This window comes from Lissotriton helveticus, chromosome 8 (genome assembly GCF_964261635.1).
Source record: "Lissotriton helveticus chromosome 8, aLisHel1.1, whole genome shotgun sequence".
In the NCBI taxonomy this organism is placed as follows: domain Eukaryota; kingdom Metazoa; phylum Chordata; class Amphibia; order Caudata; family Salamandridae; genus Lissotriton; species Lissotriton helveticus.
In genome coordinates this window covers 1,211,468,363-1,211,540,451 of record NC_136069.1, presented here as the reverse complement: position 1 = coordinate 1,211,540,451, position 72,089 = coordinate 1,211,468,363, and positions in this window count along the sequence as shown.

Genomic DNA, 72,089 nt, shown 5'->3' with positions numbered 1-72,089 from the left:
TGGCGCAGGATGACTGTCACATCCCTGGGGATGCGCCACTCATCATAAATCTATCCCTAAGCTTCTTATCTTGTTACAGATGAACTGCCATATGTATCATCAAAATATTTTACATATTATAAATAGCAAATTTTAAGGAATAAATAGCGATTCTTTACTATTCCTAATTTGCAATGAGCAAATTGCTAATTGCAAATTACCCATTCATTTCCATAGGCTAGGAGGCTCATAGGAATTAATGTTGCAAGTTGTGATTAGCAATTAGCTCATCACAAAATAGGATTTTTTTCAAGCGTGCAGGGGTATCTCAAGAACACCCTGCTGCACCCCTGAAAAAGAAATTTGGGAGCACATGGCACACCTACATGCCCTAATGGCATGTATGGGCGTCATATGGGACCTTTTTTTTTTAAAAAAAAAAATGCTTTTTGAAAAGAATTCGCAAATTACCACAAACTACCAGTTGGTGGTAGTTTCCAAATCCTTAATATCATTTTTTACATATTTTTTTTTTATACATTGCATTTAAGGAATCACAAATTTTGAATTATTGACATTTTAAGTAATTTCCACATGTGCACTGTTTTCTAAATATAATTTGAAAATCGTTTTTGGGGAAAAGTAATGGTTTGCAAATTTATGACAAGGACATAATGGTGTATGCTTCTCTATAAGGCATTTCAGTATCTCTAATGTCATTTTTCCCATATTACATTATAAGACCTTTCCCCATGAAGCACATTCCTTGTAAATATGCTCCCACCAGTGCATTGCAAATTTAGATTTTGACTGTTTCAGACACATAGCCATGTTGAAAGTGACCCAAAAAAATTGCAAACGTTTAAAAAAAAAAACATTCATGTGTCTTAATGACATTTTAAGTCATTTCCCCATGGACAATGTTTTCTAAGTGGCACAAAAGAGGTATACACCTATCATAAATCTGTCCCTAGAATTATAAATGATTAAATCAGGATGACAATAAGATGTGGCCTATCCAGAGGTTTGTTTAAGGTGAGGCCTACTCAGGATTGCAGATTAAAGTTATGCTTGATGAAGAATACAGAGGAGATAATTTATTGTAAAGGCCTACCAATGAAGTAAGTGATTTCTACTTCATTGCACCAGTCATCATAAATGTATCCATAAGCTTCTTATCTTGTTAGACATCAACCGCCATATGTATCATATAACTATTTTGCATTTCCAAAAAAGCGAATTTTAAGGAATAAATAGCGATTCTTTACCATTCCAAATTTGCGATGAGAAAATTGCTAATTGCAAATTACCCATTCATTTCCATGGGCTAGGAGGCTCATATAAATGAAGGTGCAATTTGCGATTAACAATTTGCTCATCACAAATTAGGAATTTATTCCAAAAGTGCAGGGGTGTCTCAAGAACACCCTGCTGCAACCCTGAGAAAGAAATTTGGGGGCATATGGCGAACATAAATTTTAACAACATTCCTTTACCTCAAAAACGATTTTCAAATCATAACTTCAAAACACTACACATGGGAAAATTACTTAAATTGTCCTTAAGACACATAAAAGCGTATTTTGATTGGCTTTCCTGCATGGTAGGGTCACTTTTAACATGGCTATGTAACATAAACATTCAAAATCAAAATTTTCAATGTACAGGTGGGAGCATATTTACAAGCAATTTGCGCCACAAAGAAAGGTCTGACATTAAAATGGGAAAAATAACATCAGGGACAGTCAATTGCCTTATAAAGAACCATACACCATTATGTCCTTCTCATGAATTTAAAAACAATTCCTTTTTCCCAAAAACGATTTTCAGATCATAATTTCAAAAAACTGCACATGAGAAAATGACTTAAAATGTCATTGAAACACATGAAATCGTTTTTTTATTGGCTTTCCTGCATGGTTGGTTCACTTTTATCATGGCTATGTAACACAAACATTGATAATTAAAATTTTCATGCACATGTAAGAGCATATTTACAAGCAATTTGCGCCACAGAGAAAGGTCTTACACTAAAATGAGAAAAATAACATCAAGGACAGTCAATTGCCTTATAAATAACCATACACCATTATATCCTTGTCATGAATTTAAAAACAATTCCTTTTCCACAAAAACGATTTTCAAATCATAATTTCTAAACACTGCACATCAGAAAATGACTTAAAATGTCATTAAAACACATGAAAGCATTTTTTGATTGGCTTTCCAGCATGGTTGCGTCACTTTTAACATGGCTATATAACAAAAACATTCAAAATCAAAAATTTCCATGCACATGTGAGAGCATATTTACTAGCAAATTGCGCCACATAAATCATAATTTTCTCCTTAAAGCACACTATTCTCTATCTAAAGTAAAGAAATATTTTCTCACCTTAGCAAATACTTTGAGTTTGAAAACAGTCTCAGAAACACACCAATTTGTCTTCAGCAGAGCAAAAGGTATGCACTCCAGAGTCTGCAGCTATCAAAAGCACAGAAATGGTGTAATTCTTCACACATATTTCTCATGTCACCCAATCAAAACTCTTCCCTCACTTTTTTTCAAATGAAAACCCTTCCCCCTCTGCCCTTTCTGCCTATTTTCCATAGCAACCACCTCTTGGAGAAACTCTGGTGTTTGCAAATTCACACAACAATGTTGCAATTGAACTCTGAACTCTCAGTGCACCTGCATATCCAGTGCTTTCTTTCACTTAATGATTTTTTATTGACCACTCAAAATACATCTTTCAAAGAACACATCTCTACACCCTAACTTTCTGTTTTCATCAATCAAAATCCACCAATCACTGTTACTACTTCATGAACACAGAAACTCCACAGTTTTTTTCATTTCAAACTCACATTTTTTCAACTGCCATTTCATTGCCACACTTCATCTGACTGCAGGAGAACCTTCTCTCACCATGTTTTCTGTCTGGATTGTTGGTCATAGTTATATTCACTGGGCTCAAAGGTACGTTGAAAGCAGGAATTTACCTAACCTCAATTTACAAGATGTGGAAATTAAGTGGTTTGGCCAGAGAGGATTAAAATGTCACCAATTGATACCATTGGTGAAAACCTTTATGCATTTGCCAAAACCTGACCTGTTAATTGTGCACTGTGGAGGTAATGACTTGGGCACTTTGACTGGTGTAGGTCTGGAAATGCTTTTAAAGGACACCTTTGAGCAATTAATGGCACTTTTTCCTCAGACTGCCTTGGTATATTCAAATATATGCCAAAGACAGAAATGGAGGTGGTCAAACCAATTTTGTCCACAAATTGAGAAGTCGAGGAAGCATGTAAACAAATCTGTTTCAGCTTACATGAGAGACCATGGAATGGGCTCCCTGTACAACAATAACTTGCGTTACTACATGCAAGATATCTACAGAGGAGATGGAGTTCACTTCTCAGATGAGGGCAACAGAGTTTTCACTCTGAATTTAAAAATGTGCATTGGTACCTACTTATAAGTACCTAAATGTACCATAAACCCAAAAGCTCTTCTCAGAGCTACCCTACATCTAATCACTCACAATTATTTTTTTACTCTAACTATTTTCACTAATTTTCAACAAAATACGCTCCCTGGTGCGCTACCCGGTACGCGTACCGGGAGCTAACCTCGCGAAATTTTTAAAAAAAATGTTTTTTTTTCCGCACATATGGGCCTCCTCAGCCACCCTCACAAAACCTAGGGGGTCAAGATAAGTCTACCGTGCCCCCTTCTACCCATTCTGAACATTATTTGCCCTCCATCTTGTATCATAATTCGACCGAAACACAAAATGGTGAACTCCCGTTACGCTTAAGGTTCGCGTACCAGGGCGCTCACCGGTTCGCGTACCGGGTCGCTTCCTGGGAAGCGCACCATCAAAAAAGGTGGGAAAGTAGTTCACAGAAAAGCCACTGGAGACAATTTCACCAAATATAGAATAGCTCATACTACATACCAATCCCTACCATTTTCACAAATTTGATTGGAATTCCATTTAGCCATTTAGCCTGTAGTCCTCTCTAAATACCGTGAGGTAAATTACTTCACAAAACACATCTGAAGTGTTGGAATTGACAACCAATTAAAATGTTACTTTCATTTTCTACTTTTTTTACATGATATTTGATTGGTTATGTACCCGAATATATATAAAGGAAGAGAAGGAAACACAGCCATTTTGACTACTACTTCCTGGTGTACATTTCATTTGGATTTTCATTAATAACTTCAACTTCTTTTTAAAGGTAAGTTGTTATTTTTAAAACTGAAGTATATTGTGCACTTTAAGTTAATATGGCAAACTTTTTCTGTTAGTTATATACTATCCCTCTGTAGTACTTATAAATTTAGATACACTTTTTTATATTCCTACTTCCACTCTGATACTATACACTGCCCAAAGATAAATTCTCTGATAAAAACTGCCTATCTAAAATTAATCCCAACAGTGCCCTACCTCTACTAATATATATTTTTTTTATGCAAATTTCAGGAAAAATGGAAAGTGAACAAAACATTTCATTTGAAATTGTCCTTCCAGAGTCCAACACAGAAATCATTGATCCAAATGAGATTGAATTTATGGATGAAACATGGGACCAAGAACTACTGCAATGTGTGCAAGCAGTAGATAACCTCCTTGCAAATGAGGACATTTTACAACCTCAGAGACTACAATCTATATTCCATGATTATGAAATTTCTGACAATGAAATGTTAGAAAGTTTAATAAATTATGAAACACAATAAAAAAAGTTTAAAAAAAAAAAATAATAATCAACAAAACCAACAATCAATTAACATACAGCATTTGAAAAGTCTATCATTCATTTTTTATTGTGATACGCTCCCCAGTACGCTTCCCGGTTCGCGTACCGGGCGCTAACCACGAAAAAAAACAAAAATTTTTTTTATTTTTTTTTGCTTAGCGGGGCCCCTTTAAAGCCTCCACATCAAACCTAGGGGGTCAGGGAGTATCTACTATGCCCCCTTAAGGTCATTTGCCCCTTCGCTTTTGACCTCCTCTTGTCTCTCGATCCTACCGAGAGACAAGATGGCGGCCGCTCCGGACTGTTTAGAATGTTGACAGACACCGGAGAGCCAATCAACTTCGCTACGCGAAGTTCCGTTACGCGTCAAGTACGCGTACCGGGGCGCTGCCTGGTCCGCGCTTACAGATATATATCTTTTTTTGAACGTTATTTTCTCAAAATCCACTGCAGCACATATATTGAGACCTACAAAAGGCACATCGGGCTACCAGTCCCTACAATTTTGCCAAGTTTCGTGCAAATCCATTCAGCCGTTCGGGCTAAAAGTGAGGCTAACCGCCCTATGGAAAACTCAATGTTAAAAACACGTTTTGGGACCCCCCTTTTTTCTCGGCCCCCCCTGGACCAACTCCCCCCAAATTTCCAGTGGCTGCTCAGAAACAAAATGTTCCATTTTCCAGAAAATTTCAGCCAATTCCGTCCACAAACGCCAAAGTTATTAGACATAGAATTTTCAAAAATCCCATAGGGAAAAAATCCTAACTATATATACCTACTGGCGACCGCCAGTAGGTAATATGTATATATATATATACTTGCAATTATTACAATTGCAATAATTCAGCCAGTACCCAAGTAGTCATGGTGCAAAGTGGGCCTTAGGGCATGGACTGCTTCAAACTCCTATACACTATGCATGTGCTCTTCTATGCACGGGCAAACTTGTCGAATATAGCTTTTATTACCCAGTCTATATTCTTACACTTCCAGCAAACTCTTGCTGATTCAGTATTGTAGTGAGCCATTCAGCCGAATGCCCTTATGTATGCACTGTGCTAAAAATGAAGTTATTTTAAATTCAGACAGACACTCTCCTTGCAGAACTGTAATTATCCAGTCAGTACTCAAGTAATCATGGTGCAAAGTAGGCCCTAGGCCATGTACTGCTTTAAACCTGTATAGACTATGCATGCAGTCTTCTATGTAGCTGCACATTTGTTTTTTATACATTCAATTCCCCAGCCTGTATCATTAGTCTTTCAACAATCACTCTCACTCTACTATTTCAATATTATAGTGAGCCATTCAGCAGTATTTCCTTATAAGCCTCTTTCTGGTACAGGGCTTTAGAATGTGATGCACCTTCCATATGCATCACATTGTAAATATAAGACACCATGGCACATCTTTTGCACCACAGCTGCATCACAAAAGTGACGGAAAAGATGTGTAAAAGAGGCACAAGGGGGTTGTAAATCTGCTCCTAACACATGCAAATTCACCCAGGCAGTTTCACTAGCAGTGCAAATTGAAGGATAGACTTGTAACATATTTATATGGATATGTTACATTGAAGTGCTTCGGAGGTACTACAGTATACTATAGGTAAATACCTTATACATTTATGCTGTAGCACTCCCTAATAGTTTTGCACTTTCGCATTCACCATACACTACTAATTCATTCATTCATTTATGCACTACACATTCATTCTGACAACCATTTAAACACTAATATAGAAATATAGTTATTTTTAAGCCAGTGGAGGTAGTTCTGAAAAGAACTGTTTTTTCTTTTTAGTTTTCTATTCTTTTTTGTATTTTTTCAACAAGTTTTTTGTTGTTTTTTTTAAACCAAAAAATGAAACTGGAAACAAAAAAACTGTGCAACAGGAAAAAAAATATATATTATTGTTTTGGGCAACGGTGCTCTTCTTTCCTCTTCACAATGAGGTCAATAAACTGCTCACCGTAACAAAGGAGTTCTCTGCAAAATTTACAATGAATTGTAAGATCCCCAATCTGAGGCACAATAATACGATGCTGACTTCTCGGAGGAGGTGGTGGTACAGTTGAGGTAGACGGAACTGCAGGTTGAGGGTTCTCCTGGAACCTTTTTGTTGCCATCCTTGCATAATTAGTTGGATGCAAATTTTTGACATGGCGAACCATTGAGGCTGTCCCGAAAGAGTACTTGTTAGTGGGATGACCCCTGGAAAGTATAACCTCACAGATCTTTCACGTTACTTTCGGTGCATTCACCTTTTTCTGTTCCTCCGGATATGTAAAAAACTTCCAAATTAAAGCTTCTTTTCCCTTTTTGTGAGGTGGCCCAGCAACAAAATCTTCCTCAGAGGAATGTACTGATGAAGTCTCAAAAAGAGCAGCCATTGTAGAGTTTGTTTCTAAAAGACTGCAGCTCCACAGAATAGATGTTTCTCCTGGGAAAGTCCAAGTAGGATGGAATAGGAAGTATTAGGAACCAATCAAAACTCTCCTTTTATGGTCACATGACTGCGTATGCTTTCTGTACTCTTACGGTGCTCTTAAGATGCGAGTACGTACGGCGTACCTCTGTGATTTGCGTAATTGCTTTTAAAAGTAATACTCGCTTATTAAAAGTAAAAAAACACTATTTTCATGATTGTCCCAGATAATGTCTTCCCTTAATATGTACATTAAAAACATAAATATATGTTTTTGAACAATTAGAAACTTTCGCGTCGTACGCTTACGGGGCGCCGTACATGATGTCACGCAGAAGCGTTGATGCGACGTGCAAGGTCAAAGCTACGCACAGAGGACGATTTACCATACAAAGTGTGGTGCGATCACCGTACGCATATGGTGCGATTACCAAAAAAAATGAAAAAGGAATTAGACAGAATGTAATTGTAATCTATTGAAAAAAATAATAATTTATAAAAAAATTGTTGATTTCGTTTTGTTATTATTTTACATTAAGAATATGAAATATAATTTAAAAAATAAAATAAATATTTATAATAAAAATGTGAGAAATATAATAATTAATACATTTAAAAATTATCATTTACAAAACCTTTAAAATTCACTGAAAAAACCATTGGTTTCAGCCACGTTATAGTTAGGAATTAGCATTCAAAAAACCTTAGAAATTCACTGAAAAAACCATAGGTTTCAGACATGTTCTAGTTAGCTGGTGACGTCACATACTACATCACTCATGACATGGTCAGTGACATCACTCATGACATCACTGATGACATCTCAAATGACATCACTGATGACATCATCCTTGTGAAAGAGTGGCAGACCTCCTCTTACCCTAATATAATCTTTGATATACACATTCAAAAATAGAAACTACAATTTTGAAAACAATGGAGATACCAATACTAGTTAGAACAACCTATTCAGTAATTCCAAAATCTACATACATATCCACTCATTCACTAACAGTTCTAAATAGTCACTCATACATGTACTCACTCATCATATGTACTCATACACCTATACATCCTGTTACACACCTACACTCATACATAGAGTTATTCACACACATACTCACACATGCAAATACACTTTCAAATATCTATTTGCTTACATATATAGCTATACACACACCACTACACTTATTTGTACAGTAATGTACACATACTTACTCTCTTAAAGAATTACTTATAGAAGCACATAGTTATACAGGAACTCTTAGAATCTCTCACTCTCATATAAACTCACTTATATACACCAATACTCACATATAGTAGTTTAAAACATATGGACTTAGTCATAAAGACAGTATTGAGACAGTCATTTACTCACTAACACACCTATACACACACCCATTCACGCATACATTCCTGCACACATGTTGTCTTCAAAACACATACAAACAGTGAGTCACTCATTCATGCATCTATGCGCTAAGTAATATCCCCTATCAAACCATATACACACTCAGACACTCATACTGATACTCAAAAAACAACTAATAACCTACATAGACACTCATGTAGCTACTCAGCAACTCATGCAGCCACTTATTCAAAAAATGTGTGAGACTAATACAGATATTTACATATTTAAACACTACTCGCTAACCCATGTATTCACTAGGATACAATTAATCAGTCAGTTATACAATCAATTTTACAAAAAAAAGCATCCATTAAGACACTTATTCTTGGGGGCGTGGCTTGGCGCCCGTAGGTGATGGCGGCGCTTGTGTGAGGCTCCGCGGTGGACCCGGGGAAATTACCGCTCACTCTACGCTGCTTCCTGATTGAAGGCTCTTTTCTATTGTCGGAACGCCTCTGCACCAACCCGCGACGCTTGAGGATGTTCGGCATTGCTTTCCGACGTGTTTCCTGACTTAAACAAGCTTTGAGGTGTCTACAGCTACCGCTGCCGCCATTTTCCATTTTCGGCTGACGCATTGCGCTCCCTCTGTTGAGGTGGGAGCGCTTTGCCTTTCATCATCAGTTTGGCGGCTGTCCTTTTTCCCGCTTCTCCTACGATTACTCCCTGGCATCTGGACGCCTCTCACTTTTCTTAAGGACACAACATCTCGCACAGTGAGTTTGAGGGGCTTCAATCTTCAGGCGCGGCCGCCATTTTGTACTAATTGGTGTGTCACCTTCTTTTCAATGGGACAAGATGGTACTGCATCCTTATTCCTGGTTACTGGCCTGGTTTTGTTGGCGCTGGATAACTTGCATTGCTTGCCTATTATGCCTTTGCGGCAGATTGCTTGTCGCCTGGGCGCTTTTTATTCTCATTAACCTGCGCACTTCTCTTGAATTTTTTTCTCTCAGCCCTTTCTGAAGAACTGGTCACTCATATATTGAAAGGATGCAGTACTAATAGGAATTTATGCTTTTGCAATGGCTTTATATTGCTTATGAGCGTTACTAGTGATACCCCATGTGGTCCATTCTATGCATTTTTGGTTTTCTCCAGCTCCTCTTTTTTACTAGCTCTGCTCTATTTAACCAATGTTAAATCCAATTGTATGGTTACGGGGTGAATAGGAACTTCGTCTCTGTATATGGTAATGACCATCCGCTTGGCTGTTTATCCTGGTTGCGACTCTGCTGCTCACACTGGTGTCTTCTGGAGTCACTTACCTTTTTCGACCCTCAAGGTTTACTGCACTTATATCTGCATATAGGTCCCAAACCTTCCTTATTCTGTGGCTTTTTGAATTCATTGCGTGTGTTCCCTTCTGGTCACGCACCTGCCGATGGACTCTTTCATTTAATGCAGTGGCTTTGTTAGAAGCCTGTTTGGAAGATTTCTCACACCTTATACCCTTCTACGTGGACAACAAGTGCTGCGCAGATTTCTCCTTTTCCATTTATTTTTTATGGGTCGTCTATGTTGCGCTCACTCTCCAAGTCAACCACTAAGGTGGCCTTCGTGAAGAATTCTAAGGTATTTTCTGCTCTCTCCACGTTAGAGGACTCTCTCACCTCCTCTGGTTCTGACACTACTATGGATCACCCTCCTCCACCATCGGGGAAATCCAACATCAAGAGACAAAAAAAAAATCCTCCTTCATCACTCAAACAATCTGCACCTGTTTCCATGGAACTTTTGCTGGAGGAGATTAGATCTTTCCGCCCCTTTTTGGAGGAGATTGGGACCTTGCGTCCTTTCATGGAGGAAACTAATGTTAACCTCCAAGCTCTCAATGACAGTTGGTCACAAATCGACACAAGAGTCTCCTTGGTTGAAAAGTCTGTTGCTTCTTTCCAAGAAACTAACAACAAGGTTTCTCATCTAACTTCACAGGAGACTACCCTCCAGAAGCAGGTGGAGGAATTGGAAAATAGAAATAGGCGCAATAACCTTCGCATTTATGGCCTGGTAGAGGGTCTTGAGGGAGCGGACTCTATCACCTTTTTCAAGTCTTTCCTCCCTAAATTGCTCCATTTACCAGAGGGCACAAATCTCAATATTCAACGCGCTCACCGTTTGGGTCGCCCACCTGCTTCCACTTCCGTATCACAACGTCCACGAGGTGTTATCCTTTACTTCTTGGAATATACTGACCTCTTGAAGGTTCTTACGGCTACCAAGGCTTCCCCCAAATTGACATGGTCGGGCTCATCTTTGTTTTTCGCCCAGGACTATGCAAAGGCAACTGCATACCGCCGGAAGGCATTCCTTGGCATGAGAGACGACTTTCGTTCTATGGGTGCTCGTTATGGTTTATACCACCCTTGCCTGTTTAAAGTCACCTATAACAACAAGACGACCACCTATGAAAATCCAGAGAGACTACAGAGTTTCATCAATGCGCATAAAACCACTGCCATGGATTCCTCTGGTCCTTCTTCGTCTCACCCTGGCTGAATTGTCTTTCTGTTTGCCCTTGCATTGCTCATATTTGCTCATGTTTTTGCTTTTTGTTCTAACAAGCTCCTTTCTTGACTGTTGTCATCTTCAATACATAGTTGTTTATTGTTTGCTCTTTTTGATGTTAATCTGCAATTCCTCTCTTTAATCTCCCTTCTTTGCCTTCACAGGATCCTCCCCTCGTTTGATGATGTGTCCCTGGCTCCCGCCCAGCCCTCCTTGGATGTGTTGCCTTACTTATATGGTTCCTCCCCCCCCTGATTCCTTCTCATCTCCTCCTCATGTAGGTTTGTCATCCTTTGTTTTTTCCTCTTCCCTTGTTTACCTATGTTTCCCTACCTTCTACATGTGCTTCAATTCCCTTGGTTATGCAGTAATTTTAATATTTTCCCTTCATGTTGTGCTTATCTTTCTTTCCTTTCTCTTCTCATTCTGATCTTTCTATATTTTTCTCTGACTTATATTTTACTTTCTCTTTATGCACGTCATTTTCTTCTCGCTTTTCTCTTCCTTCTCTCTTTCTTCTTATTTTTCATCATTTCTTTCTTCTCTTTTGATTTATTCTCATGCATGGGTTTTTATCTTGATTTCATTTGTTTCGAACTCATTACATTTTTGTACATGTTATGTCCTTGAATATCACTTCCTGGCATGTTAAGGGTATTAATTCCCCAATAAACGTCAACGCATCTTGTCTCACCTAGCCAAATTGAATGTAGATATGGCGTTTCTACAGGAAACTCACCTTTCTGACATCGAATCTGCTAAGCTTAAAAGAGGCTGGGTGGGTGAAGTTTTTTATTCACAAGGTGATGGTAAACGCAACGGTGTTGCAATTCTTTGTCGCAAATCTCTCCCTCTCACAGTCATTTCTCAAGAATCGGATACTAATGGCAGATGGACGCATGTCAGACTATCGCTTAGAGGTGTTCCAATCTCTCTTCTTAATGTTTATGGTCCCACTAACGGTGAACCCCTTTTTTGGGCCGAGTTTTCTCCACGCATCACCCAATTTATGGATGACAACTTCATCCTTGCGGGGGATTGTAACCAACCCCTGGATCCTTTTATAGACAGGAAATCTGATGCCATTTATCTCCCCACTAAATCGCACAAACTTTTTACCCAAGCTATATCCCAACATAAACTTGTTGACTCTTGGCGAATTTGTAACCCGACTATGCAGGAGTTTACCTTTTACTCACCGTCACACCGCTCCCAATCACGGATCGACTACATTTGTGTTTCACATGATCTGGCTCAATCACTCAATGCAGCAGAAATTGGTCTGATTCTGCTCTAAGATCATGCCCCTGTTGTAGTCAGCCTTGATGTACTCCCTAAAGCTGGTGGGCCCAGGAGATGGCGTTTTAATAATACCCTTCTCTTGGATCCCAAGTTCTCCACCTCCTTCACTGCCTTTTTTGACAATTTTTTTTTGTTTAATGATGTCCCGCCCATTTCCAAACACACTGTCTGGGACACTTTCAAGGCAGCTTCGCGCGACTTCATTATTAAATATGTTGCGAAGAAACGCAGGACTGCTCGCCAATTCACTAAAACCCTCCTTCTTGACATTAAGCGATTGGAACACGCCTACTTCACCTCACATTCCAAAGATAGTCTGGCAGCTCTGGTCGCTGCTAAGCTTAAATTCAATGAACAGTCTACTGAAGATGCTTCTTTGTATTTACTTAAGTCAAGTGCTAAGTTCTATGGTGGTAGGAATAAAGCTGGGAAAATCCTTGCCAATTACTTGAAGGTTAAGCATAACAAGATCACTATTGAATCTGTTTATGATACCAATGCACACCTACAACACAAAGATCCCGATTTTCTTACTACATTCTCCCGCTTCTATGAGACCTTATACACATCTGACACCCAGTCTTCTTCTCAATCTCTTACTCATTTTTTCTCAACTATTCAAAAACCTGCACATTTCAGGTTAGAGGTGTTCCAGAGGTGTTCCAATCTCTCTTCTTAATGTTTATGGTCCCACTAACGGTGAACCCCTTTTTTGGGCCGAGTTTTCTCCACGCATCACCCAATTTATGGATGACAACTTCATCCTTGCGGGGGATTGTAACCAACCCCTGGATCCTTTTATAGACAGGAAATCTGATGCCATTTATCTCCCCACTAAATCGCACAAACTTTTTACCCAAGCTATATCCCAACATAAACTTGTTGACTCTTGGCGAATTTGTAACCCGACTATGCAGGAGTTTACCTTTTACTCACCGTCACACCGCTCCCAATCACGGATCGACTACATTTGTGTTTCACATGATCTGGCTCAATCACTCAATGCAGCAGAAATTGGTCTGATTCTGCTCTAAGATCATGCCCCTGTTGTAGTCAGCCTTGATGTATTCCCTAAAGCTGGTGGGCCCAGGAGATGGCGTTTTAATAATACCCTTCTCTTGGATCCCAAGTTCTCCACCTCCTTCACTGCCTTTTTTGACAATTTTTTTTTGTTTAATGATGTCCCGCCCATTTCCAAACACACTGTCTGGGACACTTTCAAGGCAGCTTCGCGCGACTTCATTATTAAATATGTTGCGAAGAAACGCAGGACTGCTCGCCAATTCACTAAAACCCTCCTTCTTGACATTAAGCGATTGGAACACGCCTACTTCACCTCACATTCCAAAGATAGTCTGGCAGCTCTGGTCGCTGCTAAGCTTAAATTCAATGAACAGTCTACTGAAGATGCTTCTTTGTATTTACTTAAGTCAAGTGCTAAGTTCTATGGTGGTAGGAATAAAGCTGGGAAAATCCTTGCCAATTACTTGAAGGTTAAGCATAACAAGATCACTATTGAATCTGTTTATGATACCAATGCACACCTACAACACAAAGATCCCGATATTCTTACTACATTCTCCCGCTTCTATGAGACCTTATACACATCTGACACCCAGTCTTCTTCTCAATCTCTTACACATTTTTTCTCAACTATTCAAAAACCTGCACATTTCCCTCTTGATCTTTCCTCTTTGGAGACTGATATTTCACAGACAGAACTGCTTACCGCGCTCAAGCAGCTTAAACTTCATAAGGCTCCCGGTCTGGACGGTTTTACCGTTGAGTTTTATCTTCATTTTTCCAAATTATTGATTCCGAAGTTGCTTTCTCTTCTACATTCCTTTGCTGAGTTAGGTTCTTCCTCAGGGTCCTTTTCAGACGCACACATTTGCTTAATACCCAAACCCGGCAAAGATGTCCAATATTGTAAGAACTATAGACCCATCTCCCTTGTTCATATTGATTATAAGATCTTGGCCAAATCATTGGCGATTAGGTTGTATTATTTACTTCCTGACCTTTTAGGAGAAGAACAATCCGGCTTTTTTAAAGGTTGTTTCATTACTGACAACACCAGGCTTTTATTTAACATATTGTCAAAATCATCTCACCTCCAGTCTTCCCTCGCGGCGATTGCCTAGGATGCTGAGAAGGCGTTTGATAGGGTTGAATGGCCTTATCTCCTCCACACTCTCAGATGGTTCGGGTTTGGCCCTAAATGTATTTCCCTAATCTCATTGTTATATTCCCACCCGCGGGCTGCAGTTTATGCCAATGGTCAAATTTCCTCCTACTTTGACCTTGGTAGAGGAGTGCGTCAAGGTTGCCCCCTCTCACCTTTTCTTTTTAATCTTGCTTTAGGACCTTTTTTGTCCAGGCTGCGCCAGAACCCTGACATTCATGGCTTTCAAACCGTGGAATTCTCCATCAAACTTGCTGCTTATGCAGATGATATTTTACTCTTTATTTCGAATCCTACTGTCTCCATTCCAGCTTTCTTGGAGGATGTACGGAGTTATTCCTTAATCTCTGGTTATAGGCTTAATAATGATAAGTGTGAGATCCTTCCCCTGACTAAGTTCACTTTTAAATCTGACTTCACCGCCTCCAATTTCGCCTGGAGCCCTTCCCATATTAAATATTTAGGGTTGCACATCACCCCTTCCATTCCTGACACTGTTTCCCTTTGCCTAACTAAGTGTACTCCGAAAATTTCCGACCTCACTGCTAAGTGGCATCCTCTATATCTGTCTTGGTGGGGTCGTTTGGATTCCATTAAGATGATGATATCTGCCATTATTTTATACACAATCTCCAATATCCCCGTTTCTATCCCAGCCAAATATTTCAAGAAAATTAATTCGGTCTTGTCCTCCTTTTTATGGCATAATAAAAAACCCAGAATGTCCCTGGCTAGGCTTATTAGCCCTGTTTCTCAAGGAGGAGTCAACTTTCCGGATTTCCCGGCTTACCATAAAGCTTTTTTGTTACGCCAAGCTTCTTTTTGGTTACTGGACCCTGATTCCCCTTGCCCTCTATGGACCAAGGTTGAGCGCCTCTTCCTCTCCCCTTTCTCCTTTGCTGAGTATCTTTCTTTTTCGCGCAAACCCTCCTCGCTTCCTACTCTCATTCATAAATTCACTCTTAAACTCCTCATACCCTCTAACCCCACTCCCCCTGCGAATATTGCTGTTTTCCTTTCCTCTACTATTTGGCATAATAAATACCTCTTAATCAAAGGCAAATGCTTTTACTGGAAATCATGGAGATCCAAAGGATTGCTCTGGATATCGCAGCTCTTCTCCCACTCCACCTTTATGCCTTTCCATACCCTGTTTCATACTTTTAATTTACCCTCTTCCTTTGCCTCCAAATATCTTTCCTCAAAACAGCGCTCATGGAGGTTTATGCAAAACTCTTGCAGGCGACCCCTTCTCTTCTTTCACCTGACTTCACTTTCCAACTTCATTCTCTTCTACGAACTCTTCCTAAAGCTTCTGTTCTCTACAAGCACCTTCATGCACATACACTTCCCAGACCCAAGTCCAAGGTGGAAGTACAATGGGAAAGTGATTTTTCTACATCCTGGCCATTTGGACAAAAGTTCGAAAAACTTCTAGAGCGGCGTCCTTGACGCAATCTATATTTTTCATATACAACCGATTGCTCCTCACTCCTTCTACTCTCCATAAGCGCTTCCCTACCACCCCAGATATGTGTTGGTCTTGCTCCTTTCCTAATGCCACGTTGTTTCATATGTTGTTCATTTGCAAACATGTACATGCCTTTTGGTTGCAAGTTTGGGCACAAATAAATGTTATCTTTCACACTTGTATTCCCTTCTCTCCTATTCATATCTTTTTGGGAAGTCTTTCTCCTTGTTGGACCGAGACTGATGTCTATGTACGTATTGTTGATTTACTACTGGCTGTTGCGTTTCAACAAATTACTATTAATTGGAAGTCTTCTTCTACCATTACTTTCAAAGCATGGTAGTATAACGTATGCCACAACCATAGGCTTGATACTGCTTTCGTCTTTCCTGCCCAGATGGCATCTAAACGTGCAGATTTATGGCTTCCTGTTACAATGTATTTGGATAATTGTACAACCCGTTCATTCTGCCCGCAACCAGCTCAGCAGGAGGTTTCCAAACCCCCTTGATACCTTTTTTCATTACCTTTTCTGTGATAACATATTTACTTGCATTACCTCATTTGCATTCATTTTTATTGTATATTTATTGTACTCCTTTTTTCATTTTTTACTGCCCATGATAAGTTTATTGTTGTATTTTCAATATTACAATGTATTCGGACTTTTCTTCATATGCTTCCCCTTCCCCCCTCCCCCTCCCTTTTTTTCTCCCATATAATTCTTTTACTGTATTATGTATCCATACTTTTTATTATGTTTAATAAACTTTTGTTGAACTGAAAAAAGACACTTATTCTTCCATCCACCTTGAGATATACATATATAAAACATATTTAAATTTTACAAAAACACACATTCACTGGATGATGTAATCAGTGATGTCATTTGAGATGTCATTAGTGATGTCATGAGTGATGTCACTGACCATGTCATGAGCGATGTAGTATGTGACGTCATCAGCAGTGCATTGCAGGCGGGCGAGTTATAGTTGCTGAACTAACTATAACGGGGGAATTTCAATGGTTTTGTATGAGTGAAATGTCCAGCTAATTATAACATGTGTGAAACCTATGTTTTTTTCAGTGAATTTCGAAGTTTTTTTAAATGATAATTCCTAAGTATAACGTGTGTGAAACCTATGGTTTTTTCAGTGAATATATATATATACACATAGTTTGTTATGATTAGGACCTAGTTACCATAGGAAAATTACAACATTCTATAACCAATAGCTTTGGCGCCAATCGACGAATCTTCACGAAATTTTCAAAACTTATGGCCCGCTCTGGTCTGCTCCTATATTGTAAGTTTTAGGGCGATTCGGCAAGCGGGGGTTGAGAAAAAAGGGGGTCCCAAAACTTGTTTTCCCAATTCAATTTCCCATAGGAAACTTTAGCCGCGGCTACAGCCCGAACTGCTGAACAGAATTACACCAACTTTAGCAAAAAGGTAGCCCTTGGTTCAAAAAGAACTCTTTTTGTTAAATGGTGTAAATCCGTTCAGTAGTTTCTGAGAAATTCGAAAAAGAAAAAATATTGATATCTGGGCGGAACCTAACCACACATGTCATTGTGATATCTGATTGGCTGTCAGCACTTCATCCTTGAATTGCTGGCAGACATCTTGGGACCAATATACATGATAGTACCCCATTGAAATGCATTGCAATGAATCGAAGATTTTAAGGGTTACCAAAAGGAGTACTATAAAGGGTGATAACAGACTTTAGTTATATTAGAATTCCTTTGTTGATGGTACCATACTAATTTCAGGAATTGTGGTGTTTTCTAAGGTGATTTTACCTGTGAAAATCCTTCTGCTGGGATATCATGAATTGTGTTTGAGAGAAATCTTTTTTCACATGCTTGTCCCATAGAGTTTTGGAAGGTGCTCCAGAAGCTAAAATGAGAGCATATTTTCTGTAAATTCACATTATCTTTCTCAGTCAGGTGAGAATGAAGTCTGACATTCTCAGTAAAACATGTAATCCAACAAGGACAGAGACTGTCAGTTGATTTCTTTGTGTTTTACTGCAGCTTCCCAGAGTGTTCTAAAGAACAACTAGAGCGCTAACAGCCTTACTTATGACAAAAGTATGGCACACCTGAGGCCATCTTGTTTAGAATAAACTGGTAACACTTCAACATTTAATTTAAAAAGGAACAAAATGATAGGGTTTATTTTGTCATAGAAAGTATGATTAGTGCTGTAGAAAGAAAAATTAGGACACGTTTCAAGTGTGATCTCAAATATCTTCCTGTTATATTTCAACAGGAGCAGCCTGTCAGTTGATGCCTTTGTGTTCTACCGCAGCTTCCCAGAGTGTTTTAAAGAATAACTAGAGTGCTAACAGTTTTACTTGTGACAAAATTATGGCACACCTGAAGCCATCTTGATTGGAATAAACTGGTAACTCTTAAAACATTTAATTTAAAAAGGAACAAAATGAGGGGGTTCATTTTGCCATTGAAATTAGGGTTAGTGCATCAGAAAGAAAATGTAGGGCATGTTTTAAGTGAGATCCCAAATCACCTTCTATTTATTAGAAATTCTGACATGCAGACTGACACAATCACTTTCAATACCAGCTGTAGATTTCCAGTTAACTCCCTGGTGAGCAGTAGCTTTACTACAGCGATCTAATGAACAACTAGAGTGTTAACATTCTGAATTTATGGCAAATGTGTGACACATTTGAATGCCTTCTTGGTGGAATCAAAGAAAAAACTGAAAGCATTTCCTACTGCGGAAACTTCAATAAATGAGGAAATTAGGAAACTTCATAACAAATAAGTCTCCCAAGATGGACACCAGAGAAAAAAGAGCCCAAATGTAGCACAAATATCACCCAGATGTAGCCCACATATAGCCCAATGACAGAAGTGTGCAAAACACTTTTTATTTTTAGTTTTTGTGCAGTTTTATATAGTGCAGAATGGTCAGGTATTGGAGCGTTACATCTTATTTAGACCCCTTATAGCATATTTTGCATGAAGTACATGAGATTGATCTTGAGAAACATTGATCGTTACCATTCTGTTAACCTGAAGTTGCTCTGAACCAGGCTTTGTAACACACGTTTTAACCTACTGGTTTTAATTAATTCTCACTGTATTGTATTAGGAAAGAGGATTTACTGTTTTTATTTACACTTTTATGATCTATGTTTCTAAATCATATTTAATAAAGTTTATTGAATTCTATGGCAGTACGAAGGCGAGGATTATGCATATCTTTCCTCACATTATTTGCAGAGCAGTTCAAAGAAAATGTAACACAACAATCATTAAACAAAAGATTACAAAACCCATGAACCTTTACGGGGGACGTCTCCAAGGCAACTATAATCCAATCATATCACAGTCCATCGTATATAATATTGTGATGTCCCTTCCACTTCCTCTTTCTTCACTGCTCGTCAATTAAGTGCATTCCTTACATTCTTGGCTTAATCTTAAGTTGTTGCTGTTTGTATAGCAGGTCATGTGCACGTTATTAGCATTATTGCATTGGTATTGTTTCATATTCCCTGCACAGCAGGCTCTTACCCGAGCATGTTCTCCCCCTTGCAGTTTCTCACACTATGCGCTCTGCGCACAGTGAGATCCTGTCAGGCGCATCTGGTCCGAGCGAGGCAGCTCCTTCGAGCGCTCCTGCTGGTCTTTACGCGCGCTTGGGTATCTGGGCAATCCTTTAGTGTCCGCTTTATTCCTGACTAATTCTCACCAAATGTTGACACCGCTATGCAGTGATTTCCCCACACAGCCACGTTAGTGACCAGCGCCACTTGGTGGTGGTAATTAGTATTGCGCCTCAGTCTATTTTTTTGAAAGCCCAGCTGTTGAAGCACCGGCGAGGGGGCTGCCTTAGGAATTTTAAGGGCATTCATTCTGTGCTCACACCCTGTGCTATCATATCTTCTCTAGAACACCATTTTTACTCCTCCTACCAGGAAGTGGAGGAGGAATGCCCCCCCCCAACTTCTCCCTCCAGCAGTGGACCAAGCCCACTCTGGCTATTTCCAGGGCGCAGGCTCCTCTAAGTGATCAGGTTGATAAGCTGGCGAAAAGCATCGCTGGGGTGTTCAGTGACCCAGATCTGGTGATGGCAGGTTCCAGTAGCTCCCAGCTTGGGATTAAAAGGGCCTTTAAGCATAATGCGGGGCACTTGGAAGGATTTGATACATTACGGAGACCTTCCTCAAGAGTGCATGAACGCTAAAACATGCACCCTGCCGGGAGGAGGAGGAGCCCGGAGAAAATGTTGACGCTGTCACCACTATTGCAGACCCCGATGGTGGGTTTCCCTTGGAGGGAGAGGGTGTATCGGAGGACGATTTGTCCTCCAATGAGGATAAGGACTCGGGCGTCCCTGGCATCCAGAGTCCCACTCCTCTCAGTCCACGGTTGGCATGTTCAAACCTACCCAAATTTACCATCCTAGGTCAGCGAGTGGACCTCTGACGCCAAAGTGGCAGCGTATGTGGTGGGGAAAATCCATCAACTCCTTGAAAGGAAGGTCAGGAATAGGATGAGGGGAGAATACCCCAGGCCCTCACTGAAGGGAAAGGTGGTACACCCGCCTGAAATTGATGACAAACTATGTATCTTTTTCTCCAAGTATATGAGGGATCCCAAGAAAGGAATTGATAGGTCTTGGACGTGGTAAGGCCCTTGACCCAAATTATTCAATTGGCAGAGCATTCAAAAGAGTCAGGATACCCTTTGCCAATGGATATTGTGGCTGGTTGGGCGCACTACCCTAAACCCTAAAACAGAACCCCCTCCACTACACAAACACCACTGCACTACCCTAAACTCTAAAGCACTACCACCAGCACGACTCGCTACACTACGATTGCCAAACAGATAGCTCCTGAGGCGGAAAGCCGGGAGTATTGCTCGTTTTTAAAAAGATCTCATTTCTAAAAACTGTTATTTTACCTGTGTATTACTTGTGTGTCACTCAGCCCTGAGCACTCCCCCCTGATCTTGAGTCGCCGTTCACACCGCGCAGCCGACCTGAACGCTGCCGCAGGTGCAACCAATCTCTTGCCGCCAATTGCGAAGACAGTGAGGCCACGCCCACCGCCCTGAGGCCATGCCCCTTCCACTTGGTATCTAAGCTGCGTCTTCCACCAAACGCGCTATTGCCAAACAGATAGCTCCTGAGGCGGAAAGCCGGGAGTATTTCTTGTTTTTAAAAAGATCTCATTTCTAAAAACTGTTATTTTACCTGTGTATTACTTGTGTATCACTCGGCCCTGAGCACTCCCCCCTGATCTTGAGTCGGCGTTCACACCAAGCAGCAGACCTGAACGCTGCCGCAGGTGCAACCAATCTCTTGCCGCCAATTGCGAGGACAGTGAGGCCACGCCCACCGCCCTGAGGCCACGCCCCTTATACTTGGTATTTAAGCCGCGTCTTCCACCAAACGCGCTATTGCCAAACAGATAGCTCCTCAGGCGGAAAGCCGGGAGTATTGCTCGTTTTTAAAAAGATCTAATTTCTAAAAACTGTTATTTTACCTGTGTATTACTTGTGTGTCACTCGGCCCTGAGCACTCCCCCCTGATATTGAGTCGCCATTCACACCGCGCAGCCAACCTGAACGCTGCCGCAGGTGCAACCAATCTCTTGCCGCCAATTGCGAGTACAGTGAGGCAAGGCCCACCGCCCAGAGGCCACGCCCCTTTCCTTCCCTAATAAAACATGTGCCTAGGCAGGACGCGCAGCGCACGTGCGCAGCAGGCACGCCGCCAGCGCGCCGAAGGCGCGCCAAAGGTAAGCCCGTCTGCGCCCGTCCGCGACCGGCTGGGACTAGGGGCTATACCCCATGCGGGATTTACTCGAAACTCGTCCACGCCTATCCGCTATTCCCGCAGTGAATTGCTAGCCCTTCGTGAAGATAAAAAGGGTCATAAAACTAACCTATGTACCCAAATGGGGCCAGGATTATTTTATGGACCAATTTCCTGCCTCGCTTGTCGTTGGTCCAGTATGGGTCAATCTTTATTAGACCATCACACAACTCACGGTATAAATCACCTGACTCTGAACTGTCTATATCTTAACGCTAGATCCCTACCTAGACATGCCCTGGCTATTTGGGACTTACTCACATCGAAGACCCCTGACCTAGTTTTCATTACGGAAACTTGGTTATCCGATACCAATGCTCCGGATCTAGCTAACGCCCTCCCCCCTAATTATAAAATCATTACGCAAGATAGATCTGGTAAAAGAGGAGGGGGGGTCACTGTGATATTCAGGGATCAGACCCTACCTTTTAAAGTACTCTATAAGGGTCTTACCATCCTCGCTGGTGCAGTTATATACAACCCCCTTGGACAACAAGTTAGTCTTAGTGCCAAATTATTGAATCAACTTCTGCCACTTTGTCTGCCACTTTGTCTAAAACATAAAAACTATCTAATTGTTGGTGACTTCAACATCCACTATGAGAAAATGGATGCTCCAGGTACTTCCGAGCTGGAATGTGACATGGGGATTCTCAATCTTAAGCAGTGGGTAGTGGGCCCCACTCATATAGCTGGTCATACACTAGACCTACTATTTACTAACATCGAATCTACCAACATAAGAGAGGTCCATCCCCTATTCTGGTCTGACCATTCCCTTATATCCTTCTCATTTGACCTTCCCGGTAAACCCCTGAAATCTAAGGTAGTCCCTCAGATCTCCAAACGAGCTTGTAGGCTAATTAATGAATCCAACTTCGAGAAACATTTCCAAGAGGTTAATGTTAAACTACCGGAGGACTCCCCTGTCTACAATGACGTTGCCCTGCTAAACACTGGAATACTGCAAACACTAAATAAACTAGCCCCGATGCGGGAAACCAGGAAAAATTCTATAACAGAGAAATGGTACACTCTTCACCTAAATTTTTTTAAAAAGGAATGTCAAAAATCTGAACATCTCTGGAGACAGTCTAAAGACAGTAAAGCCAGACTAAACTATGTCCAGAAACGGAAACAGTATATTCTGGCCATCAAAAATGCAAAGAAGGACTATTTTGCTCAGCGCATGCAGGAAAACAGTAATTCAGCGAAGGAACTTTTATAATAGTGAAGGAGCTGAGCAAACCATCCAGCACTTCACAAACACTCACCCCTTCGGTTGAGGCTTGTGAACGCATTAATACCTTCTTTTCTGAAAAAATCAAGGGAATCTACTCTACCTTCACTCCCCAACATACTCATAGTAACTCTGTCAACTCATCCAAGACTGTGACGCTATCGGAAGTACTCACAGCTCTACCAGACTTAGGAAAAGTACCCCGTTTAACTGGTTTCGAACCACTCTCCGTAGATGAGGTCCTAGCAGCCCTGACCGCAGTTAAAGCTGGCTCCCCCTTGGATCCTTGTCCCCACTTCGTGTTCTCAAGAGTTGCGTCCACGCTTTGCCCCCTGATCACACAACTTTTTAACAAATCTTTAAGTACTGCCATTTTCCCGGATGCTTGGAAGCACGCCTCTGTGACCCCCCTTCTGAAGAAGGCGGGATCTGACATTCTCAACCCAGAGAATTACAGAACGATCTCCCAGCTTTCTTACCTCTCTAAAGTTTTAGAGAAACTGGTGAATGTACAGTTGACTAGGTACCTAGAAAGTAGCTCCCTTCTGGATTCTTCCCAGACTGGCTTTCGAGCCAATAACAGTACAGAGGCAACGCTGCTGGCAGTGTCGGACAGTATCAGATCCTCCACCGATCGAGGTGGAGCGGTCGCGCTGATACTGCTTGACCTGTCAGCAGCATTCAACATGGTATCCCACAACTGCCTGTTGAACATACTTCGAAGCAAAGGAGTTCAATCCACGGCATTGAACTGGCTACAGTCTTTCCTGTGCAACCGCACTCAGGCAGTACATATGGGTCAGTTCCACTCCAGGCCCAATTCCATCAGCTGCGGGGTCCCCCAAGGCGCCTCATTGAGCCCCACTCTTTTCAATGTCTATATGTCATCTCTTGCCGACATTGGAAGGAAGTGGGGCATTGGCATCTGCTCTTATGCCGATGATACGCAGCTGATGGTGACCATGGACGAAGGGCCTGATATAAGTTACATGACTGCCTCTCCGAAATGGCCCAGTGGATGCATGCCACTCTCTAAAGTTGAATGCAGATTCTGCTGTTTGGTGGTGCCAAATGTGTGTGAGATGCCACATGGTGGCCACCTTCACTGGGTTTGGCCCCCACTCCAAAACAACATGCCAGGAACCTAGGAATTATCATGGACGATGCCTTGTCCATGAAGGATCATGTTCGATCCCTTTGTGGCAAGGGCTTTGCCATTCTAAAACTCCTTGCCAGGATATTCCCATGGATACCCCTGGATTGCAGACACTCAGTCACACAGGCCCTATTGGTCAGTCACCTGGACTATGGCAATGCGCTATTTGTAGGGATGAATGAACATCTGTTCTCCCGCTTACAGGTTTTGCAAAATCTGGCGGCTAAACTTATCTGCAACAAGGGCAAACTAGACTCGGCATCGGAAAGCTTAAAGAGACTCCATTGGCTACCGATGCGTCAGAGGGCTGCCTTTAAATTGCTTAGCCATGCCCACAGGGCTCTACATAAGACTGGCCCTACAATTCTTCAAGGGAAGATCGAATTTTATGTCCCCACTAGGAACCTACGCTCATGTCAATCTGCTTTGGCCAAGACCAAACGCATCAACAAAGTTAGAACAGGTGGTCGCTCCTTTTCCTACTTGGCAGCAAAAAGGTGGAATGAGCTCCCCACCGACCTGAGACATACCACAAACTATCTCCAGTTTTGGAAAAAACTCAAAACCCACCTCTTCCCCAAACGTTAGCATCTTAGCATCCGCCATCAGTAGTTACTATTTGGTATAAGCGCCGTGATATCCCTCGGGATGAGTGTTGCGCTCTATAAAAACCGCAAATAAAAAATACCCAAACACCACTGCAGTACCCTAAACCCTAAATCTACCCCAGCACAACCACCTACATAACACAAACACCACTGCACTACCCTAAACTCTCAAACACTACCCCCTACACCACACAAACACCACTGGTCTACCCTAAACCCTAAAACAACACCCCCAGCACAGCCCCCTACACTACCAGTCAGAGTTTGTTAAAGTTCCACATGGGGTCCCACGGGGGTCTGCAATCAGCCCGATACTCTTCAACATATATATGCAACCCCTGATGGGCATCATCAAGGCTCACGGCATTAGCGTGATCAACTATGACGATGAAACGCAGCTGATGATTTCTCTTGATGGTGCCCATGCAGACTCACTTGAGACCTTCCACACCTGTATGTTGGAAATAACATCCTGGTTAAACCAGAACTCATTACAATTTAATAGTGACAAAACCGAAATAATGCATTGCAAAGTAGGTAAAATCACTAGAAGTCTACTTACAGACTTCTGGCCTCTGGAGCCAGGTGAGTCCTTAACCCCAGTGAATTCAGTGAGAAACCTTGGAGTCAGCTTCAATGACAGTCTGAGTCTAGAGACCAATGTCAATAAGCAGGTGAGTAGCTGTTTCGCCTTAATGAGAGGGCTTCGAAAGTTGCTGCCCCTTTTACCAGCACAGGTCAGAGTCACTATAGCTAGGAGTACCATTCTCAGCCGCCTGGATTACTGTAATGCTCTGCTACTGGAATCCCCCGCCTACCTGATTTCCAGACTTCAGAGCATCCAGGCGGCTGCAGCAAAATTGGCACTCTCCCGAGGGCGGAGATCCTCTACTACCATCGCTTTGGCTGATTTACACTGGCTACCTGTACACCAGAGGATCCTTTTTAAATCCCTATGCACTGTCTTTAAGGCAGTGCATGGGATGGGCCCTCGACCTCTTCAAAACAAATTTAAGTGGTACGAACCCACCCGGTCCCTTCAATCCTCCTCTTCTAATCTCATCAGCATATCCAGGATCAGGAAAGCCACCTGTGGTGGCAGAGCCTTCAGCATAGCGGCAGCTCATCTGTGGAATAGACTACCTATTGACATCAGGAAAACAGATGAACTGATGGCCTTCCGAAAAAAGGTGAAAACATGGCTCTTCCCTAAAATCTCACTCCCTAAAATCTAACTATCCAGAATCAAAGATGTCCTTTCTGCCCCTGATGCACAGCGTTGTTCAGCTATATGTACAATAGCGCCAGGATGCCCGTAGGGTTGCAGAGCGCTTTACAAATGCTATAAATAAATAAAATAAATAAAGTACCTAAACACAACTGCACTACTCTAATCCCTAAAACACTAACCCCAGAACGACCTCCTTCCCTACCCAAACTCAACTTTACTACCTTAACACCTTCAATGCTATGGCTTTTCCCGTCCTGTGCTGAGATTTCTCAAATCTCTTTGTTCCATGACGAGTTCACCTTGTCATCCGCACAGGGTAGGTAAAGCTGATGACGAGCTCAGCTCGTCATCAGCATGGAAGGGGTTAAACCTAAAAATACTACCCCAGCATGACCCTGTACAATACCCAAACACCACTGCACTACCCTAAACCCTAAACCACTAACCCCAGCATGACCCCCACTGTACCACCGGAAACCCAAAACACTACCCCAGCACTACCCCTATACTACCCAAACACCACTGCACTACCCTAAACCCTAAAACACTACCCCAAGCATGACCCCCTACACTATACAAACACCAATGCACTACTCTAAACCCTAAAACACTACCTTAAATTACTACCCCCTACACCCCCTACACTACCCAAACACCACTGCACTACCCTAAAGCCTAAACCACTAACCCCAGCATGACCCCCTACTGTACACAAACACCACTGCACTACCCTAAACCCTAAAACACTACCCCCAGCAGAACCACCTACACTACACAAACACCACTGTACCAGCGGAAACCCAAAACACTACCCCAGCACTACCCCTATACTACCCAAACACTACTGCACTACCCTAAACCCTAAAAATCTACCCCCAGCATGGGCCCCTACACTACCCAAACACCACTGCACTACCCTATACCCTAAAAGACAACCCCATTCACTACACAAACAAGACTGCACCGCCCTAAACCCTACAACATTACCCACATTACCACATGACCCCCTACACTACACAAACACCACTGCACTACCCTACACCCTAAAATACTACCCTTACACTACACAAACACCACTGCACTACCCTAAACACTAAAACACTACCCCAGCATGACCCCCTACACTACACAAGCACCACTGCACTACCCTAAACCCCATAAACTATACGAACACCACTGCACTACTCTAAACCCTAAAACACTACCCCAGCACGACCCCCTCACAATACAAGCACCACTGCTCTACCCTAAACCCTAAATCAACCCCAGCACGACCCCTGCACTTCCCAAACACCACTGCACTACCCTAAACCGTAAAACACTACCGCAGCACTACCCCTACACTATACAAACACCACTGCACTACCCTAAACCCTAAAACACTGCCCCCAGCACAACGCCCTACACTAAACAACTACCACTTCACTACCCTAAACCCTGAAGCACTGCCCCCAGCATGACTCCCTACACTACCCAAACACCACTGCACTACCCTAAACCCTAAATCTATCCCATCACAATCCCTACACTACCCAAAACACCACTGCACTACCCTAAACTATAAAACACTACCCCCAGCACGACCTCTACACTACTGCACTACCCTAAGCGCTAAAACACTACCCCCAGCATGACCCCCTACACTACCCAAACACCACTGCAATACCCTAAACCCTAGAAAAGAAACCCCCACCCCATGCCCAATCCCCCTTACCTCTCACTCCTCGTGGTTTCTCTCTGCTCATGGTTCCTGCTTCATATTGTTTCTGAGGGGCGGTGCACGTTGTTGTGAGGAAATGGAACAGCCTCTGTTTCCTTACAATGACGTGGATCACCTACATGTTTTTTAGAATGCATGGTCATTTAACATACATACCTTTACAACAAAATTTGTTGTAAAGACATGCGTGGTAAATAACCATGTGTTCTAAAAAACATGCGTAATAATGACTTTGCGATGTATAACGCATTTGTGGTAATGATGTCGCGAAGTAAAAAGTCATTGTAACTGCTGTTTTCCAATCAAAGCTGTACCCTGTTCTTCAGTGAGACATTTATTTGATTAATTGGGAGGACGGATGTGTTTTATTTACTGAAAAGTGCATCCCGGCTGTTGTATTGGGAAAGTGTGCACGTGGCCTGGTTTCACTTCCGGTGAGAGAGTGGAAGAGTCTGTTTGGATCTAAAGAAGTTCTGTTGTTGGACGGGGCCAGCACAACACGACATCAGAAAACATAGCTAATGGAAAGCGTCCTTCCTGAAAATTGGAGCAGTGCCATTGAGAGATCAACGAGTGTGCGTCCCACCACAGTATGACCGTACCGAGTGACCCATGTGCCGCCTCCAGGGTACGGGAGGCAGAAGTGGCATCGTAGGTCCTCTTAAAGACAGTTGTATCTCTAATTCTACATTTTGATACTAGGGCATTTTAACTTTGTTATTCCTGCTAGATACAAAGAGAAGATCCTGTGTTATTCAGTGCTCTTGTTGCGTTTTTTGTGGGTTGTGGTGCTTGTCACTTCACTGCCCCGCCAGTGCACACGACTGGGCACCCCACCTTGTGTGCCATCTGCAGGGCCTCTGCCGTTGGATCACTGGTTCCGGTTTCTGGAGTGGCAACATAAACAGTTGCTCCCCAAGGACTAGCCTGAACACTTAGTTTAATATCCCCTGCACCAGCATTCCACAGAAATTCTTTCCTTGCTCTCCCATGTCGACGAGAATATCATAATAGCACGGCTCCGCTCGCGACACCGTCTGACGTCATTGGAGCCATGAGACAACCTCGTTGGCATGCTGACATCAGTTCCACCCATTTTTCCATGCCACTGAGGCAAACAGGCAAGCCGAGACATTGTCACATATATACATAGTATAATAAATATATATATTCACTGAAAAAACCATAGGTTTCAGGCATGTTATAGTTAGAAATTAGCAATGCACTGCTGATGATGTCACATATTACATCACTCATGACATGGTCAGTGACATCACTCATGACATCAGTAATGACATCTCAAATGACATCACTGATGACATTAATGATGACGTCATCCAGTGAATGTTTGTTTTTCAGAAAATTAAATATGTTTTATATATGTATATCTCAAGGTCGATGGAAGAATAAATGGGTATATAAGTGTCTAAATGGATAATTATTTTGGTAAAATTGATTGTATATCTGACTGATTAAGTGTATCTTAGTGAATACATGGGTTAATGAGTAATGTTTAAATATGTATATATCTGTATCAGTCTCTCACTTTGGCTGCATGGGTTGGTGAGTAGCTACATGAGTGTCTATATGGGTTATTAGTAGGTATGAGCGCAAAATCCGTTCCCTTCGCGGATTTTGCGAATTTTCGGTAAATTCGCGATCCGCGAACTCCCGCGAATTTACTGAGAATTCGCAAATCCGCGAGCGGCGGATCCGGGGGCAAAAGTTGAAGCCTGGCCTGTTGTAACTATTTGTAAAATAAAGCAGGTGCTCGATTTTATCTATTAGAGCTTCCTGTTGAAGCTAATTTAGTAACTATTTTAGGATGGCGCTGGCAGCTTGCCGGCGCCATCGTAAAATAGTTACAACAGGCCGGGCTGGTGTGCTAACTTTTCCCAAATCTACTGTCGAAAATCAGCTGTGATGCTGGATAGAGGCCTTTGCATCCTTGACTTTCACGAGCGCAATCCCTTTGCCGTTCCTGTGACCAGGAGGGTCTGTCTCTTCATCTACTGCTCCGGTCGGTCTCAGACCTTTTACACACACAAGAGGCATGTGCACTCACATGGAAGCCCCGCCCACACACTCGCGGTGTACACCGTCTTCCCGCCATTGACCCACTTTGATGGACAGCTCACCCAAGGGACCCCTGCGCCCTTCGGGGCGATTGCATAGTAACACACACATGGTCCCTGGAACTAGTTGAAGCTCAAATGCAGTGACTCATTCATCAGGCCAAAAACAATCGTGCTCGTCATCGAGGCTGGGCAGGTGTGCCTTCTTCCCAAATCTACCGTCGAAAATCAGCTGTGATGCTGGATAGAGGCCTTTGCATCCTTGACTTTCACGAGCGCAATCCCTTTGCTGTTCCTGTGACCAGGAGCTTCTGTCTCTTCATCTACTGCTCTGTTCATTCTCAGATCTTTTAAACACACAAGAGGCATGTGCACTCTCATGGAAGCCCCGCCCCAAATCCGCGGATACGCAAATCCGCAAAATCCGCCGATTTTGCGGATCCACGAACCGCAAATCCGCAAATTTGCGGATCGTGGATCCGCAAAATCCGCCCATGCTTAGTTATTAGTTGGTTTTTTGAGTATCAGTATGAGTGTCTGAGTAACTGTATTGTTCGGTGGGGGTATTACTTAGTGCATAGATGCATGAATGAGTGACTCACTGTTTGTATGTATGTGTGCAGAACTGTATAGGTGTATAACTGTGTGTATGGGTGTGTTAGTGAGTGAAAGACTGTCTTAATATTGTCTTTATGAGTAACTACTTATGTGTTAAACTAGTATATGTAAGCACTGGTGTATATAAGTGAGTATATGTGAGAGTGAGAGATTGGAAGAGTTCCTGTACAAATGAGTAGGTGTTTCTATAAGTGATTGTTTAAGAGAGTAAGTATGTGTAAGTTTCTGTAGAAGTAAGTGTGGTAGTGTGTATAACTGTATATGCAAGTAAGTAAAGGGATGTTTGATACTTTGCATGTGTGACTATGTGTGTGAGTAACTGTATGGATGAGTGACAGTGTGTAACAGGATGTATAGGTGTATGAGTACATATGATGAGTGAGTACATGTATGAGTTACTGTCTAGGGACTGTTGGTGAATGAGTGGATGTGTGTGTAGATCTTAGAATTACTGAAGAGGTGTGCTGTAACTAGTATTGGGATGTTCATTGTTTTGAAAATCTCACTCTGTATTTTTGAGTGTGGATATCAAAGGTTATATTAGGGTGAGAGGAGGTCTCTCATTTGTGATGTCATGAGTGATGTCATGTGTGATGTCACTGACCATGGCATGAGTGACATAATATGTGATTTCATCAGCAGTGCATTGCGGGCGCACGAGTTATAGTTAGCCGAACTAACGATAACGGGGGGAATTTCTATGGTTTTGAACGAGTGAAATGTCCAACTAACTATAAAGCCCCTGAAACCTATGGTTTTTTTAAGTGACATTTTTAGTTTTTTTTAAATGCAAATTTCTAACTATGACAAGCCTGAAACCTATGGTTTTTTCAGTGAATATATATATATATATATATATATATATATATATTACCTACTGGCGGTCGCCAGTAGGTATATATAGTTAGGATTTTTTCCCTATGGGATTTTTGAAAATTCTATGTCTAATAACTTTGGCGTTTGTGGACGGAATTGGCTGAAATTTTCTGGAAAATGGAACATTTTGTTTCTGAGCAGCCACTGGAAATTTGGGGGGAGTTGGTCCAGGGGGGGCCGAGAAAAAAGGGGGGTCCCAAAACGTGTTTTTAACATTGAGTTTTCCATAGGGCGGTTAGCCTCACTTTTAGCCCGAACGGCTGAATGGATTTGCACGAAACTTGGCAAAATTGTAGGGACTGGTAGCCCGATGTGCCTTTTGTAGGTCTCAATATATGTGCTGCAGTGGATTTTGAGAAAATAACGTTCAAAAAAAGATATATATCTGTAAGCGCGGACCAGGCAGCGCCCCGGTACGCGTACTTGACGCGTAACGGAACTTCGCGTAGCGAAGTTGATTGGCTCTCCGGTGTCTGTCAACATTCTAAACAGTCCGGAGCGGCCGCCATCTTGTCTCTCGGTAGGATCGAGAGACAAGAGGAGGTCAAAAGCGAAGGGGCAAATGACCTTAAGGGGGCATAGTAGATACTCCCTGACCCCCTAGGTTTGATGTGGAGGCTTTAAAGGGGCCCCGCTAAGCAAAAAAAAAAAAAAATTTTTTTGTTTTTTTTCGTGGTTAGCGCCCGGTACGCGAACCGGGAAGCGTACTGGGAAGCGTATTGTAGGTAACAGTATCCTTAGTTTACTCCCTAGAGCTGTCTTTCTTTTAACATAACTGTGTATTTCCTTCCCTTATAGTTACTGTTCTTTTTTAAAAAATATTTTTTTGGTTAGCTTCCGGTACGCGTACCGGGTAGCGCTCCGGGAGCGAACTAAGAGAAATACAGGTTGGCAGAGTTCCAAATATTCTACCAATTTTTTTATAATGGGGAGTTAGTTCTGAAAAGAACTTTTTTTTTTATGTTTTTGTTGTTTTATATTTTTTTTAGTATTTTTTGAACATTTTTTTACTTTTTTTGTATTTTCTGAACGTTTTTAAAAAAATTTTGGTTTTTTTGGGGGGGGGGGAAACAAAAACGATCCATTATAAAGGGCTCAACAGGAGCAAAAAAAAAAAAAGAATTTATTTTTTGGTGCGTCTTGTGCAAACATTAATATGATTTTGAATTGCTCGCAAAATCAAAGTGATGCTACTTTCTCTGTAGCAGATGAAAGCGCCACATTCCACGCACACTTGTTTTACGTGCCCAAACAACATTTGGATGTTTGCAATCACCTCCCTCGCCTCTGGTCCCGACACCTCTGGAACCACCGATCTTCTTGCCATTTGGAGGGGATTTTGTTGTTGGTCACGTAGCTGGGCAGCACTATAATTATTTGGGTGCCACCTACTCATATGCCGATGCATAGTATGATTGCCATAACTATATTTTTTATCAGTGCCCCTTGACAATCTGTCACCGCATATGCGGCAAAACACGTAACGAGCATTCACTTTCTTTTGCCCCTCAGGAATTCTGTAGAATTGCCAGATATAATTCTCCTGTCGATTGTACCTCCTGGGCTCCTCTGGCAAAAACTCATGCTCTTCCTCCTCTTCCTCCTCTTCCTGTTCTTCCTCTTCTTGCAGAATTACTTCTGCAGGTGGTCCTCTCTTTCTTGGATTTGGTGGAGGTGGTGGGCTAGCACCAGCTGAAGCTACTAATGAAGCCATCACAAAGTCTCAATAAAGGGTCTTTCTCTCACCAAGATGAAAGTCAGAGTGATGAAAGAAGGAGGGGTTTTCATCATTTGGGAAAAACAAAAGTTCTAAACCAATGAAAAGTGTCCATTTTAGATCACATGACCTTGTATTACATCATTAGGAAACCAAAAGTGAAATGAACCAATGAAAAGTGTTATTATCGAGTCACATGACCTGCTATGTTTACATTACGCGGTCGGCGCCGCGCCGCGGATCGCTTCCGGTTCGCGTACCGCTGCGCTTCCGGGTACGCGAACGTAGCACGTAATATGACGTATTACGCGAGAACGCGAAACGTCATGCTGACGCGAAGCGTCGCGATGTTGTTTTGTAACGCGAGAGGTGCGCTAAAGGAACGTTTACCAGTTCGCGTACCGGGTCGCGCCTCCGGATTGAGCTAACGGGAAGCTAACCGGTACGCGTACTGGGAGCGAAACAAAAAAAATACAAAAAAAATTGTATAAAAAACATGTAAAAAATATTTTTCTTTTTAAAGAATAATACATTGTAAAGGTTTTGATATTAGCTATTAAAAAACCAATGAAATTCACTGAAAAAACCATAGGTTATAGACCATATATAGTTAGGAATTAGCATTTACAAAACCTTAAAAATTCACTGAAAAAACCATAGGTTATAGACCATATATAGTTAGGGATTAGCATTTAAAAAACCTTATTTTACTCACACAAAACCATTGAAATTCCATATATAGTTAGTTGTACTAACTATATATCACGCACCCGCAATCCACTGCTGATGATGTCACATATTACATCATTCATGACATGGTCAGTGACATCACTGATGACATCACTGATGACATCTCAAATGACATCACTGATGACATCACTGATGACATCACTGATGACATCACTGATGACATCTCAAATGACATTACTGATGACATCACTGTTGTGATAATACGATGAACCTCTTCAGACTCTAATATAACCTTAGATACACTCAGTGTAAACACAGACTCACAGATTGTCACTCATCCATGAAGTTACACACACACCTAGACAGTCATGCAAACAATCAATCACACCTCCATTTCCTTAACTATACAGTTAAACACACCTTACTTACTTATTCAAACAAATACTAAAACATATTTACTCACTTATACAATCCTGGATACAAGTTCACAATGATCCATACAGCCACTCACACATTCACTGGCTCTTATGCACAGTTATTTATATATGTCAACTCTCACATGTACTGTATTTTACATATGTACTTAATTTGACATGTAGCACTGAGATATCTATTCACTCACCAATACAGTCATGCACACAGTCAACCGCCCATACAGCTGTTTCCAACATGCACTTTTGAACCCATACATCTATGCACAGAGTCATACACTTCCCAGCCCCTCACACACACACTCAGTCTCCCATACAAATGCTTGGGCAACCAATCAATAACCTATATAGTTACTCATATAGCTACTGATCAACACATGCAGCAGTTTACAGAACAACAGACATAATGATGCACAAATTAAGACAGTTTAGTCACTAACCCATGCACTCAGTGAGACACATTTAATCACTCACTCATACAGTCAGTCACGCACCTACTAAATCCTTCATCCAGACACTTCTACATCTACTCATTCTTCAATATGTAAAACATATTTAAACTTTACAGAAACACACAGTCACTGGATGATGTCATCAGTGATGTCATCAGTGATGTCATTTGAGATGTCATCAGTGATGTCATCAGTGATGTCACTGACCATGTCATGAATGATGTAATATGTGACATCATCAGCAGTGGATTGCGGGTGCGTGATATATAGTTAGTACAACTAACTATATATGGAATTTCAATGGTTTTGTGTGAGTAAAATAAGGTTTTTTAAATGCTAATCCCTAACTATATATGGTCTATAACCTATGGTTTTTTCAGTGAATTTATATATATATATGTATATGTATATATATATATCTTTACATACATATATATATATTCACGGAAAAAAATAAAAGGTTTTACAGACGTTATAGTTAGGAATTAGCTTTTAAAAAAAACTTAGAAATTTACTGAAAAAACTAGGTCTGGGCGGTAAATTCCATTCCGCTCGCGGAATGTGTGGAATTTGGGTAATTTTGCGTTTTGCGGAGAACGCGAAATTACCCAAAATTCTGCGTTCCGCACCGTCGCGAAATATTTTGCTGGTTTGTGTTCTCAAATGCATGTTCGTGAAATATTTCTCCCCGAGCACGCAAACACCGATTGCGAACAGTAAAAAAGCATCGCAAACAAGCAATTTCGCGTGTTCGTGGAATTTTTGCATGTTCGCGGACATTTTTTACCGTTTTGAGGAGTTTTGCGTAATGCGATTACGCAAATTCCGCCCTCCCTTATAAAAAAACATAGGTTTCAGGGACGTTCTATTTAGTTGGACATTTGACTCATATAAAATCAGAGAAATTTGCCAGTTATAGTTAGTTGACCTAACTATAACTTGCACACTGCACTGCTGATGATGTCACATATTACATCACTTATGACATGGTCAGTTACATCACTGATGACATCTCAAATGACATCACTGATGACATCATCCATGTGATAATCTGATGCACATACTGATGCCCTATTATAAACTATGATACACGTACTCTAAAATACAGATTTAATGTTTTATAGCTTCCCCAAAAAATATACATATCAAACTTTTTTCGGGGAGAAAACTACAGTCCCGTACCGGTAGTCTACCAACCTCGATCCGCACGGAAATCCTATCCACCACATTTAAATGATGGGCATTTTGTATCCGATGGGTTTGTGACACTGCGTCTTGCATAACAACATGTACGTATGAGGAGCAATGTTTTTTCCTACAGAACTGCATCATCTACAATATCAACTCAATGTCAAATGTGAATACTGAAGTCTGCAGTACAGGCCAGAGAGAGCGTTCAGCAAGAGCCCACATCCACCTGGCATTGACTTGAGCTCTACAGTTTGCAATACGCAAAGCAAAGAAAACATGTATGGAGCCTGCAATGATGCGTATAAGTGGTGCAGACAGAGCACACTACAGCAATCTCTACTCTTACAGGACTGCATCATCTACAATAGTGACTCAATCTGAATTCTGAACACTACAGTCTGCATTGTTCATTGAAGGCAGTACTTACAGATAAAACCATCAATACTTTTTCTCAAACAATTCAAATTAGGATTTCATCTGTCCACAGTTTACACTATTCACTGTTCCTTTCAACTTACAAGATGAATTTGGTCATTTTACTAAACTTATAACTCATCTAAAAAACTTCGGCAAGCAAGTATACTACAGCCTTATTGCACGCCGTATCAGGCTATACCCGCTATTAAAGGCCCTCTCTAGCATTAAAGGCCCAAACCGAAGGTGATGGCCTTTAACAAGGAAGAGGGACTTTAATAACCACAATAAACCAGCTACAAAGGGCTATAAGGCTATTTGAACATTCTGCCACTAGAGGGTAAAATGTTCTCACAAATAAAGCAAAGCCTTAAGAGAGAGCAAGGGGATTGGAATCCCTTAAGGCTCCCTGAAGCATTTCTTCACAGCCAGAGCTGTGAACAAAAAAACTTTGCAATGTTGGAGCTCCAGGCTTATACAAGCAATTATAAGAACGGAGCTACTCCATTGTTTTCAATGGAGCTCCCAACATTCCAATGTTCTAATAAAACAATATTGTGTATGTTTCAATATACATTCCAATTACTTAACTACTGGATTCTGTGTAATTCAGTCACATACCGTTCAATTTGAAAGCACAGAGTTGGATGCACCTGCTCAGAGAGGGTACCCAGAAATCGTAACAGACTTTAACTTATGACATCCTCAATCATACAATCAAGACCCCATTTCACTGTTTGCACCTGCTGTACCACAGTATACTCCACCAACTACTGTCAACCAAGCCCAATATTCATGTGCAGCAGTTAGCTATGGAAGCACAGAGTGTGATGCACCTCAACACACGAACTTCTGACAAGCAGCAGGTAATATTGGACATTTTCCATTGTGGGATCAAGACACCGTTCCATTGTTGGGACCTAGAGTTGGTTGCAGCTAGTCAAAGAGAGTACCTCCATCTCCACTCTCAGATACAGTTTTAACAATGTCCATTGTGGGATCAAGACACTGTTCCATTATTGGGACCTAGAGTTGGTTTCAGCTGGTCAAAGGGAGTACCTCCATCTCTACTCTCAGAAACAGTTCTAACATCATCCATTGTGGGATCAACACACCGTTCCACTGTTGTGACCAAGATTTTCTTACACCTAGTTGAAGGGAGTACCTTCATCTCCACTCTCAGATACAGTTCTAGCATCGTCCACTATGGTATCAAAAACACTGTTCCACTGTTGATACCTGTTGGACTACTGTGTTAGTAGTATACCGGGGACTCCACTGTGCTTGGGCTCAGGCTGGGCGCTCTGTGCCTGTGTCGCAGAACCCAGCGGCAATCTCAGGAGCTCTGAGACCTTGACCCAGAAACTTTTGCCGGCACATGGTGGGCCCTCTTTCACATACGGCGATGTCGAAAGGTGAACTGTGGAGCATATAGGCGTCGGAGTGGCCATTACGCTTTGTGAATACCAGCACATTGAAAGCATCATTCATGCAGCCACCTTTGCTCACAGCATCAGCCTTGTGGCAGTGCAAGCTGCAGAAACCTGGCAGACACGTTCTCCAATCCAGAAGAGAACCACACCCAGAGAAACATGCCACTTCTTCAAACCCCTACGCTAGCCTTGCGTACACCGATCCAGCCCACTACAACAAACATTTAGGGGGGAGGAGGAGGCATGTACGCAATACCATTCCTTAATCTTTCCTACTGACTGTACTATCATGGTTCCGTCCACTGTCCACTTCACTTAATAGACCATCATGGTATTTTGACATGTACATGTCTGTGCTCTGTATACTCAACTCTGTCAGGCACATCCCCTCAACACTTTGCATTATATACTTTTATAATCAATAATTACTTACCACCTTTGCACATACTTTGCTCCCATCTCTCCCCGCATATTGCATTGTGAGGCAGAGGTGCCATGCCATGTTTCATTTGTGTACATGGCTAGCCAGGTTTCCCACAGTATGTAGTGTTGTTGTGTCTGCTAGGTGCACATGTTGTTTGTCATGCAGATTAATTTGAGAAACACCATTTCGTTACCAACATTTTTTAACTTGCTATTTATTAAGTGAAAGGCCAGTCCGTGTTTTCGCTTTTGCGTGCAGTAGCAAGCAAGCAGTAGCAGCAGTAGCAGCAGGCGTCTCGCTCCTCCGATCGGCGGTTTCTGCTTGCAGCCGGTAGCACCATCTTGGAATCGCCCTGAACACGCCCGTTCGGCCAGCCAAGGACGACGAGAAAGAGCGCAGCTTGCAGCTTGCACTCCAGCTCCCGCCCTTATTCTGGAAGCGAAACAAAGGGTGAGAGACGCGAGACGCAACGGAGCAGTGAGGTAGCGTTGCCGGTCGTAGTTAACCGGCGAGTGGTGAACGACTCTGTACCCGGTGCAACCCCTGTGAGCGGTCGTGTCGGGAGGGTACAAGAGACCGAACCTGACGCCACCACCGCTCAATCCCCGCTCCCCCTGGGGGGGGGGGTACAGGACAGGCGGAGAGCAGAAGCACGGAGAAACCTACGAGGAATTGGGCCAGCTGACCCCATTGCGGAACTTCCAAAAGGCTGCAGAAGGCAGCAAGGTTAGCGAACCAGGATCACCACTTGCCCCTGACCATCGCCTTTGAGCCGTCACAAGTGAGCTGCAACCAGCGGCAGAGAGCAGAGGACGACGGTGGCAGAAGGACAGTAATTCCAGTAAATCTAAGCCTCACTGTTCTTATCCTAGCTGAGGTGAGTGATCAGTCTCTGGGGCTGAGGGGGACTCGCAAGGGACTCTTACAGGACAAAGAGGAGGAACGGTTGCACAAAAGACCAGTACACCAGTACACCCCTGTAACCCCCATATTGAAGAGCAGACTCTGGTGATTACGGAGTTGTGGAGGGGGTACTCAGTTAAGAGGTCTAAACGTGCACAGTGGTTCTTGTATAGCGGTACAACACCACACTCAGCCTCATACCCATTGAATTAATGTTGCGGTACACGGAAGCTGAAACACTTGGAGTAGTTGATAATTGCCAGTACTCAGACCAGATCACTTGTGTTAACACAATAAGTGGGTGACCTGGTGTATGGGATAATAGCAACGGCTGGCAACAGCGGCTTAGCGTATCAAGGAGGGTAAATAATAATCATTAGCAATCATAAAGGTGACCATAAAAATAAAAAATAATATAAAAGAAATGATGCGTTCTGGCAAGGAGAGGACATCAGGACCTATTACCAAATGGACAAAGAAAATACAACAAACTAAGGTGCAGAAGAAGGTTAAATCAAACAGTGCTGGACTGAATCAGACTCTAATTTCCCCAAGAGCAAGGATGTTTGAGAAATCAGGCAAAATACCAGATCGATTTCAATTCATGAAGGACCCAACTGGTGCGTTGGTGACAATGCAAGCAGATGCAGAAAATAACAAACTACAGACCCCCATCAAACCTTTAAGTAGTGAAAATATCATTATTCAATTAATGCAAAATACACCACAAAATGGAACCTGTAACTCTCAAAACAAAAGAAATGAACAAACGAGCATCGTATTTCAAATCTCAGACCAAGAAATACTAAATGAAATTTTACCTCTAGGGCCATTTCATCAAGAAAAATCTATTAAAACGGATATATCACATCTAACAGGTGCAACAGATCTAGTGTCCATGGTTAAAAACTTCCTTAAAAACAACTCGGAGATTAAATTTTCCGAAGTTAATCAAGCACCCCAGGGTGGCAGGAAGGAGCAAAACATCTAATGTTGCCTATAGAGGTAAACATGGAAATCAAAAAGATGCATATTACTCCTGAGGAAACCCTGCCTAAACAAACAAGCGACCACACTGCTAAAATTGGGGGAAATATCCAAAAGGACAATGAAATCCAAAAGGATAATGAAATTCGGGAAATAAGACAAGGCACTTTAAATGGGGAGGAAGAGCCATGGAATAAAGTAAGTAAGGTTTATGACACAAAAACGAATGATTATGCATCCCCCTTGGGTAATAAAAACCAAAGTGGTAAGAAAACACAATCCAATCAAAGGGAAAAGAAACAACAAGAGACGGCTATAACTTGGGATATTTTGTATCAAACTTCAACTCTCAATTTTAGAAGCATTACAATATCAATCCAATAAAATGGATATACAAATTGATCTACTAAAAATGATGGCAAACACAGTTGTGGGGATTGACAATAAACTTGCTCAGCTTAATGGCTTGATTATTAGAGCACAGAAAGACATGACCACGGAATGTATCTACACACCAATTATAGACAAACTGGCAACAATACCAGAGGTCTTACACAGCATATTAGAGGATACTAAATGGAAAATCCGTAAGAAAAATGGAAATACCGATGAAAATGTTGAAGATGGTACTAAACATAGAAAAACGACCGATAAGACTGACAAGGACTATATGAGTAGGATTGAAAGCCTTGAGGAAACAGAAGTAACATCAATAAAAAAGCCACAGAAAAAATCTAATGAACAAAGAGAAGAAATACCATCAATAGATGTACAAATATCGGAGCAAACATGGTATTTAATTACCAGCATTGAAACAAGTGTAAAAACAAGAATGTAATGAACAGGATACTGATGGCTACACTATGCTGTCATAACGCCAAAGAAAAAAACTGCGTAGAGCAAGAAAAAACAAACGCAGCACTACAATGCAATCAGATGAACATCAGAGAACACCCATAGATCTGAACGACCAGGATACAGGAAAAGCTTTAATAAAATTAGACAAAAGAACACATCACACACGAGGAACGGAAAAAACTAATATTTTTCTATATTTGAACAAAAAGCAGCCAGGGAAAATACACCAGCAAAATGTGCTAAAATAATAGGGATGGAGCAGAATAATCGGGAGGAATGCACCAACATTAGGAACATAAAGCCTAAGGGCAAAAGGATGAACAGAGATCAAGAACCAATAATGGATGGAAGGAGAAGATCAGTAGAGCGAGAGAAAGACAGAAGGACTGCATTTGGCCCCCCACAAGTAGAGGAGGAGTTAATAAAAGGTGAAGAAGAAGAGGCTATCAGCTCTAATAGCCCAAGCTCTCAAAACAGAAAGGATAGCACTCCTATAAAACAAACGCCAACAATTACATATGATCAAGAACAGTACTCTGAGGAAGAAATGAAAAAATATCATAACTCTAAAGTGAGTGAGGTAGTCAAATCAAATATAACACTGGCATATTGGGATCACCTGTTCATCGAAAATAGGGAAGGGGTAAAAAGATTTACTTATAAACCTAACAAGCTCAAGGATACAGATGCGTGTAATAAACATCTAACAAATAATAAAGCACAACTTATTTTTAAACCGGAATTTGAGTCCAGAGGTAGGCAAGACACATTATATCGAGGTAATATACTCAGATTATTTAAATCAATCCCATCCTTACGCCAAATTGTAACTGAGGATATCGAATCGATTGAATTTATGACAGAAAATCATACTCTCCAGCCACCCACACTAGTCACATTAAATTCCACGGCAATTGCAGAACAGATCCTAATGGAACAAAAGACATTTAAAGCCTGGGGCATAACAATTGACAAACAAATCCCAAAGATTTATCCATCACCGCTTATTAGTGATGAAAACCAAGTACAACAAGAGAAAACCGTTAGGCAAATACTTCCAGTACTAAAAAATGCACGCAGTAGATCCCCAAAGAAACCAGGAATAACACTACCGCAAAGGAAATTAGAAAAAAACTCTGAAATAAATTAAAAATGGATTACCATGGCATTACATAGTAATAGTGAACAATCAGCGGATAGGGACAAGCCCATTTTAGGTAATGTAAAAGAGAATTGACAAGTGACAATGTGCTCATGGAACATAAATGGATTAGGAACAAAGAATCACAATGCACAAACAGGTGCCATAGAGCTACCATGTCAGATTATCTTTTTACAGGAAACGTGGAAAAGCAATCCATTCATGTTACACGGATATACAGGTCACTTTGAAAATGCAAATAAAACCCACAAGTTTGGGCGTCCAAGTGGGGGTCTAGCAACATTTATATCAAACGACCTGCAAGTTGAGCACAAGCGACTGGACATGAATAGTAAGAATATTCTAATAATCAAATTAAAATATAGAACAAGTAATCAAAGAACTAACACATTATATCTGATCAACGTATATATACAGCCAATACGTACTAGCAGGGAATCAACATGTGTAGCATTCAGTAATTTTGTATTGGAACGAATGCTGGAAGATCCGCTGGCAGAATATATGATGACTGGGGACTTCAATCTAAATTTAATGTCAACGCATATAAGGGATGATAGTGCACAGTCACAAGATCATCAATGGTCAATACCCCCTCAGGACTTAGGAAAAGAGATCAACTCTCTCCGTAATAAAATCGGCACACAATTTGCAAAAGATATGGAAGCGATTGGCCTGAGAATCCTTAATGGCCGGTTTAAAGCAGATATGCAACCAGCATATACGTATTTCGCTCGTAATTCAATGTCGAGGATTGATTACACTATGACATCACTTAATATTTTTCATAATATTAACTCATATCAGCTAGTGAAAGTTACGGATAGTGGTCACGCCCGGCAGATAATAAATATCAATATTAGGGCTAATACAAATCAGGTGTACCAAACTGCCCAGGGGTGCATTGGTACTGTAAATTGTAAAAAACTATGTTGGACCGTCCATAATACGGACTCAATGAATAAACAAGTGGAGAGAATTATCGAGACTTGCTTCAATGATAAAACACTGCAAACAATGGTAGAACAATGGGTACAGTTCACGAAAAAGCTGGTTAAACCCCCATCCCAACCTCAAGTAAGATTGAACAAAAGCAATCAAAAAGAGGAGAGAAAGGATAATGGAACATATATAAACCTTCCGTATATAATTATGAAATTAAAAAGAGCTCGAAATAGGATAAGAAGGCAAATCAAAAAAGCCGTCGCTAATGACGAAATGGTAGGTGAATTGAAAACTCTGAATCAAAACTTGAGGAAATTAATATGGAACGAAACAAATCAGGCAAAACAAGTACTATGGGCAAAAATATTCCATGCAAGTAAACAAAAAAATGCAAGAGAGTTCTGGAAAATTATAAATGGATTGGTTCGACCAAATAAAAGGGTGGTTTCTTCTGCACTAACTGAACAAGAATGGGTCACATTTCTTAGAAAACATCTTAACCATACTGGTACAGTAAAGACAAACACTGAAATACAACGTATGCCTGTGATACGAAAGAACCTATTGTAATAACAAAAGAGGTACTAATAAAATTAATTAAAAAACAGAAAGATGGAGCTCCTGGACCAAATGGCATCCCGTTTACTCTCTACAAAGAAAAACTAGAACTATGGGCAGAATACTTAGAAAAGCTATTCAAGGAAATTATACAGAAAGGCGTTATCCACGAGTCCTGGAGAGGGTCTTTAATCACTCCAATTTATAAAAGAGGAAACTGGGCGCTTCCGGAAAATTACAGGCTCATTACCCTACAGGATACAGATGCCAAGCTGTTTGCTAGGATCCTACTTACGAACTTAGATGAACGGGCAATGTAAAAGAAGATACTGCCACTTAATCAAACTGGCTTTATTAAAGGGCTGCAGACACGACAAATATCTTATCATTATCGCTTCTAATGGATAAGTCAATCAGAGCCAAGCAACCCTTGTATCTATGCTTTGTAGATTTCAAAGCAGCTTTTGATTCTGTACAAAGACATTTATTATGGAAAAATCTGCAGGCAAAAAAATATTCCAACGAACCTGTTGAAGCTGATTCAGCTCTTTTATAGTAAAACCTGGGGGCATATTACCAAGCAATAGCGATAATTATCGCTATTGCTTGGTTAGAGACAAAATTTTACCGCTGAGTTGCGGCGATTTTTATCGCAGATAAACCTTGGTATTACCAAGGTTTATCGCAAATGCGATAAAAAACGGCCGCAATGCATGAATATCGCTGAAAAGTCAGCGATATTCATGCATTACCGAGCTAATCTTCTTAGCCATGTTATCCACCTCCCATTGGATAACATGGCTAAGAACTGCTCAGGGCAGGTGTTAGCTTTTGGAGATATTCGCGCTTAGTGCGAATATCTCCAAAAGTTGGTAATAGGAGATAGCGATGTTAGCGACTGTTTCCAGTTACTAACCTCTTGGCACGCACACTTTGCATGTCATTAGTGATAAATATCACTGACATGCAAAGTGGGGCCCAAGATGGTCGCTATCTCCTACTAGCTGTCGCTAATTGGTGTTAGCGACAGCTAGGTAATAGGGAGATAATTGTATCTCCGCTTTCTTGGCTTTTAAAGCCAAAAAAGCGGAGATAAACCCCCTTGATAATATGCCCCCTGGTTAGGGTAAGGATGGGGGATGGGCAAACGCTATCAAAGGAAATTCCAGCAAATGAAGGCCTTAAACAAGGGTGTGTACTGGCTCCACTTCTTTTCAATTTATTCTTGGCAGACATAACTAAGAGCTTGGATGATCTAAATGCTCACCCGCCAAAATTAGCTGGAAAGCAAATTTCTAATCTACTGTATGCAGATGATGCTATTCTCTTAAACCACACTAAAGTCGGATTACAGCGGCTGATTAATCGAACTCTGATGTACACAAAGGAAAATGGGATGGTGATAAACGAAACAAAAACCAAAATCATGGTAGTCACCAAGAACAGAAACCTAAGACATAAAAACAAATGGTACTTGGAGAACATCAAACTAGAGCAAGTTGAAATATACAAGTATCTGGGTGTAATTTTTGATGAGAAAGGCAACTATCAGACACAAAATAAGGATACTCAAAGGAAGACAAATGCATTGATAGTAGCATTCATAATCCTACAAAAATCACTTGGCAACCACACATATGTGCCGCTTTTTAAGATTATAGGGGCAAGATTGTTACCAACCATTACATATGGCAGTGAAGCACTAATGGGAAAGGATGTCGAAACAATAAATAAGGCTATATCTAAAACATACAAGTCGTTATTTTGCCTCCCAACTTATGCCTCGCCCGCCCAAATCAGACTGGAGTTAGGTCTAAGCAACCAATAGTATGCGAGAAAGGCTCAATTTATTAAGACCTGGAACCGGATAAAAAATGATCACAATAACCAGATATCGCAGTTATTATGGAAATAAATAAATAATAACGTAAAGTCAACGGCATGGAACTATCTTAATGAAGTGATAAATGAGTTTGCAGCTATTACAATTTGGAACAACACGATAAGTAACGTATCTTTAAAAAAAATAATGAATAGAACTGCAAATCAATTGTCCCTTGTAAAAGACAAAGAAAATATGACAAAAAGAAAACACGCTTGGACAGTAATAAATGGATACAACAAAAAGAAGGTTCAAGTATATTTGGAAACACCCTGGACAGAAAAAAATAAACAAATTCTTCTTAAAGCAAGATTTGGAATTCTGCCGGGACTTTGTCACCTCCCCGCTTCGAAAAATATGGAAACTAGCACACTTTGCAGACTCTGTAATAATGGAGAGGAGAACATGGTCCACCTTCTATGTATTTGTCCTGGACTCCAAAAGGAAAGAAGATCTTTACTTAAATCAGCCTTTAACGTACGGGGAATAAGGACATGTAGGCATGCACTGAAATGCTGCCTACAATCAAATGATATAACTATGAACACTACCTTTGTAAGATTCCTACTGATAGTGAAAACAAAATTAGGAGAGTAATACTTTTAAAATGAACTAGTTTTAATGAAATTTAAATCAATTTTATGCTGCATCGATTTTCTTATGGGTTTTATTTAGCATAGTAAATTTAACGTATTTGCAATATTGTAAGATTTTAAATAATCAATCAATAAAGTATTATTATGGTTGTTTGTCATGTTGCATGTGATTATATAAGGTAGTGCTTTTATTCATGAGCAGTGGTTTCTCCCATTTACATATCACTTACTTAAAGAGCATAAAAAAGTTTTTCTCACAGGTGAAAAGTGCAACCACAATGACAGCCATTCATTACTATCCAAGAATGTCCAACTACACGGTGCTTCTAAGCTTACAGCTCCCAACCTTGCATCCTTTCTTAAAAGAACGCCAACTCCCACAATCAGACTAACAAGTCAAGTCAAGTCAAAAAAGTCTTTATTTCGATATTTCATCATAAAACACATACTACACAAATCAACCATATAAAAAAATCCCAACCCCTAAAAACAACCAGTTGGAGTGGGTTTGTTGCCCTACTGTGCAATGTCGCAGATGTGAGTATGATTGTGTACAATGGTTAAAACAATAAATTAATATGCATTAAGAACAAGATAAAATAGTATTAAATCACGATATAAAAGACTTAATTTACAATAAGAACTCATAAAAAGTGACATTTAAGGTGCAATATGACATTCCCCAGGACGTCAAACCTGTACCCAATCTGGCTGGTTAGGAAACATTTAATGCGGAATTTATCAACCTTAACCGTAGGATCCAGGCCCAACTAGTAAATTTAGCAACCCCAATTACCACCAATAATAAGGTGTCGGTCTTCAAAATTCAGCTAGCTGTCTTCGCCGAACGTGTACCCATTGCCCTACAGACTGGGTGTAACCACATATGTCTAGGGGCATGGTACAGAGGGCAGATGAAGAGAAAGTGGTCAACTGTTTCTTCCGACTCTGTACACAATGAGCAGTATCCATTGCCACTATTGGCCCAAGACTTCGTTGGACCCCGTAGCGGTAGTGTCCCTACCCTAAGCTGATGGAATAGCTTGCGGTCTAGAGGCCTAGTAATAAAATTCCAGTAGTCTTCAAGGCGACAGACGTCCTTCACTGACACAAATGATGCCGTCAATGAGCCATCTGTCAGTGAAGCATGTCTTTTCGAGACGGCCCATCCCCAGTACAGATCTCTCAACAGCTTTTTTGGAGGGAAAGTAACTGTGTCCGGACTAGACCAGAGTTCCCCCAGCCCCATGTCAGACAGTGTAGTTCTGAGGTCACTCAACCAGCCTATCCTGTAAGAATCTTGGAGATTTCTAACTTCCAACAGGGCTTTAGCATAGAGCGATAGTTCCGGCGTAGTCCACAGGCGCCGCCAAAACACCAGTGGTCTATAACGCACAACTTCCTCTACCGCTTGGCACCTTAGATCATATAGGAGAGGAATGCGGGGTGTGGACTGCGGAAGGCCGGTAGCTGCCCTAAGGAATTTATTTTGGGCCACTTTAAGGGGATCCAAGTTACTATAACCCCAAAGCTTTGCACCATACAGTACAGCTGGCAAAATTTTAGAGCCATAGATCTTCAAAAGGGAGGACATGGGTTTTGTTTGGGAGCATCTGTGTTGGGCTGGTCTAAAACCAATTTGAGCCACATCCAAGCAAGCATTGGTCTCTAGGAAGCTGGAAAGATGTTTTGTGGCCAATTTCTCTAGAATTTTAATTGGAAATGGAAGTAGGGAAATAGGCCTGTAATTTGCTGGACAGGTGGGATCCAAAGTTTCCTTCTTCAGGAGTGGGGAAACCACAGCCAGCTTCCAGCAATCCGGGACCTGTGCAGACCTGAGGGACTGACAGCAGATGGAAAAAAGTGGGGGGAAAAGCTCTTCCCGGAACAGTTTCCAGAATTTGTGTGGAAGTGGATCAAGGGGCGAGCCCGAGGAAACACCGTCAGCCAATACACAAAAGTCCTCGAAAGACGGCAGAGGAAAGTTGTTCAGCCGGGCTAGCCTAACATCTTTCTCCGTGGTAACAGTCGGAGTAGGATTAGGCAAAGATTGAGAGACAGAGCCTGACGATGAGGCAAGATTGTTCAAGATGGTGGCAATCTTGTCCTCGAAGGCCTGTGCCAGCAAATCACAAAGAGATTGGGAGGCAGGGATGTCATTTTCAGTACAGGCAGGACGCGTCAAGTCTTTAACGGTCTTAAATAGGGCCTGAGACTTGTTTGCGGCTGCCAGCAGCGATTCCTCTAAGAATCTAGCTTTGGCAAGCCTGATCTGAGCTTTATAGTTCGCCAGTGCCTGTTTAAAAAGAACTCTGTCTGATTCAAGATACTGCTTTCTCCAGGCACGCTCAGCCCGTTTACACTGGAGTTTAAGCTGCCGGAGTTCCCATGAGCACCACGGCATGGCGTGATTAATCTTGTCTCTAATTTTTCGCAGCGGGACCAAAGAGTCCAGTGAAGCCAAAATTCGTTGGCAGAGGGTCTCGTAGCTCATGTCCACACCCAAGGTGAAACCATCCAAAAGCAGAGTAGGCAGAGTTGACTGTTTAAGGAGTTTAGACCATTGTCTACCCACCTTAGTGACTCCTACACTGCCTTTCTTCACTGAGGCGGCAGTAAGTGAGAAAGAAAAGAGGACGAGCGCATGATCCGTCCAGCACTGGGGTAGGATATCCCGTAAGGTCACTTGACGTACGTCTGCAAAGATCAGATCTAGGATGTGACCCTTTGAATGGGTTTGAGAGAGTACGAGCTGCTGTAACTGGATGTTACGGCATGCCTGGACCAACTCTATGAATGCAGAGTTAGTCGGTCCATCCGGCCATAGATTAAAATCCCCTAACAGCATAAACCTTGTGTGAGAGTAAGATAGATCGTAAATTAGATCAATAAGCTCAGACACAACAGGCAGTGCACTAGCCGGGTGTTTTTAGCACAGCAGCCCAGTATATAGCACACCTCCCTGACCATTTAGGGAAAAGCCCAACAGTTCACACCCAGGGATAGCCTTAATGTCGAGCTGGGAGAAATCTAGTGTCTCCCTAAAAATCAGCCCAACTCCTCCTTCTCTGGCCCCCACCCGGGGATTGTGTATTATTTTAAAGTCGGGAGGGCAAGCTATACCCAATTCCACCATGCTGTTCGCTCTGGTCCAAGTCACATTCATGAAGAGTACGTCTAAGTAATTAGACTCAATAAGTAACGCAATTTCTTCACAGTGCTTGCTGAGAGATCTCACATTCAGCAGGCCACAGGACAAGGATTCTAGGTGCCTACAGATGGTATCAGGCTGGCGACTGGTAAAAAGTGCCGGAGTTCAGGCTTATAAGTTCATCGCGGGAATAAGACAGAGCAGCTCGAAATGAAGAGGCAGCATTTCCGGCACATGGCGCATCCTGTGCACGAACGGGCGCAAACGGGTTTACCTCTGGCCTACCTCCGGCGCGCCCGCTGCGCGCCTACTCTGCGCGCTTGAGAAAGGCACATCTGATATAGCCGTTAAGCGCGGGAGTCCTGCGAGGCAGACCTCTGGCCCCACACCCAAGATGGCGCCTGTTAAGCGGCACCTCCTGGCTGCCCACCCCAAAATGGCGGCCAAAACGCCTTGATGCGATACAAAGAAGTCCTAAATCCCGCAAAATGCGGGTGGCAAGACGATTATAGTGCAGGTAAGAGCTAGTTGAAATAATGGCCCCAAAAGATGTCCGCGATTCGCGGAAAAGCGACTGCGTCCTGAATTCGAGCAGCGCAATAGTGCAAGTGCAAGTGCGAGTGGTTATCTTAAAATTATAAAAACAGCAGGTAGCAGCAGCTTACGCGAGCGTGCAGTAGCAAGTAATAGTCTACCTGAACTGAAAAAGATTCCTGCTTTTATCAACTCCCCTGAGCACGGGAGTCCTGCGAGGCAGACCTCTGGCCCCACACCCAAGATGGTGCCCGTTAATCGGCACCTCCTGGCTGCCCACCCCAAAATGCGGCCAAAACGCCGCGATGCGGTTAAAAAGAAGTCCTAAATCACGCAAAATGCGGGTTGCAAGACGATTATAGTGCAGGTAAGAGCTAGTTGGAAATTATGGCCCCAAAAGATGTCCGCAATTTGCGGAAAAGCGACTGCGTCCTGTATTCGAGCAGCGCGATAGTGCAAGTGCAAGTGCGAGTGGTTATCTTAAAATTATAAAAACAGCAGGTAGCAGCAGCTTACGCGAGCGTGCAGTAGCAAGTAATAGTCTACCTGAACTGAGAAAGATTCCTGCTCAACTCCCCTGAGCGCGGGAGTTCTGCGAGGCAGACCTCTGGCCCCACACCGAAGATGGCGCCCGTTAATCGGCACCTCCTGGCTGCCCACCCCAAAATGGCGGCCAAAACGCCGCGATGCGGTTACAAAGAAGTCCTAAATCCCGCAAAATGCGGGTGGCAAGACGATTATAGTGCAGGTAAGAGCTAGTTGAAATAATGGCCCCAAAAGATGTCCGCAATTCGCGGAAAAGCGACTGCATCCTGAATTCGAGCAGCGCGATAGTGCAAGTGCAAGTGCTAGTGGTTATCTTAAAATTATAAAAACAGCAGGTAGCAGCAGCTTACGCAAGCGTGCAGTAGCAAGTAATAGTCTACCTGAACTGAGAAAGATTCCTGCTTTTATCAACTCCCCTGAGTGCGGGAGTCCTGCGAGGCAGACCTCTGGCCCCACACCCAAGATGGTGCCCGTTAATCGGCACCTCCTGGCTGCCCACCCCAAAATGCGGCCAAAACGCCGCCAAGCGGTTAAAAAGAAGTCCTAAATCACGCAAAATGCGGGTTGCAAGACGATTATAGTGCAGGTAAGAGCTATTTGGAAATTATGGTCCCAAAAGATGTCCGCAATTCACGGAAAAGTGACTGCGTCCTGTATTCGAGCAGCGCGATAGTGCAAGTGCAAGTGCGAGTGATTATCTTAAAATTATAAAAACAGCAGGTAGCAGCAGCTTACGTGAGCGTGCAGTAGCAAGTAATAGTCTACCTGAACTGAGAAAGATTCCTGCTTTTATCAACTCCCCTGAGCGCGGGAGTTCTGCGAGGCAGACCTCTGGCCCCACACCCAAGATGGCGCCCGTTAATCGGCACCTCCTGGCTGCCCACCACAAAATGGCGGCCAAAACGCCACGATGCGGTTACAAAGAAGTCCTAAATCCGGCAAAATGCGGGTGGCAAGACGATTATAGTGCAGGTAAGAGCTAGTTGGAAATTATGGCCCCAAAAGATGTCCGCAATTCGCGGAAAAGCGACTGCGTCCTGAATTCGAGCAGCGCGATAGTGCAAGTGCAAGTGCGAGTGGTTATGTTATCTTAAAATTATAAAAACAGCAGGTAGCAGCAGCTTACGCGAGCGTGCAGTAGCAAGTAATAACAGCAAGTAATAACAGTGTGGTTATCGTAAACTACATTTATTTTTATTATACAATTTACTCCTTCATGTCCAATAGCTATTGTGTAGGTCACAGAATCGTAACATATAATGTGCAATTCACTGATGCAGGAGATTCGATTTGACTACAGCAGAAGCAGTTGGAGTTTGTTTCAGCTCGATGCCTTAGCACTCTACACAAAAATGTTTTTTTGAAACAGCTGAAGACAATAATGTATATTTTGAGTACAAAGGTACTGAATGTGCTTCTCAGAAGCCCAATGTTTGTATTCGTCCTCAAAGTTCCAATGTGATTAGAACTAGTACCAATTCTGACACGCAGCACATTGAATCTACTGTACAACAGATTGCTAACTATTCTACTGTTAATAATTTGCTCTTACAAAAAAGCACTGTCAGGGTACCTAAAAAGTTTGATGATTACATTTAGCAATTTCTTTTTTTGTTCTTTCTTTTTCTTAAAGGATACATGTGGTAATCGTATCCTACTTTTACTTTCCTTATATAATTTAGAGTCATTCAAGTGGAATAGCAATTGTTTATATCACATGCAACTGTAACATGTAATATGCAATTCACTGATGCAGGAGCTAACGTTTGAATACAGCAGAAGTGTTTCCACTTTGCATCAGCTGGATGCCCCAGCTCTTGCAACAGTGGGTCCAATTATGGCACTTAAATAAAGACACTTTCTATATAATGTTCAAACTCCATGCCTTTATCACGCACAGTCACTTCCTTAAACACACCTCATTCCAACATTTTTCTTCTGTGGCACTGCAACATTCTGCATTCTAGTCTTCACGATTATTCCTTTATTCCTGCTTCCTCAAACACTTCATTCAAGTCTGCAGACCTGAAGGGGTGAGTAGTTCACTTGCCACTCATTGTATAGTATAAAAACACACTAACACTACTTACACAGGTATGCTGCAGTGGCCAGTGCCCTACAGCACCCACAGCACATCACTTTACAGCAATATTCTCACGACTCACGACTTATACTCACACTTTCATCCCAAATCTGCAGACTATTACCAGTGAGTACTTTGCTTCCCACTCCCCCTATACTCTAAACGCATACTAACACCACCTGCACACATATGCTACAACAGCCAGTATGCTACACCACCCAGAGCACATCAGTTTACAGCACTCAGCTCACAGTTAAAGGGCACAGTTTCATCCCCAAGTTAAGCAGTACCTCACCTCTGCCCCATCTCACTCTAGACAAAACAGCACTTTCACACCGGTAAGGGTAAATACTTTGGGTCTGCCCGTATACTACAGAGCACTCAGCTCACAGATTAGGCACACGCTTTCATCCCTGAGTGTACCAGCACCTCACCTCACCACCATCTCACAGTGGGAAAAACAGCACTTTCAAACCGTTAGGGGTAAACACTTTGCTTCGGCCTGTATGCTACAGCGCACACAGCACATCAGTTTACAGCACTTAGCTCACAGTTTGCGCACACACTTTTATCGCCGACTTCACCGATTGCTCACCTCAACACCATCTCACTCTAGGCAAAACAGCACTTTCACACCGGTTGGGGTAAATACTTTGCTTCAGCCAGTATGCTACAGCCCCCAGAGCAAATCGGTTTACAGCACTCAGCTTATGGTTTACATGCACGCTTTCATCCCGGAGTGTGCCGGCACCTCACCTCAGCATCATCTCACAGTGGAAAAAACAGCACTTTCTCACCGGTAGGGGTAAATACTCGCTTCACACTCTCTCTACAGCATACCCTAACCACCCTACAGACCTCACAGCGCTCCTACCCTCCTGATAGTGCAGCATTCACACACATGTCCAGATTTATGATTTATGATAAATTTGGAGATGTGTCTTGTTCTATAAGTGTTCTGTGCAAACACGCACAGCAACACCTATAGAACGCCCCTTCAATGCTAAGTGGTGTGTATGATGAGGTCATATTTACATGGACAAGAAAAGCTACACAAAGTGCCTTTTCCTCATATATTAAATATGAAAGAGTGTCTTGCGCTATCACTATGTTACAAAAAGTGACAAATTGTTGGCACAGGCTGCTTCTAAATTTGCCCCATAAGTGCTAAGGTATTGGCAGACAAGAAGAACATATTGCTAGTTGAATGATTGAAAACTTTCATGAGAGTGACAGGAGGTAAGCACAGACTTATCTCTCCAAAGATGCTCAAAGAAGAATGATTGAAATGATTGCGGTCCTTCAATAGTTACAATGGGAAATGTTATCAATCAATCAAATCTTTTTTTTTCAGGTCACATGGCATCCTATGACAGAGACATTCTAAAATGACAGAGGTACAAACTGGGCATTTTGAAGATTGTATTAATACTTTGTAGCTTCTTGCAGATGTGCAAGCATAGTATATAAAGAAAGTGTCTTGTACTAGGGTTAGTGGCTAGGCCAATCCTTAACTATATGACTAATAAGTAGAGTAATTTCAGTACTGCAAAGAGAGAACAAAATAAATGTATAAGTACTTAGATTTTGGCAAAGTGATAGGACATGTTTATAGAGTGGTGAAGGGAAGGGATGGAGCCTAATGTCACATGTGCAAACACACTCTGTGATGTGTTTTAAGTTGACAAATTTAGTTTTTTTTTAAATGTAGTTTCTTTTAATCCTGAAAGTCCCTGGATCCTACTAGCCCACCATGTCTCTTTATTGAACACCATACAGCTGAGGTGGTCAGAAGCCATGTTCAATTTTACACCTCTCTGTAATGCAACTCTCTGGCACTTTCTGCAGATATTTGGTGGGTTAGTTGGCCCCAGGGACACTCAGGTTTCAAGGCAACTTTATCCTGTAACTTATAACACCCACAGATCATCTTTCCACACTTATCTACTCTGTCCATTCCTCCTTTCTTCACCAGTGTGCAAACACAGCCCATTTTGCATATTAATACTTAGCTTCACAGTAATATGTATAAAAAACACTAAACATTTTGTGAGTAGAAAGCGTCTTTGAGAAAAGCTAAATGCATGGGGATTGCAGAGTCAATTATTAAATGCGATAATTGCCCTATGCAGTGACACCTGGGCAAGAGTGAGATTAGGTGATGGACAAAGTACAACTTCGAGCATTAACACACAGCAAGGTTTAAAACAAGGATGCGTGTTAGCACCAAGCCTATTCAATTTGTTTCTCTCAGACATCAGCAAAACATGGAAGCAGCCGATTGTCATCCGCCAAACATGGCCAACAAGCCGATTTCTGTTTTACAGTACGCGGATGATATTGTAGCGTTAAGCCAAACCCCCATCGGTCTACAAAGAGCGATAAATAACCTAGTATCCTATTTGGACCTGTACAAATTTGGAACTAAATAAAGAAAAAACAAAACTCGTCCGCCTAGTGGAATCCAAAAACATTAAGGGGCATATTTACGTTGCCTGGCGCATCTCTGCAAATCAGCAGAGATGCGCCAGGAAAGATACGACACGCAAGTTTATCCTTGCGCCACCCATGATGCGCTGCATTTACAATGCGGCGCACCATGACGCAGGAATAAACAGATGCGTGTCGCATCTTAGGCGTAAAGTTGGCGCAGTGCTGAAGTTGTGTTGCAAGCGACACGCAACTCCAGCACTGTTCCAACTAGCCGTATTTCTAACGTGGTGTGTCAAGCCTTACGCCTGCTTCAAGCAGGCGCATGGTTTTGACGCATCAGCGTTGGGAAAGTAACTCAGTGAAATTTTGTAGATTTCACTGAGTCACTTTTCAGGGGCGTTCCTGCGACGGAACGCCCCCCCCCGTGTGGACACTCCCACATGAAACCTGACGCAGGTTTCATGTGGGGCAGGGCCTTCCACCGTGATGCATCTCCATAGATGCGTCACGTTGTAAATGCCTCGCAGGGATGCGCCACGTTTACGCCGCCTTGCGTGACGCAACAGTGGCGTAAACGTGGCGCAAGGGGCTTGTAAATATGCCCCTAAGTTTAAATGGTCAGTGAAAGGGGCAATGGGGGAAGAGCAAGGGTGCTCTAAAAACCTTGGTATAACAATAGGGCAGGGCACAACACACAAGGAGCACAAACTGGTCATAAAAGCCAAAGCGCAATCACTAATTTTTGCGTACAGACTACTAAAACCAAAATTGGATTGCCCGAATCATAACCATCTTCTAAAAGTTATAGTTGCGCAAATCCTGCCCACTCTGTTATACGGTTTATTAACTTGGTGTGGCAAGGAGGTTGTTCTATTAAATTTTTAATCTGCCAAAGTCTGCCTCCTATTCACAAGTCAGGCTTGAATTTGGTCTCCAAAAACAGAAATTCCGGGGCATGAGCAGCTTTTTAAAGCTATGCCAGAAATTTCGCTCCTCAGATCCAGACACAATGGACAGCTTATGCTGGGAAGAAATTAAGCACCAGGTGGACCAAGAACCATCGAGCTCATGGGGAAGCTATTTGACAACTTGTTTGGCAGACTTGGAAATACAAACAGCATGGGAAATAGGGCAGATAAAGCAAGTATCATGAAAATGTTCAATGACGCAGCAAAAAATAAATCTTTTCTGTAAGATAAAAATACAATTTCCAAATATCAGAATGGGTGGACTGTCAATGCCTTTTGTAAATCACTAAAGTCGCAAGTATACTTAATATCTCACTTTAGCCAGCAGTTAAAAAAGAGCTACACAGACTTAAGGATGGGTGTGCATGATTCAAAAGATCTACAGCCATCCTGGAAAAACATCAAACAAACACCACAGTGCAGACTGTGCGGCTATTATAAGGATTCTCTAATCCATCTACTATGTGTATGCCCAGCAGTCATGGTCCTGAGTATACAGTACTTAAAACCCATTTTAAAAAAACTGAATATCCGCACGTGTAGGCAAGCTGTAATACGCTGGTTGGTTGCTTCCTCCATAATTCTGGCCTGCCGGGGAGTAAAATATCTGGCAGAGGTAAGAAAACTTTTACGGCAAGCCGATCCGGAGGAAACCAAAGAAGCATGACCGAGCGAGATCATAGAAGCGGGTCAACGAAAAATAAGATAAGCAAATTTCAGGCGGGTGGAAGCGACGTTGAAACCAGTGACTCATTTAGCTATTTGGGCGTGCTTTTTGACAGGACAGGTTCCTGGGCACCGACTGCTAACGCTAGGTATTTACTATATTAAAGTCTATAGTTGCTCTCGTTAATTTTTCTAAAAAATTGGGGAAAAGGCATTTAGAAATCATGCTAAAGATATATCACGCAAAATGCGGGAGCATAGTTCTTCACGGGGCGGGAATATGGGGATTCCAAGATTGTACACTAATTCAGCGTGCGGAAAACACCTTTTTGAGGTTCCTCTTAAGAGTTCCAAGCAGTGCATCAGTTTTTAATTGTCATTCTGAGCTGGGAGTTACACATATTTCTGACTTGATCAGGGCCCGGCCAGTTCTTTTATGGCAAAGAATTTGGACCACAGAGAGTGCCACCCTTAATAGGGATATAAAGATGGATGCCATGAATTTAGATAATGTCCGCAAAATCCCATGGCTAAAATATGTTGAGAATTTTATGCAGGACATTGGCCATCCTGAATATTTTAAACGTAAAGAGTTTAAAGGAGTCGTTATGACCCATTCAGGAGAAAATAGACTAGCACTTGTTTTGAATAAACCTACGGTGATTCACCATCAATTGATAATAACCACGTGTAAAATTCAACCATTTCTGCAACATGTCACAAGCAGATATGATAGATTTCTCCTGACCAGATTCAGATTTGGGACTTTCCACCATTTAATTTCGTACCCAAATATCAACTACTGGTCGAGAGAATTATGCCGATGCCCTTGTGAGAACGTATCACAACAAAGCACAATATATGTAGTTTTATTCTGCAAGTTCTACTCCATTGAAAGGCTAAGATGGTTAAAGCCACTACTAAAACAGGGAGGTTGGAGGCAATGTCGTCCTGCTTTTACATAATTGTAGATGTTGGATCGTTTTTATTGCATTAGTTCCATGGCGGGATTCCTAAAGAGCGTAATAAGGAATAGGAAAGTAACTAACCAGTGAATTCCGGGAAGAGTCCATCGGAAAATCGCTTCAAAGGAAGGATCATATGTTTATAACCACTTTATGAATTGCCAGTATAATTAAGCAGATTGTTGTATATTGATGCATTTTAATGTGATATTAGTTGATGAATTGTTCTTCCCGTATATATGCTTTTATGATTTTATTACCTGAATTTGAATGAAGCTTGTTTTGATTTGATTTGAACTGCAAATGTAAGTTATTTTATTTTGGGATATTTGTAAAGATTTTAATTAATCATACAATAAACTTTGACTTGCCTTGACACTAAGCATTTTTTTCAGTTGCTTTTATAATTTTAATTTGTGAACATTTCATGTTTTAGAATTAGGATCTGTGAAAGAGAAGAAAAAATACAGTTATAATATATGATATTATATTTTTTACAACATAATTTCAACATTATATAAATTATTTTCTTTGCCCTTTTTTACTGTTCTCAGAACATATTGAATTTCACTACAAACAGTGATTTCAATGTTACTCATCACATACCAGCGGGCAAAAAAAAAAAAACAATCAATAAGATTGTTTAAAAAAATAAATGTGTCTGAAATATCATTAATATACTCAACTATTTCTGAACATTCCATAAAAACTACATCCTCTATTACATACCATTTAATACAAATCACACATATATAAAATGCTTCCTTCTAAGATCATTTTCTTACTTAAATATGAAAGAACTCAAATAATCATTCAATAAAGAATATTTTTTTTAATTTCTGTACACTGTAAATGATGTTCTTTAAAAATATATGCTGTGAGAATGTGCAACAAAAAGTCCATAATTCAAGTGTCTACCTTTCCTCTAGGCCAAATGGTATTGCTGAAATCCTTTAAACTGAAATTGTCCAATATTAATCATATTAAGACATTTTAACATATTCCTAATAGGCTGAATAATGTTCCTAAAACTTTGGCTTTAAAAATATTTAGTAGGAATTTGGTAATTCGCTAGGCAAACATTGTTTAAAAAACAATTGAGCATCATTACAATATGTCCATCCTTTATCGTATTTTAAATATGTCCATATGTTGTAGAAGGACCATCATGGAAAATAATTGCTACTGCTACAAAAGCTCTTCCTGATATTGATAGTTGACTTGCTACAAAATGTTTTATTAAAGTTTCCAAATATCTTCCATCAGCTGCACAACTTTGCATCATTAAAATTATATATTGTCCATATCTTTGTATAAATAATGTTGATAACATTTCTGATTTGCATTGGCTACATTCCATGTTTTGATTTGCTGCTTTAACTAGTTTGTTAAAAGACACTGAGTTACAGTCTGGTAATGTCAAATATATAAATGGGGGTGCCACCATACTTATGATATCAAATTAAAAACATCCACGAAGGTACTTTTGCCAGAGTTCGCTTTGGCAAGCATGGTCAATTAACAGGGCCGTTCCCGGTAGAGAAGGGGGTCAGGCAGGGTTGTGTGCTCACCCCAACCCTCTTTTCCCTCTTTCTAAACAGGCTTATAGAAGACCTCCTTTCTGTCAAAGATATTGATTCCCCAAAATTGGCTTCCCAAAAAATTCCCGCATTAATGTTTGCGGATGACACCCTGCTGCTCTCTAAATCGCCAATGGGCATGCAGCGGGTGTTGAACCAGTTTACTAATTTCTGTAACAAAAGAAATCTTGTTGTTAACATCGACAAGACCAAGTCCATGGTATTTAATGCCAGTACCACCAATTGTCCCCAACCGACGATGGAAGGTCGACCCCTGGAAAGGGTCCCAATCTTTGACTATTTAGGTCTGTCCCTCAACGATAAAATGGGGTGGGGCCCACAAATGGCAAAGGCCAACCTCACATTAACACAGGCTGTGGGGGGGATTTTAAAAGTCCCAAAAAACTGTGTCCAAAAAATAGTAAGTGCGCCACTAGAAATTTTCAAAGTTCAAGCAAGGTCTTCCTCTCTTTATGGGGCGGAACTTTGGGGGCACTTAACACCTGACGAGCTATCCTCTCTTGGTGCCGGCAGGATTCCTTGGTTAGCCTTCATAAGGCAGTCTCTCTCCTTGATTGGGCTCGAGAACATCTGGTCCAATCCTGAGGACTCCTGCCCAGCTATCTCCAAGCAAACCTTGGCTCGCATTATAAAAGACTTTAATCTAAGGAAGGTATTTTGTTTGGCTAAACCTTCGAGACTGAGATAGAGGCAATACAACCCACCTTAGCGAAGAAGCTATATCTTCAATTTAGATACGGAACCCTGCCTCTATATTCATTGACTGACAGGTGGACGGGTTGCCCTGTACGCCCCTGCCCAGGCTGCCGAATTGAGGATGAAACCCTCGTACATGTTACCCTCTTTTGCCCGGCCTACGACCTTAGCCGGAGAAAGTGGATAATCCAGTTGTGTATCAACTTGGGTATTAAGAACTCTCTCGCCTTCTTCAGGATTTTGAGATCCAACACTAATGCTGTGATAGTAACTGTCATAGCAAAGTTTCTGTTTTCAATGTGGTTAACTCGCAGGAATTTAATCAGTCAAACTGGTATTTAATTGCACTCAGTTTTATTGGAGAGACGCAGGGAGTTACGGACCACGTTATGGGATTTTATATAACTTTTATGTATTTGTATCTATAACTTATATTTTTACAACTTTTTAAATGTTGCCCTTCCCACTCCGATGAATTCAAGATGATGTATTTCATACACATGAATTGATCTTAAAAACTTATGGTATGTTTGAAAACTGTATATTGTATGTGTATGTGCTTTTATGGTTAAAACTAATTGCAATTACGTTTTTGAACTGAACTGATAAATCTTTCAGTGTCTATGTTAGTGGTACATGTAAACATACAATTTTCACATTGATGTTCCCATTTATAACCAAGGCCAAAAAGATTTTCAATTTCTATTCCTTCATTTTCCAATACGGCAAGCATATACATTAGAAATTCCAGAGCATCTTGTTGGATATTCTGCGTAAATTGTGTAGAACCAGAACATATATCTGTAGGAGAGTAGTGTCTGCTTCCTAAGGTCACCCCCGCTTTTTGCAGTGATTCTCTGGTTTTTCGACTTTAGTGTGACTGTGGGCCTGCTAATCAGACCCAAAGCCCAGCTGTTATCTCTCTAAATTGATACCATGTACTTTAGGTACATACCAGATTGGTTACTGGATCACCCTTGTGAGCCCCAGTATAGTGTACCATAGGTACCCAGGGCATAGGTGCACCCTAGGCCTACCTGGGGCTGCAGCATGTATTGTGCCACCCCTGGTTTGCCTTCCAAACTAACACCACAGGTCTGTTCACACAGCCTGGGTAAGGTGGTGTAATTACCCCTTACTTAGATATAATAAACCTATATCTACCTTTACATATAGACACATATGCACCTATAAGCCACTCCTATGGTAGGCCTCGACAATCCTGGAGGCAGAGTGATTGGTTTTATGTGAGAGGGTGCCCTAGCATGAGCTGAGCCCCTCTGCAGCTTTCAGAACCATCTCCTTATAGCTGTTCTATGGTATAGCCATACCATTTACTCCTAAGTGTATTATAATCCTCGCGGTTAACGCTAACTTTGGTTTGGCTTTATCAAAACATGTCGTGTAAGGTGTCAAACACCTTGGAATACTACCCCCCTGTCAGTTCTGGTGGCAGGGGTAGCATTCCAACCTTCTAGAGGGAGGAGACACGTAGTTACTGGTTTACCCAGTTAAAGTTAAACAGAGCCTCAGCATCACAAAATGGATGTTGCTGCCACAGACAAGAGTCTGACCTCCTGCTGCTGGACGAAACTCTGGCAGGGGAGGCCTGGACAATAGGTTTCCTGTCCAGGGAGGTGCTGGCACCTCCCTAGTCAGGTTTTTTTTGTATTGTGGCAGGGAGGGCTCCATTCAGTGAATGCTTCTAGACACTGCCTGGGGCACACAAGGTGCTCCATGCATAGCCCAATTCAAACCGGTTGCTTGGGCACACAGCCCAGCTCTGGCGCAAAACTGGACAAAGGAAAGAGTGTAACCACCCCCTTCTCAGGTCCACCCATAGGAGGGACCTAGTCAGGTAATCCAGCCCCCTTTCTTAGTATAAGTATAGGAGCTGTGTCCCCAGGACTTTCGATTATCCTGGACGAATCTTTGAAAGACATATCTTGGACCTTTGACATTCCATTCTGACGAAGACATCTCCCTTGTAGTCAAGGAGTGACCACCCTGTGCAAACAGGCCCCAACAGCAACTTTGCCAGTCTGCAGTTTCAAGGCTCCTGCCGGAACCCGAAGACTCTGCGACACATGAACTGGACTTCCAGACTTCTCTGACCCCGACCCACATTCACAGCAAAGCTGAGACATGTGGCAGACACGAGAGACGTGGGGCCAGACATCATGTACATCCTGCATTTTGCTACCTGCACTCCTTTCCTGAAGCCTCAGTAAGTTGCGCATTGGGGTACAAGAACCCCCAGCCCGAGCACCATGTGCCCCAAAACTCAGGCCCTCACACTCTGCGAATTTCCCGTGGGCCCCACCTTTGCTTTCAAGCTTGACACATCCTCCCAGTTAGTTGCCTGTTGGCTTGTGAGCCCCCTGAAGACTTTCCTTTGAATTTAACTTGTTTTCCTGGTTGCTCCAAGTTTGCTCCAGCTTCCTTGAAAATTAGAAGTGCCACAGACCTTGCTGGTCTGCAACAGAGCCAATCTTGACATCCAGAGGGGGTTGCGGTTGCCAAGAATTGTTGGGTCCAATCTGGATACTGACACCGCAGTCATCTAGATCCATTTTGGGACAGCTAAAATCCTGCACTTGGTTATCTTCGATGCCTCCTGGACCTCGTGACTATAGAGATAAACTCACCTTATTCACCTTAAAGTACCCAACATCACCTGGTTCCTTACTGGTACCTTCCTGGTCACTGGCTAGTGACCCAGACTCTGTCCCCTCTGCTTTCAGGTTCTTCACATCTCGGATCCACCCTTGGAAACACCCGGAAACTTTTCCTCTGGTCGCCTGCAGCACTTCTTTGCAGCTCTCCATAGAAAGTGAATAATAACCAGCGTCTGTGTTTAGACACTGCACGCGTCTCCCGTGGGCCTCCTACTTCCTAACCTTTGGTTGTTTAGTGTAGCCCTAGCGATTCCACAGGCCCCAGGCCTGCTTTCTAACTCTTACGTGGTACTTATGCCACTTTCTTAGAATATGGTTTGTGAGGCCCCTAGGGCATATTCTATACAGTGCAACTTATCGTATATTAACTGTGTGACTTCTATTGTATTTTTACCTCTGACCTCATAAAGAGTGCAGAGGGGTTGTGTTTAGATTAAATACATATATACTTGATATATACCTTGTGTGGTGTCCTTTCATTTGGTATTCAAGGGGTTATATATTGTAAAACAACTTGCTTAACTCGCCTACTGAAGTCTTAACCTGAAGACTGCTGGTTCATGCTACCACTAGGATAGTTTTCTATAAGGTTGACTTTACAACCACCATCAATAAGCGTTGATTAGACTGGTGCAAGGTGCCCACTAGAACTAGTGGACATCATAAGCAAGGCTAACTTCTCACAATATCCAAAAGATTACGAATATCTGAATCACTTTGCATTTTACTTTTATTAGTTTTAAGTTTTTCATAAACAGAATGCATCAAGGAAAAACATGTTTTTTCCTGATTCTCCATAATTTGCTGTTGCAAACTTTCAAGAAAAAAACCAACATTGACCACTACATTAGCATAGCAGTGATACCTGATCTATTTTCAAACTGATAACCAACAATATCTTCAACAATGTCCTTTTTCTTTTTGCTTGCAATCTCAACATCATCTTGATTTTTTCCTTCTCTAAAGCTTCACTACAGATATTCTCATATCTTTTTTTTCCACCTCCACACACTTTTCAAATAGAGGATATTGACCTAAATTGGGTTTATATGCTCTTCTTAACATATTATACTCTTTTACACAGTTTGCATCTGCGGTACTTCCAATGTTCACCATAGCACTGTCTACACTTAATCCAAATTACACTGTAAAATTACCCGACAGTTTACACATATATATAGATTCTTTTCTAAACAAGCAGTTGTGGATATCGATTTTTCTAAAGAATCCAATTTTGTTTTAAATTTTTCCGTCAAAATAACAGTGATTCCTTTAAGCTCTATTTTATCAATAGCTTCCATTTTTATTATTTCTTCATTTCATTTTCTAGCTTCAAAAGTTGTTCATTGAATATAAAACACTCATGCAGTGTTGGCATTAAGCAGATTATAGGTTTATTTTCTGCAATTTTCATATATATTTTCTCAGGAACTATATTTTCAAATTGGAAATTAATCTACTTTGCAAAGCTTGTTTGCCATTTTCTGTCAGTACCTCAATTCTTATATCTTGAAGAATAGTTCCATAATCAACATCATTTGCCTGTCGCATATTTGTAATGAGTTCTTTGTATTCAAAATATGACCAAATATTAACGTTTCCAACACTACCCAAAGACTTTCTGGTGTCTCATGCACAAGTGTTTTAAATACTGGTTGTCCTTTTACGGGAGTAAGTTGCAGTAGATCTCCCAAAACTATGACATGTTTTCCTTCAAACAAGACATCACACCCTGTTTTAAATTAAGAATTTGCAGCATTCTTAAATGCACAAAAGAAAACATTAAGTTTGAGACCATGCTTACCTCATCAATAATCAAGAGTTTCATTTTCTTTAGCACTATTACAAATTCATAACAAGCTTCTCCAGATAGCTTGTGATATTCCAATTTGTTTTGATGATCTACAGGTGGCATAGGTAAATAATGCAATGACACTCCTTTAATGTTGTGTGCTGCCAACCCAGTTGGAGCAAATACAACACAAGACAAATGTGAGTCAGTTGTTTTCTGTAGATAACTGGTCATTACTTTAATTAAAAAATGTTTTCCTGTTCCAGCTTGAACACTCACATACATTCAAACAGGTTGAAATGATTTGCATATGCATTCTTTCTTTTCATGAACAAATCCATGGTGAATCTGTTGTCTCACTGATATATTTCTTTCGGTTCAACATTTAGTTTTTCTGATGCAGTAGTCTGGCCGGGACCAGGGTTCAATTCCCGCCTCGGCTGGTCTCGGGCTCAATTTCCTCGGACCTGATAATTCTCGCCTCGGTGCCTATTCTAATCATGAGCCCCACTCTGCACCTCTGGGCAATAGCTTGCTTAATCTCTACAACGGCCCCAACAATGCTGAGGATGCCTGACTTCACCTTGGGGGTGCCCAGGAGTGGGCTCCTCACAGGGAAAGGCCAGGAAGGGTTCCTCGGCGGTATTCGTACAAGCGCTGAGATGCCTACGGGTAGTCGTGCGCTATACAAGTGCGTAATCATTTTATTTCAGTTCATCTTAATACATTGCTGTTTTCACTTCTTTCATGGCGATTGCTGCTTCATTTCAAGAATTGGTTCTCCTAGTGGATCTTGACTCAGTGGAGCAGAACTTTGACTGTCTTGAGAACTGTCTCTAGCAATCTCAGCTGCAATAGTAGCTTCTTGATCAATTTCATTATTCAACATTTTCACATAATTTGCAAAAACAGTACATTCTATGGTATCTTTACAAGCATTGAAGGAATCGTCATAGCTCTGAAAATCTCCACGTAATTCCAATTCTGAACGCCACGGTTTGAACAGTTGCAAAAGTGCTAAATAGTAGAGGTCCATTCCCCTCTACCATTCCTCTAATTGGGGTATGTCTGGCGCCCCTCATTTCCCGGCTACATCCCTTTTGGCCACTACCAGGGCCAGTACTAGAAAAATCAGCAGCAGACGGGCCAGGTCTACGTCATTAGTCATCCCCAGGAGTACTAGCTTCAGGTCTAATGGGATGTGCCAGGTCTACGTCATTAGTCATCCCCAGGAGTACTAGCTTCAGGTCTAATGGGATGTCTGCCCCCAGCACCTCTCCTAGTTCAGTCAGGACCACCCCCAGTAAGTTTGAATGCGTGGACATGACCGGAGTGTGTGCAAGAAATCTCCGCTATCGTGGCCGCAGCGTAGGCAGCATGGGTCAGATATTCTCCCCATTTTATACAGCTTCACTCCATCAAAATAGGACCTATGTAAGATCTTAAACTGTATCAGGCGGAGACGCGATTTAATTGCTACCTCCCTAGGGTGCATCAGTACCACAACCCAGTCCACATCATCCATGTCCCCAACTTCTTGCTCCCATGTGGTCCTGAGGCCTTTCAGTCTGTTTGGTCTATTATTCATGATAGTTTTATATGTTAGGATACAGCCTTCTCAGGATCCTTTCCTGCAGAAGGCGGCCTTCCAGTGGAGCGTATTCAGGAAGTGCCTCTAGCAATGTCCCTCTGCCCTCTATGCATGTCTTAATTGCATATATTTAAAGAATTGGGAGCGATGGAGCCTAAATTCTGCTTATAGTGTTGGGAATGATAGCAGCGTACCCCGTTTAGTTACGCCTCCTAAAGTAGAGATGCGTATGGCGTCCCATCCCTGAAACCCCTTCAGCTTGCTAAGTTCCTTCAACCAGGTGCAGTCCCATAGCGGCGTTTGCTTCGTTGGTTTGTGTTCCCATTTAATTGCCTTCATCACCCTTTTCCATGCCCCCAGTGTGATCTTAGTAGCTGGCAGTGGTCTGGCCTGCCCCTTCCCTCCGTAAATGTAATGTAGACATGTGTGGGTGCCCATAGTGTGTCTTTCCAGTGCATAGGTGGGGTGTGTGGCAGGTGCATGTATCCATACATTAATGGGGGCCAGGTGTTCCGCCCAGTAGTAGGCCTCTAGATCCGGAAGGGAAATCCCCCCATCATATTGGTGTCTCTGTAGAGTCGATAGTGCTATTCTAGGGTGCTTTCCCAACCATAAGTAGGATCTCACATCCGCATGAATGTCTCTGAAGACCTTACACTTCATGGGGAAGTATTCATTTTGGAACCCATATAAGAATCTCGAAAGGGAGATAATTTTAAACATAGCTGCCCATCCAAGAATCGTCAGGGGGAGCGATTGCCATCTGCTAGCGTCCTCTGTGAAATTACGTATGACCCGGTTAATGTTTTGTTCGTAAGAAAGGTCAGCGTCCGTCGTGATAAATATCCCCAGGTACATAAATCCCTCTCCGGTTGTCTGTAGTCTCTTAGGTAACCTGGGCCACTCGTCCCTACCTTGTGGGTCATATAATGTCGACTTGTGCCAATTGATCCGGTATCCAGACTTGGCGTCGTATCGGTCAAGTTCATCAAAGAGTGTCAGTAGAGTGCTCTCCGGTTGCGCAACGTAGAGCTGGACATCTTCCGCGTATAGGGATAGTTTTTCGTCCTTTTCCTCTGCTTGCCCTATCCGGAATCCTGTAATCCCTGTGTTCTGTCTAACCGCGCAAGCCATTACCTCAATTGAGAGGGCAAACAACAAGGGAGACAGGGGGCAACCCTGCCTGGTTCCCCGTTGTATAGGAAAGGCCTTCGACAGTGCCCCGTTAACCTTGACTCTAGCACTAGGGCAGGTGTATAGTAGGCTAATTTTATGTCTGTACTTGGGTCCAAATCCCAGGCGTTCCAATACTCCCTCTAGAAAAGGCCAGTGGACAGCATCAAACCCCCTTTCTGCGTCTAAGGACAAAAACCAGTGAGGCTCCGTCCTGCTCCCCACCTCCCGGAGCCAATTATGCGTCCTTCGTAGATTATATCTAGTTGCCCTTTCCGGGATGAACCCCGTTTGGTCAAGATGTACCAGCCCCGGTATGACGCGTCTCAGGAGGAGAGCCAGTATTGTTGCGTATAGCTTAGCCTCCACATTTAGGAGGGAAATGGGGCGATAGGACGAGCAGTCCTCTGCTGGCTTCCCCTGCTTGTACAGGGGGACAATTGTGGCCTGTCTGAGGTCCAGCGGGAACTGTCCCTCCTCAGCTTCCAGGAAGAGGCCCATTAAGTGGCGAGTCAGGAGGTCAACCATTTTTTTTAAGAATTCCGCGGGGAAGACGTTTGGGCCCAGAGCCTTCCCCGCTCGAAGTTTGGTCAATGCCAGACTAGCTTCCTCCTCAGTTATATCTGTATCCAGGTCTTTCTGATCATCCTCCTCAACTTCGGGAGGTTGATATTTGCCATATATTTGAGCGCATCTTCTTTTGACTCTAAGTCACGCGCTTCATAGAAGGTTTGATAGCACTCCGCGAACGTGTCTGCTATTCTGTCATCCGTGTGGACCCACCCACCATGACCATCCTTTACCTTTTCCACCCATCTGTCATCTCTCTCCTTCCTGCGTAGCCATGCCAGGAGTTTGCCAGATTTGTCTCCCACATCATAAATACGGTGCAGAGTCGCTAACGCCTGGGATTTTGCCTCCCCTGTCACCAATTGCCTGTATTGGGCTTGCAGATCCGAGAGGTGTCGAATTTTCCCCGGGTCCCTGTTAAGCAGGTGTTCATTTTCCATCGCCAGTATCTGTGTTTCCAGGTCTTGGAGCTCAGCCTGCACTTGTTTCCAGTCTTCCGCTAGTCTACACTGTGCCCTATCTCGGAGTACCACTTTAAGTGCCTCCCAAAGTACCACCCGCGAGTCCACCGAGCCTATGTTTTCTGCCAGGTTCACCATCACGTCTGCTCTCAGTCCCTTCAAGATTTCGGGGTTTTGAAGGTCCCATGCCGACAGTCTAAGTGTCTTGGGCCCCTCTCTCCGTTTCTACTGCTAGGAGTAATGTTGAGTGGTCGGACACCCCGCGGGCACAGTACTCTGCTGAGTCCGATACCTGCAGTGTCTGTCGTGCCATGAAAATATAGTCTAGGCGAGAGTACACTTTGTGCGCTCCGGAGAAGAAGGAATATGACTTGGTATCTGGGTGAAGCCATCTCCATACATCAAGCAGACCGAGCGCAGTCATGGATTTGGCCAGTGGGTTCACAGTCTGGGGTCTCTCGCGGTCACCTGTTCTGTCTACCATGGGGTTCATTACATCATTAAAGTCACCCCCAAGGATTTGAATCGTATCTGATGTGTTAAGGATAATATCTGAGACACCCTTTAGTGTACCTGCCTGAAGTTTGGATGGGGCGTAAGCTGAGATAAACGTGTATTCCTACCTTTCCCACTTTCGGCGTACTCCCACGTATGTGCCCTGCTGATCTGTCCATACTTGTGCTATTCTCATAGGTGGATGTTTTTTAATCAGGATTGCCACCCCTCTGAAGCCCGAGGTAAACCCTGCATGGGCCAGGACTCTATATTGCCCCCGTGCCAGGAAGGCACACTTGGTGCCCTGCAAATGTGTTTCCTGAAGGAGTAATACGTCCGCCCCGGATCTTTTCACATAGTTGTTAACCAGTCCCCGTTTAATCTTACAGCCCAGGTCGTTTACATTCCAAGTCAGCACCTTAAAGCCCTCTCTAGGCACGATCTCCCTGTCTGAGTTACCCATAGGCGCATTTTGGAATGGAATCTGATGGTATCTCACGTCCTGTGGTGGGATTCGTTATGTAGTGCGTGTGTATGCTTGACCTGACATGATAAAGAACAAACCCCCTGCCCGTTGCTTCGCACATGGCTTCCCTGACATGACCTGAACCTCCCCCATCCTCCCTCCTCCCCCCTCCCCCTGCCTTCCACCCCCCTCCTGTCCCTCAACGGCCTTGAACTGGCAACACCCGCAACTGCCCCCCTCTTCCCCCTCCCCCCCCCTTCAGTCTCAATCCCCACAGAATTAAGACTGCTGGCGGAGAGGGTCTGTCGCACTCCCTTCGGTCCCCCCACTTATCCTACAATTGCACTTTACGTAGCTAGTGTGTGTCTTAACCCCACCCGATCAGTCTGCAATGCGGAAGAACATAACAGATAAATAATTAACAAGCAATAAGTAAAGGGGTGTGTTTGTAACTTGCGTGCCCCCTCAACGATGAGCTGCTTCTCAGATACCAGTCCTGACCCACGTCAGGAGTGTGAGTCCTGTGTTCCAGTGCCCGGATCTCCTGCCATGTCGGGCGGCTCCTGCCCCAATTGGTGGATTGCAGTAACTAAGGGGATGTAAAGAGCGTCCCTCTGCTTCCTCCCCTTCTGATGTTCAGGCTCCCGAGTCTTCTTCTTCTTCAGAACGATCTTGGCCGGCCAGGCAACTGAATCTGGACCCCGGGTCTGCTCCCCCTGCAGATGATGCCGAGTTTTGTCTTCTCCTTCCCGATGTGGTGAGACCAGGGTAGGGTGTCCGCTGCGTACGTCGTCTGGACCGTGGTTTTTGAATCCTTTGTGTCTTAGGAGAGCCACGTCCAAAACCGGCAGCGGCCATCTCTTCCCTTATTCTGCGGTCATTGTCTTCCGCCCCATGGAACATAGGGTGCTCCTCCACCCACTGCCAGGCATCTTCCGGGCGGTTGAAGAAGTGTGTTCTTCCCTCGAATATCACCTTCAGTTTCGCTGGAAAGAGCAGCATGTATGTTATGTTCAAATCCCGCAACTTCGCCTTTACCATGTCATAGGAGCGTCGTTGTTTCTGTACCTCCTGGCTGTAATCTGGGAAAATCATAATGTTCATATTTTCTAGGCGTATCTCCCCCAGCTTACTTGCTTCCCGGAGTATTAGATCTCGGTCTGCGAAATTTAGGAAGCGGGCGATGACCGGCCTCGGCCGTGCACCCTCTGGCGGTTTCGCCAGTAGCGCCCTATGCGCCCGTTCAATTACAAAGCAGTTCGAGAATTGCGCCCGTGGGAATGTTGTCTTCAGCCAGGAATGTAGATAGGTCGCCATATTCGTCCCCTCGATGCCTTCTCTAAAGCCCACGAAACGTAGGTTGTTGCGTCATGCCCTGTTTTCTGCATCATCTACCTTCCACAGCAGTTGCCGGTGTGATGCTTGGAGTTCCGCCATGTCCTTTCGGAGGGTTTTGAGAGAATATTCCGTCTCGCTGATCCGTGTCTCCGTTGTCATCACCCTCTTCGTCAAGTTCCGGAAATCCTGTCGCAGAAGAATGACCTCCGAGCCCACCTCGCCGTTCTTTACCTCCAGGGCTGCACTCGAGTCCTGAATATCCGGCCGGAAAGCTTGTGTCGCCGCCATCAGCAACTCAGTGTCTGAACACGCGCCCGAAGCTGTCAGGGATGTCTCTTTCTGCAGATGTGCGGTGGCATAAGTATCCAGTGTCTCTTGACGCGAGGGTTTAACCACTGGGTCTCTCTTCCCCATCTCGCCCTTCTTTGGACTTTCCCCCTTCCAGATGGGTCCCCCACGTATTCTTTACCGTCTTGTCGCCTCACTTGGGAGTGGGATGGGGGGATGGGGGGGGTTGCGTGCGGTGTCTCTCACGTCCCACTGTTGTGCTGGCAATGAAGTGCGGCGGTTGGTGCCCGGCAATGCCACCTTCCCCTCTCAACTCTGCTGCTTTGTTCCCATTTATGCCGGTTCCCTTCGCCTGTCTCAGTGAACTAGCAGCCGCCTGTGTTCCGTGTGGCCCACCAGGGCTGAGATGGTTCTCCTCTGCCTCACCCCTTGTACTGCGGGGCCCACCACTCCATCTAGGCACCCATCTGTGTCGTCTTCCTCTCTTGGTACTGGCTGCACTTCTTTCAGCAGGTTCTCATCCCTCTCTTGGTGGGGCCTTGGTGCATCAGGCTATCAGTGGCGCAGCGGGGGCCCAGCCGGGCCCCGTCGCCCCTTTACACCTTGTCCTCTGGCTCCGGGCTCTTCCCTCAAAGCCGGTTCCATGTGCTGGGGGCAGCAGGCCTTTTCACCCAGCCCTCGGCCTTGCTGAGAACAGTGCTTCGCACCACAGCCCCCACCTCGAGCCCCCGCCGCACCTCCTATGGGTCCCGGGTCCCAGCTTCACTCCTCTCCTGCGCTGTGCTTCCAGTCGATGGCGGGAGCAGTTCTACGGCAGGCGCCGGGCATCCAATTTCCACCCGGTGGTGGGAGCAGCGGGCCCTCCTTGGTCGCTCATAGACCAGGCGTGCCTCTTTCTCGGTTTCCCGGACGGGACGTAGATGTTCTTTGTTAGCGCGTTCCCCTCGTCACAGGCTGCTTCCGGTGTTCAGGGGCCTGTTTCATTTGGGTCACAGCCGGCTGCGATAGCGCCCACGTGCAGTGTTTCACCTTCTGCCCCCCGGTCTGTTCACATTCGGGGTCCAGGGTCTGCGCTCCTCCGTACTCGGCCCGGTTTCTCTCGGCAGGCCGCCATCTTGGTAAAGGCGCTTCAGGTGGTTCGCGCTTCCAGGTCGGATTACGTTGTTTTAACAATGTAGAATTTCGGTTTCTCCGTCTCCACATGTGCTAGAGCCTCATCGGACCCACCTGTGCCTTGACGGGGCCTCAGGACGATGTTTTACGGCGGATTATGGTGCAGCTCATTGGGAGCATGCTGTTGGCCACGCCCCCGTCTTTTCTGATTTTGTAATGTAGGATGTTACATACCGAACAACAGCAATGGAATTATCCGCAACGTACTGAATATCCATATTAGCATTCCACATTGAGAGAATAACTGGATTATAATCATTTATATATTTTGGTTTTTCACTTTTTCTCAAATTGTACATATTTTTGGGATAATATCTAGTGATGG